Raw genomic sequence first — 72046 nt, 5'->3', positions numbered from 1 at the left:
AATAGTACTTCAATCATGTTTTTAATATTTTTTTTACTTTATTTTGCATTGAAATTTCATTATTTACCCCCTTGATTTTTTTTGGGGGAGAAGAAATTATAAGTTTAATATAATAGTTGTTGGCGGGCAATTCATACACCCCGTGTTCATAATAATTTCTCTTTAAAAATGAAATGGCCCAATTAATAGTAGTCCATAACATTTTCTTCATAGAACCCCACTATAATGTCCACAAGTCGATATAAATTTACCCCAAAATAAAATTAAAAACAAATTTGTAGAAAACCCGTATATGAAATATAATTACATAACATCCTCATTTAAACAATGAATTTGAGACTAGGGATTTAAATCGGACTAACCCGTTGGGGTTGGGCCATTAGTTATTAATTTTTTGGGTTAAAAATTTTAAACCCCAAAGGGTAACCCCCAGGGTTTTTGGTAAACCATTGGGCTATTGCCCAAAAAACTTTGAAAAAAATTTTAATTAAAATTTTCCTTTTTAAAATGTTTTTTAAATTTTTAGATATTTTTTTTTTATTTTTAGTCTATAAAATTTTAAAAATTTTCATATTTTTTTCAATAATATGGAAGGCCCATCCGATCAATACAACTAAACAAATATAAATCAAAATTAAATCAATCAAATTGAATTAAAGCTTGTTTGTGTCATTATTTTGACATTGTTCAAAATTTAAATTTTTTTTAAAAAATTTAAAAAATTTTTTTACATGAATCATTATTAAAATGATAAATATGTTGATTTTGAGGGATTATTTTTAATTTTTTTGATTGGATTTGGGGTGGTAAGACAATAGTAAGATGATGGGCGATGGATTATTGAGTTGGGTGGAATTTAAAGTTAAGTTTGAATATGGAAAAGTGTAGAATGAAGATTGAAGAAAAAAGATTTCCCAAATGAAATTAAAAATACAAAAACCACTCAAATATAATATTTTTTAATTAAAAGTTCAATCCGTTCGGCCCCAACCCGTTTGACTCCCCAAATTCGAAGTAAGTTTAGTTTTTTGTATTTGGATTACAAAATTACGGTCTAAACCCACTAATTTTCGGGGGCATTCCTTGCTTGAATTTCGGTTGGTTGATATTTTTTGAGACCCACCAAAAAGCAGTGGTTTTTTTTCCTCGAAAAATTTTACAAAAAAAAATGCTTTTTTGATTAATCCCAGCTCGATTAGATATGAATTGAAATGGGGGCATTCCCCCAAAATTGTGCTTCCACATAGAACCCACCCGCTGCTTTTCAATGGATTAATTAATCTTTTCAATTAAATATACTCATTTTGATATTTTACTAGTACTCTTTGATTTATTCGAGTTTTAGTCCCAATGATTTTGACTTGTGATATCACAGACCCATAATAAAAAAAATAAAGCCAAAGGACTCTAATGTTTAATATAAGCACAAATACACTGTTTTTAGCCATTTTACGGACGAAAATACACAAATAACTTGAAGGATATTTTAGGCAATATCTAAATTTGACATAGAATTATGTCCATTCTTAAAAAGCTCATGTAATTCCTAATAAGTTCAGGTGCGTCATCATGATTAAAGTATTATCATTATTTGCTGAAAAAAACTTTTCATATCCCTTTATTTCTAGTTAGTGGTAAAATATATTAGTTATATAATGTAAAAAATTCATTGAGATACAACAAAAAAATTATGAAAAGTGAAGTTATTTATGCAATAAAATCGAATCAATAATACAGAATAAAAATGATAACGTAGTTATTTTCTTGAAAAACTGAGTTTTCAATATATATCATCAACTAATTTGTTACTCTAAGCCTAATTTTAAAGGGCGTTTTTTTATGATTGATATATTATTGAGAATTTTAATTGCTCAAACGAATTTTAGCGGCATATGAACATTCAATCTTTAGATATAAAATTGCATTGTTTCTTGCTGTATGATAAAATTGAAACATGAGTAATATTTTAAAAATATTCAACATTTCATATTAGCTATTTGTCCCTTTGAGATTTTTTTTTTAATTAATAATAGTATTTGAAATTAAGAGAATGTAAATTTATAAATTAATAGTAAAATTTGGATGTTTTCATAATATAAAAATGAACCGTAAATAAGGTAAAAACAAATAAAAATTAGGGAAATAGAAACATAAAAAAATACTAGAAAATAAGTTTTATAAAGAAGAAAGTGTCTCATTTTATTATTTCATATTAACAAATGTAGATAATGATAAATCTATAATATTAAAAAAAAAAAAGTGTAAATAATGACAAATTTTAATTATGTAGATCCAAAACTTATTAGGAAATTACTAAGAAGTTGGGGGCGAATGTGACGAGAATCTTTTCAAGAATATAGCGGTTTATAATAATGCCCTTATAGGATCCGAGGGTGTTTTAGTCCCAAAAAAAAAATTGTGATTATATTAAAGTTAGGTCTTCTAAGCTATTTTTTTGTTAGTCTTGGTGTCACAATTTAAAAACGTTAGGGATTAATGAGACATTCACTATTTCTATATGTATTGCATCTTCACCGGATCTTGTCTGTAACTGCTTGATCTATCAAATTTAAATAAATTGTGGGAAAGTTTAATTATAAATTACGAAGATAATAAAAAAGTATAGTACTCCTGTCGATAAGTGAGTCATTTCTTTTAGCACAAGATTTAAAAATTGATATTTAAAAAGTTAAAGTAGAGAAATACAATATAGAGGAAAAAGTAGAAAGTGAAAATAATAAAGTAAAGTTTTTTTTAATAAAAATAAATTTAAACTATGACAAAGATTTCCTTATTTTTCCCCAAAAATTTAAAATTTTATGTTTATATTTAAATTTTTTCAATTTTTTTTTAATTTTTTAGGAATATTTTATTAACTCATTTTAAACATATTTTTTTTTATGTAAAAAAAAAAGAATCATTTTTCTTACTTTTTTAATCCTTTTATCACTCCCCCCGTCCCCAAAAATTTATCATTTTTATTTTTGTTTTTAAAAACATCATTTACTTTTTTAATTTTTTTGTTTTCCCATTCTAACTTATTTACCCTTTTATTATAAAATTAATTTATATAATAATAGGACTATTTTATAACTTTTAATTTCCCTTTTAAAAATTTTATTTTTTTAAAATGATTCAAAAGGTGACAAATTTATGGGAGGGGGGAGTATATTTCTAAAATCCAAAAAAAATATTTTGGGGGCGGGGGGATTAGTAACATTGTTTTTGTGTTTTGGTCAGTTTTTAAGTAGGTACTTCCTTTTCCTTTTAAAATAAAAACGTTTTTTCGGATTGTCCATTTAAATGAAACGTTTCAAAAATGTAAATAACATCATCCCTTTTTTTTTCGCTTTTTACTTACTCTCTGTTCATTAACTCCCAAAACAAAAAGAGAACTTTTTTTGGCCCACGAATTTTGTCAAAGTATCATTTAGGTCCTTGAACTTTGAAATAAATATTTGAGGTCCGCCAACTAAGTTAATATCAATCAATCTTTTTTGACTATTTCCCCGTTTTTGACGAAAATACCCCAATACTTTAAGGGTACATATTTTAAACTTTTCACATACTCATATTTTTTATAAATACCTTTCCTATATATTCTTTTGACAATTTTTTAAATATAATTTGACCCTTCAATATTATCACTAATTTGTGACATCAAGAAAAACTTCTTCAATTTTTATAATTAAAGATTTTAATATTTAGGTATGGATACTGTAAAATTAATGTCACATTGAATGACGATACTTGAATATTGATATATTGTCAAAAATATACATCAAAAATATATAGTAGAGATATTTATCAATATTCAAGTATCGTCTATTCAATGTGACATTAATTTTTACGAGTATCCATACCTCAAGAATATTTAAAATTCTTTAATTATAAAAATTGAAGAAGGAACTTTTTTGCATGTCACAAAATTAAGTGATAATATTGAAGGTCAAATTATATTTAAAAAATTTGTCAAAAATATATAGTAAAGATATTTAATGAAAAATATGAGATGTGATAAGTTTATTAAAAATATGTTCCTTTCAAGGTATTACGGGTATTTTCGATTGAAAAAACATAGAAATAGTAAAAAAAATACTCCATCCATCCTAAAATTTGTCTCTTATTTCCATTTAGTTATCCTAAAAATTTGTCACCTTTTCACTTTTACCATTTTTATAATGGACCCTACATTCCACTAATTCATTCTCACTCACATTTTATTATAAAACTAATATATAAAGTAGGACTCACATCTCACTAACTTTTTCAATCCACTTTCTATTACATTTCTTAAAACCTACGCGGGTCAAATGGTGCGAATTATGAGATACGGAGGAAGTATTTCAATTGATATTAGCCATAGTTGTGAACATCAAATGATATTTTTAAAGTTCCGCCAAAAATGATACTTTTAAGCAGTGAATCTCAAAAACAAGTAATGTACTACATAAAATTATATACCAAAAATAAATATTTTATATTTATTGGGACAATAGTGGAAGTATGTTACATGGAGTAGGCAACCCATCAAACATTTCATTACAATACCATAACTTATTAGCTATAACAAGTAGTACATGAAGGAATGATGATTCAATCTTCACCCGACCTATCTTCATTAATCTCCTCAAGAATCACCACAAGCGCAACTATGAAGGCATGATCAACATTTGGATATATTGTCACACAGAATGTATCTTTTCCAAGCAAAATGCTTTGTGCACTGTGTTTCCTTCGCATCTGCATTTTAAAATCAATTTAATTATCCATTTTAAAAAACCAAAGGAGCAGAATTTAATGAAATTGATAATCCATTTGGTTTGATGAAATTAGGATGAATATACTTGAGCAATGACATTATTGGTGTCTCCAGCGTATATGGTGCAGGATCGCTCAAACCAGCTGCCTTCAATCCTAAAATCGCACCGATCCTCTTTCGAATTCGCAGCCAGGAACACATCCAGCTTCGTCTTGAACTGAATCATCGAAGACTTTCTCACACTAAAAGCATTTTCTTCGAATCCGTGCTCTCTCCTCTGAAAGCCTGCCATCTCCTATGCGCCGTCAGCAGCTGCACCATCCAGATTTAGATGGTTCACAATCGATCAATCCAGATTTAGATTTTATCGATCCAGATTTAAAATCGATCAATTGATCCAAACGAAATGTTTGATCGATTGATTTAGAAGACGAGATTTAGATTTGGTCGATTGATTTAGAAGATCGAGATTTAGATTTGGTGAATTGATCCAGACGAAATGATCGAGGCATAGATTTGATCGATTGATTCAGAAGAAGATTGATATTTAGAGATTTGATGAATTGATTGGATTTACCTTCTGCTGGAAGGTGATGATAGGGTTGCCGGCGGCGTCGAGCAAGACGCGGCGGTCGTGGAGCTGAAGACTTTGCCTCTGATCTTGAAAAGGAGGTTGTCGTTGAGGTCGGTGACTCCGAAGGTTCCGTCTTCTAGAGTCATCAGCTTCCGCGAGATGGTGAGATCCATGGGCTGAGACACGCAGAACTGTGGGCTCACGACGTCCACCGCCACCGCCGGATACATTGCACCGGCCATCCTTTTTTAAAATTTATTTTCGTATTTCGCTGCTCCGAATTTTTAAATACGATAAGAGCAAAGCTAAATTATTTAAAGAAAACGAAGTTGAGGAAAAAAATCCGTGGAATATTAAAAGGGAGAAAAGTTTGCTTATACTAGTAGTAAGTATGATATTAATTAATCGATGTGTGCTATGCAAAGAGGTTAAAAATATAGTGATAATGAATAGTAAAAACAAGTGGGAATATGAATTCTGTTTTATAAATTAATTTTTTATTTTTTTAATTTTATAATAAAATATAAGTAATATTATGAGTTAATGAAATATAGAATTAAAATAAATAAAATATCGGTGAAGATATTAGAATTGTAACAAAATATATAAATTAATAATGGACAAAAAAAAAAAAATTATGTCAATTAATAATTTAGAGAAAGATAAGAGACACTGGGGACCTTTTAACCTTTCAGACACCCCGTTATAAGCATTAATAATTGATAGAGCAATGATAAGATAAAATGTAGGACCCACACATTATAAGTTGACTTAGAGATAATTACAAATTTTTTAGAAAAATTTCCAACCAAAAACTATTTTTTTTTGTATAAAAAAAAGTTTATAATTTTGACAACCAAAAACTATTTTTTGTATAAAAATAAGTTTATTTATGATTTTATTAAAATATATGGATGCATATATAGTACAGGGAAAGTGTATAATATTATGGTCATATATTTATGATTTATGTATTTTTTTTTTAATTTTTTGGAACCATTAATTTTATTTAGTGCATACTTTAATTCAAAAAAAAATAATAGAAAGAAAATTCAAATATAAAAATAAATTTGGTTGTTTATCATTACTAAATAAATCCCCCGTGTCCAATATATTTATAACAAAATCACAGTGTATTGATATACTTTCCATCCCAAAAAGATACACATTTTTTAAAAAACGGGATTTTGGGTTATAGTTAAGGAAAATTTGGAAAAAAATATGTAAAGTATTAAAAAATATTGGGGATTGTTTGGAGAGAAAATTTTCAAAAAAGAAATAGTATTTTAATTAAAAAAAAAAAGGAAAAAGGGCCCTTTAAGGAAAATGGAAAAAATATAAATGATTCACGTTTCAACACTTGAAGAAGGATAGAAATGGAAGTTACCTAGTGCCAAATTGCCAATGGCATTAAATCTCCCTAAATTTGGGAGATTTTTAGTTACACGCTTTTTACAAAAAATTTCTACTTGCTATTGGGTTGATGTTAGGTTAGGGATAAAGACTTTTAAATTTTTTTTCAAAACTTTTCAAAATTTTCTAAACAAAAGAAAATCTTATGAGGGGTATGAAAGAGTGGAGAGGAGTCTGGAGGTGGACGTTTAAATGGAGGAGAAAATTAATTGCTTGGGAAGAAGATTCGCAGCTCTTCTACTAGGCATGAATCAATCCCCCTTGACATGGAGGACGTGGTCTCGTTAGAAATTTTTTTATTTTGTTTTTAGGGCAACACATGTAAGAAGATTGCTAGCTTTTCATAACACTAAACATGTCTTGTATGGAGAAATATTGCACCACCACGAGCACAACTCCATATGTGATTTCTTCTCCGATGAAAACTTAACACTAAATTATCTTTTTTAGTAGTAAGTTTTTTATCCAAGTTGTTCATTGGTTTATTTTTTTAAGCTAGTATTTAATTAAATAAAGGTATACATTTATGAGAACTAATCTCCCCCACCTTCTATGAACATTTAAAGAGCATCCACAAAGGGCAGGCCCGGCTAATCGATTGGCGCTACCCGGGGTTTCGGCTATTGAACCCGGGCCACCAAAAGGGGGAAAATCGCGGGGTACGAGCATCTGCCGACGCTGCCCCCTTTTTAGGCGGCCGATTGGCCAAATGGGGCCCCAATTTTCTTTTTTTTAAAAATTTTTTTAAAAAACTAAAAACGCGATTTTAGTTTCATTTTCTTTTGACCACTTGTTTTAACGAGTGTTTCTCTCTAAAATTTTTCCCCGTACAAGAGCAATTGGCAATGGACAACAACGAGTCCAACCGCGACGAGCCCTTTTCATACTCCCACGGCCCCCGTGATCCGGAGGGGCCGAGGGGGGCGAGGGCCGGGTTTAACGCCCCTTTGGGCCTTTGAGGGGAGATCGGAGCGCCAAGCGGGGGAACCGGGGACCCGGCGGGCGGGGCCGGAGGGCCCGGGGGGGAGGTAGCCCCGGGGAAAAGGCGATGATGAAAGATGGGGGATGATGTGGCGAAGTCAGGGGAGCATCCCGGGGGGGCCCCCTGTGGGGACCCCCGCCCATCGTTCCTCTTTGATTTTTTGACTTTGCCTCACACGTCCCCCCTGGGAGACAGCTTCACCGGCGAGAATTTTTGTCTTTGCATGAGAGGGGATCGATCTCGGGAGCCGGACACCCGCCGCCGGTGGGGCGCGCCGGGAGGGGGGGGAAGGGAAAGGTGGCGGCGAGCGTCGCGCCCGCTATTCACGACACCCCCACGCGGAGGGGGGAGGGAGCCGTCGGCGTGGCCAAGGCGTGGGTTGTGGGGCCCGCGAGCCCCCGGGTTGCGAAAAACCCAACCCCAACAGGGGGAGAAGATTGGGAGGCCTTGGGGGAACCCCCGGGGACGGAAGGACCAAGGGAGGGGCAGAGGGGGGGAACGGATCGGCCGCGGCGCCGATTTTTGGGTTTTCCCAACGCCCCCCCTCCGACTAAAGAAGAGGAGGACGCCCGGAGGATAAGATTTCCCCCCGCCCGGGGGGGAAAGGGGGTTCACCTTCCGGGGAAAGGTTGCCGAAGAACCCGAGAAGTTCCCGGCAGGGGGTGACGCCGGGTTTGGGCCCGGACGAGGCAACTATTCCCGGGGGACAGGGGGGAGCCGGGGATCCCACAACCTCCACCTCCCCCCCCAGCGAGGGTTTCCGTCCTCCACTTACGCCCCCCGCCGGTTGGCCAAAAGCGGGGGCAACGGGAAGGGGGGAGGGTCCCCCCCACCCCAGAGGTCATTCGCACCCCCCCACGCACGTACACCTTTTTTTTTGTGTGAAAACGAGGACGGAGGCCCCCCTTCCAAGAGGGAAGGGCCCCAACCGACCCCCGAGAAGAGGTTTCTTACTGATGCTCGAGAACATGCGGGTGGATTTGATGCCCGAGGGGACCGGGGGGGGTTCCCCACCCGGGCCGCATACCCCCCGGGGCGGGGACGACGAGGGGTAGAGATGACGGCCGGTGGGAAACCCCTTTTTAAAAAAAAAAAAAAAACATGTCCTCCCCCGTCCCGGGAAGATGACCCTTCCTTGGGCGGACGAGATTTTTGCAATTGATTTTTTTAAGAGGGGAGAAAAGTGAGAGGGGGGAAAAAAGTAGATAAAGATGTTTCTATTTTGTAATGGGTCATCTTGTGGGGCAAACCAAAAAGGGAAAATGGGTCATCTTCAAGGAAGGGAGTATTTTTTTTATCTATATACCTTTTTTTTTAAAGAAATGAATGGATTTTCCTATATATGTCTGTAAATTTAATTCCCTAATTTAATCGTAAATTTAATTCCGTAAATGTAGTTGTTTTTTTTAATTATTTTTATTGCGAGGCGGCACATGGCCCCAACTGTTGAGTAAATGCGGCGTGGGCTGGTGGATTTTTAGTCTTTGCGTGTAGCGAGAGAGAGTGGGCGGCCTATGGTACAGGAGAAAAATTCAGTAGACCATCCACACCACGTAGACATGATGAATTGGTGTGTCAACAAATAATTATTTGACAAATCAGAACTGCATAAAAGTTAATATTCCAACTATACATAATTATACATGGAAGCGTAACAAATCAACATTCAATGAGTATTACATTAAATTATGGAAAATTTTCCAAAATATTTTGAACCTTTTAAATATTCTCAACTACATATTGAATCCAATGGGAATAATATTTGCGTACACATAATAATACATGTGTTTTGCAATTTTATTTTATGGTTTAAAATATTAACACATTTTTATATGCTATTAAAAAATTAGAAAAAAATTGAAATTAATACATTAGTATATTTAACAAAATTTAAGTTAATATACACTTCATTATTTATGTACTCGGTAGAGCAGGGACGTGATATTATATACATGAAAGGTTTGATTTTGTCTGCGTGTTGAATAGGAAATAGCGGTTCACTGAATCCCGCAAGTCCACGGATCACTCAGATCTAGGAACTCGTGGGTCGCGGAATCCGTCGTCGGACACACAAAGCACTTTTCCTTTAAAAAAAAACCCTCAACCACTTTACTAAACCTAGTATAGGGAAGTAGGGATCGATCCACGAGAGAAGGATGCGTAATACTCGTATTCGAGGATTTGGGAGTGTTTTTGGTGTTGGGCTGGCACCACGCATTTTCTTGGGTTGAGGAAAATCAAAATCAACTTGACTTGGGAACCTTTAAAAATTCTTAAACTAACGTGACTAGATCTAGGAAATAAACCTCTTTGTGGGGACCATGTCTAAAAAAAGCAAGGTACGGCGAAAGTTGGCGGGAATAACTAATTCTCGTACTAAGCAGCCCCAGTGGCAGCCGTCTTCTACAACCAAATTTGCGTAAAAATTCTTAGAAACGGCATAGAGCAAAACAAAACCGGAGCTACGAACTTGAAATCAGAATTTATGCGCCAATAAAAACGAAGAACTTGAATCACATGCCACAGACGAAGTAAAATAGAAACCGAAGAAATAAAACAAATCTATCGAACTCTTTTGTCTTTCCGCACGCTAAATCCGACTCCGGACGCTAAATCCCTCGGATCCAAGCGTCGAACATATTTCAAACAGCGAAACTCTCCATCACGTCGATTTTTAAAGAAAAAAACTCCGAATACTCGAAGCAATGGCGAAGTGCATCCCGGCAGAAACATGACAAACCTCGACATCGAAATAGCGAGATCGACATAACGGTGAAGAAATAAGCTAACGACGAGAGAGATCTATGCAAAATGACTTGAAATTTAACCACTAAACGCAGATCACGACGAGGTAAAACAATTAAGTATCATCAACATCAAAGGTGACTCCCAAAGTAGGATTACGACGGTGAAAACAAGCAAAACAAGCTGAAATTAAAGGTAATTGTATCTTCGCCCTCACTCGGACGGTGTTGTCGAACACGAGATTTTCTAAAAAGTCTTACTCTCGATCACGATTACCCCCGGATCCATTCCCAAAGTGTGTGTAAAGTGTGGCAGGCTAAGAAGAGTGAAACTATCTATGAAGAAGACTTCACTGCTGCGTTGCGTGCTCTTACTCTATAGGCGTTTGAGTGGGCCCGGCGAGAGTATAGATAAGACTTTGTTGCCCTCAGTGCAGCGGGCTCACATCACGCGATTTTTCCTTGTAAATCCTGCTCACTTCGTTCCTTTTCCCTCACTATTCCATCTACTTCCCATTACTGACACAGTCTAGCAGTTTCTTAACAAACTTAGAAGCTTAGCATTGGGCGGCTGCATTATAGCATTTTGTGTCACTAGTCAGTAGTGTGCTATCAGTGATGCCAAACCATAGCATCACTGAGTATAAAGACAAAGAAAGAAAAGACAAAAGAGCAAATTTGGTGAGAGACCTCTCTCAACTCCCATTTCACTAGACCTGAACCTGAAAAACTAAGAAAATATAAGAAAATCATCTGAGCACGTAACCTTTATTATATACATGAGCTAGTTTCAATTTTAGACATCTGTCCCACAAGATTAAAGGTCGATCAATAGTTTGCGCTCCTCAGGCCGACCTTCCTTGGGACATCGGCTTGTCAAAGCCTCTTACCCCGATTGTTGGGTTCACTTTCGATCATTCCTCACCGGATGTTAGGATCGATTCTCTCTTAAGTTAATGCTACCCTTTGACGTTGGGTTATGAGAGTTTCTCCTTCTGAGAATCGGGCTATTATCATTCACAATTTTTTGGGCCATTTACTTTGGACTTCGTCCGACTTATTCTCACTCTTTTTTTTTTTTTTTTTTTTTCTTGTAACTTTTTTTTTTATTTTTTTTATAAATTTTCCTCTGGACTTTGTCAAACTTATTCCCTCCATTTCTCCTTTCTTTGGACTTCGTCCGGCTTATACTGCTCGCCTTGATTCTGTTTTTCTCCTTACATAGCTCTTACTCACCAAACATTCGGTGGTAATGGCCGCAAACATGTGTTAGCTCGAAGTTATACGGGTTTATAACTCACTATGGTAGGGCTTCACAACTAGTAAGTAGAGGCATTCTCGTCGTTCTTGCTTCATTCAAATTAACTAGGCTTATTTAGGAAAAAGCTTCTAAGTTGAAATGCCTCTATCTTCAATTACTTTCACTAAGGGATCTTAGTATTATATCCTTGTGGCTCATGTGACAACACTTAAGACTAACAGGACTCTTAATATGCGACACGGGTAATGCATGACTCTTCTCCCCCTCCCTTCCTCAAGCTTGTCCACACAAGCCATCGTCGTGAAGGGGGAACGAAGAAGATTAATGCGAAACAAAATCATAAAACTTAAAGCACTTAGACCGAGCAATGGGCTAAGTGGGAGAAAAAACTGAAAAACATAGGAAAACAAACATAACAACGAGAGAAAACACCAGAAGCTTCTCACACTTAGACCACTTGCGGTGGAAGCTAAGTGGGAGAGAAAATATATGAAAATGTTAAACACGATTTATAACGAGGTAAATAAAAAAAACGAAAAGAACGACAAATAAAAGTTACTTGGTCAAGAGATGATTGATCACTTTTAGGGGGTGGCAGCTCCTCGAACGGAGGCTGGGGTGGGATTCCGGGTCGGGTCACTTTCACTTTCTTCTTAGGCAGGCACTCAGCCAATTTCCACTTGAGAAATAGGGGTTTACACTCACGAACTTCAACGAAATAGGGGTTTCCCCTCGCACATTTCCTTGCCCTCAAGATTAGGGCTCTGGGTTTCTTTCATGTCTCCACAAGGTCTCGTCATGTCGGTTCACCATCCTCAGGCTGTTTGTGTAATGCCTCCTCTTCATCCGCCTCTTTACGAAGGCAGTTTGCGTGCGGTGGTGCAGCTGACTCGCGATCCTTCTTGGCAGAGAGACTCACCGATTTTGCGGCCGAATGCGGAATTAGCGGTGATAGATGCGATCGGCGCGACGGCGTGGGCGCGCGAATAGGGCATACACCTCTTTCTTTCTCATGCTTAAAGCCTGCGTCGACTCGGCCGACAAGGTTGGGTCATACTCGATGCCCTTGGTAGAATCCATCGGTGTAGATACGAAAAAAAAAATGAAAAGAATTGGGCGATTTTTGGTTAGGGTTTAAAATCTAGTTTTTGAGAGAGAAAATGAATTAAGAGAGAAGGAAGAGCAAACGCAGAATTTTTTGTGCAAATAGGAATAGTGGAGAGAGAGAAGGATGACGGTTGCTGCGGTGAAAAGATGTAGTGCGTTCGTGATGTAAGCAACCGTACGTCTCCATAATTATCGGCGGAAATTTGAAATTCGAAATATCTTTTCCACTCCTTGACTCCTTCCTTCAGATTCTCCCTCCTCTTTAATTTATTCACTCGACCATGCCTTACAAAATAAAAAAATGAAGGTTCCGAGACCCTAAGGTCGAGGTGAGGGCATAAAATATCGATTCCCCTTGGAGTCGGGTGCTTCGAAAATATTTTTTTTATTTATTTATTTATTTTTATTTTTTAAAGGAAAACAATTAAACTATTTACATCCGTATTTGTATTTCCGAGATTCCACACAGTTCGGGTTTTGAATTTCAAAATCATTAACTTGCTCCCTTGACCCAGGGAATTCATCGCAAATTACCCCCGTCTCTTTAGCGGTAATAGGGAGTGTGTGCGATGGAATCTCGTCCACAACACACGGCTCGCGGAATTATCCCACGCAGAATTTCACTCTACGACCGTTTACAAGGAAAGGAACGAGTTTGGAGTACTTCTGGATCTCAGCTGCTGACGATATGTAAGTATTCCCACGGGATGACGGAAACGGTCCCGTAAAGTCCATTCCCCACACATCAAAATTTCGCACACGATCCTTGGGATCGGAGGCATCTCATCTCTCCTTGAAATCCCCCCACAGTCTGTGGCATCTCTCATGACAGCGAGAACTCGAGCGTCCTTATTGATGTTGACGATAAAATCCATTTATGCAGAACCTTCACCATTTGTTTTCCACTTCGGCCCCAGAAATTATTATCCACATGCTAACGTGTGGCAATGATTTAACACATCTCTTTGTTCCCATTCGGGAATGCGGCGCCTAATCACTTGATATTTGAGCACATTTTCCACGGGTAAGGATCGTCCCGAAAAATAAAATTTGGATTCGGCTTCCTAATCTTCGTCCCTCTGGGCAGGGAAACTTCTTGAAATTGGCATCTCTCCCGTGACCAAGTAGTTGGCTAGATCAGCAAACACGGTTACGCATTCGGCGTGCGCTTCCCTTTATCCGATTCCCCTAGACCGGTCGAGGCCTTCCCAGGTCAGGTGGTCTAGGAAATTTCTCAGGTACAAATGTTCCTCGGAAAGGCATCGAGTATGGCCTCTTGTTTCTCCTTGGAAGATGCAACTCCAAATGATCGCTACCCTATTCTCCGTTCCTCTTTTATCTACGTACTTCCAATCAAATTCACAGCAAAAGTAACACCCAACGGATTAGCCAGCCCCGACTCCTTAGCCGGTAAAGTACTTTATTCTTCTTGATGATTTGTGAAGACTATAACCACTGACCCCGAAGGTAGGGTTGGAATTTTTCAAAGGAATACACGATGGCCTGCATAGCTTCCTTCTCCAGTGGTGTCATAATTCTTGAGCTTGATTTAGTGTTTTGGAAGCATAGAAAATCACATAGCTTTTCCATCCCGATTTTTGTCTAAGACGGCTCCAACGTGAAATCGCTTGCATCACACATTATCTCGAAAGGATGGTTCCGATCGGTGCCACGATTATTGGTCTTTGATACTAACTTTGTCCTTAGCGGTAGACGCCCTCTCGCATCCTTCGTCAAAGGCAGATTCAACATCATTTTGTAACTTGACCGGTAGTGGTTCGGCGATTTGCACCAAAATCCTTTATAGAACCTCCTACTAGAACCACCATGGCCTAGGGAATCCTCTTACCTCTTTTTGAGTTGCGTGGGGTATGGTGGTACTGATATCACATCCACCTTTGCCTTGTCTACTGGATACCTCTGAGAAACCCACGTGACCCGGAATGATGCCTTGAGTCACCCCATTGAAGTGGCACTTCTCGAGATTCAACACTAAATGCTTTCTTGGCATTGTTGCAACACTAGATCAAGGCTAAACAAGTATCCAAATGAGTTCCCATAAACGGTGAAATCGTCCATGAATATCTCAATGCATACTTCCAGCGGATCAGAAAAAATCTTTCCGTCATACATCGTTGAAAAGTCCCAGTGCATTACACAATCCAAATGGCATTCTTCGGTATGCATATGTGCCATAAGGGCACGTGAATGTGGTCTTCTCTTGATCCTCTGGATTAACGTAGATTTGGAAATAGCAGTTTGTACCACGTCGAGGAAACAAAATCACTGCTCACCTTGATCTCGACGCTACGATGAGTGAAGGTAAAGGGAAAATAGATCCTTCTTTGTGGCTTCGTTCAACTACGTAGTCGATGCACATCCTCCATCTGTCACTAATCTGGTGGGTACCAATTCATTCTTCTCATTTTTGACAACTTGTATCCCGGACTTCTTTGGCACCGTATGGATAGGGTGACCCCAGCTGTTTATCAGGAATGGAGTAAATGATTCCTAGAGCAAGCAACCAATACTTCCTTCGGGACCTCCTCGCGCATGTTTGGGTTCGGCTTCCGTTGTGCATCTCGATGAGCCTTTGCCTTTCTTCTAGCGGATGTGGTGCGTCGCAGATCCGGACTTATTCCCACGGAAATCTGAAGTCCTTTGTGCCTTTTTGTTCCTTTTGATGACCTCCAACAACTCCTTCTCTTATTCCTTGGTCAAGTTCTTTGTTGACTATTCTTGGGGAAATATCTCGTCCTCCTCCCAGTAGCGTACTTAAGGCCTGGTGGAAGTGTTTTCAGCTCTTTTTTCATTCCGTTCGTCCTCCTGGGGCAGGGATTTTTACCGAAATTTCCGGTAAAGTTTTGCTCCAGGCCAGGAGGTTTTTCCAGGCAGCCCACATGTGGTGATCTATGAGACCTGAAAGCGTTCAGACTACAGAATTCCATAAATGGCCTGCAATGATCTTGTTCATCAATTCTGTCCACATTAATTCTTGCTGTACTTCACCAACAACTTCTTTTAATGAGTGTCAGATGCTCAAGCAAGTTGTGGATGTTCACTATATCAATTAATATAAAGTATTCTGGTTCAAAGGATTAAATAACAATAGAGATTCTTAATAATCTTTAAAGACACTTTGTTATATCTTGTAAAATTTTTGTTTTTACATTATAGTCAAATAATTTTCAGTCAACTTATTGATAATGAAGATGTGGCATTGTGAAAAATCATTCCCAAAGTACTTTAGACTCGTGATTCATTATCATTTAAATGTGATCCGCTAAAAATCGGCGGGATATAGAAATTCATGCACTTTGACTAAATATTTTCATAACAGCAAGGCAATCTGATTTATCTGTGTTAGATCCTTGGTAGCAGCCATTAACTTTGCAGTTAACTAGCATAGATCGAATGTGGTAAAACATTTATTGCGCTAAATCACACATGGCATGCTCGCTTTGATATCCCCTAAAGAGATGGGTAATGTGAACATGCACAGGTCGGTGCGTTTCGAGGGCATCTTTAACTACGTATCGCGGAGCATGAGTTTCTCAATCACAATCTTCCCATCTAGCTTGGTTTTCCACGCAATAAACTCCTTGATGAACTGCGAAGGCGAGCGTTTTCAAGGCACACTTGAGAATGGCGAGTTGATTTCCAACTTCTTGAAAATATCGAGATCCTCTGTATCATCCTTTCTTCGCCGCTCACCGATGTGGAAATGGTTTTGCTCATTTCTTGCATTGTGGAAGTCCCGACCCAGGTTTCATCGAGCTCACCTTGTTTCGCTCGCACTTCTTGCTCGGGTTCGGGGTCTAGGAAGAACGGGTCCCTTGATCGAGTAAGAGATCCCCCTAAATCTTCCTTACCGGAGGTCTCTGCAGTGATGATCTCCCTCGGTTCAGCGCCTTACTCTTAACATTTTCGACTACGTTTCCCTTCTAGCTTGCGCCGAGGCACTTCATATCGGTTTCCAACGTCGGCCGCCGTAACCCAGCCCGGATCTCCCAAAGGTGATTTGACTAATGTTTGCTCGGTCGGCGGTTTGTGGTGCTTGGGGAAGTTTGCCTTCATTCCTACGCATCTGGGCTAAAGGAAGCTGCGATCTGGGAAAGTTGTTTCGCCGTCATGTCCATGTAAGCGGCTTTTGTTGGTGACATCTTGCAACTTGTGCACCATGTCATTGTTGGAGTGTAGGTTACCTTGAATTCTTTGTGAATTTACCCGAGATGTGGACCATGTCATCCAAGCCTAGTTGTGTTACGAAGTTGAATTGACCAAATTTTGTCCTTGACCTTGGATTACATCGATAATTGCCTTGATGATTGTTGTATTGGTTATTCGACCCTTGATTATTATGCGGCCACCAGGACATGATTTCCTTGGTAGTTACGTGGGAATTAAGAAAGTTTCCTTGATTGTTTTCTCGATGAGGGTGGCGCGCCAAGGCCAGTTCATGATTTGTGTTCTTGCAGTTCTAGTGATTAAAGTTCTGCCACTAGCGACATGATTCTCCTTCTTGGCCTTTCACGGCCGGATTAGATGCCTCTCGTTGTGCAAGTCGTGGTACAAAGGAGGTGGGCGCTTTGATCATGGTCAGTCCATCTAAGGTGGAGTGAGTCCTCAGCGGAAGCGTCCTCTTGTCTTCCTTGATTCCAAGCTTCCCGTGATTCCAGCTTCCCATCAATTTGCTTGAGCTTGACACTCCCCTTCGCGGGGCGTAGCCCAGTATGGTTGCAGTTGCCTATCCTCTTGACTTGATTTCTCAATTTCCTTTGGAGCATACGGTGTATTTCTCGGTGCATTTACTTGAGCGCACTCGATTTATACGATCATATCTTCCACCTTCTTGTCTTCTTGATCCATCAACGCATTAAGACGATCCTCTCCTCAATATGCTTCGCGGGTTATCATAGGCCTTCTTTGCCTCGATCGGCCTCCCCAAAGGTTTCCCGACCCCATTTTGCCTTATTAGTAAAATTTCCCCCTATTTCGAGTTACGTGAGTCCTTTTGATTCGGGGTTTGCACCTTCGTAGAACGAGATAGTACGTCTCCGCTTCTATAATCCTGTGGTTTGGACAAGTATCCAGCGGCCCCTTGAGCGGGACCAATAAGAACTTAGAGACTCGTCGTATTCTTGTTTGGCTCCTGAATCTCTCCTTTCTTCAGGCATTCGTCTTGTTGGATGGAAAAAAGTAATCCAATTCGGTTTAAAATCTTTCCACGTGTTGATCGAGTCCGGTGGAAGCTCGACGGCCAAGTGTTCGCCTCCCCTTTGAGAGCAAACGGAATTGCTCGAAGACGCGGTAGTCCTCTTCTGTTGCCTCGTTGAGTCGGCTTCCCAGATCTTTGTAGTTCTGGAACTCGTTCAAAAATTCATAGGGGCATTCGTTCCTTGAGTAGAACTCCAAGTACATTCGTCTTGATGTCGATCGACCTCCGTCGTGGGTTCGAGACTATAGAATGGCGGGTTCACCATCAAGATGTGCGGTGGCTTCGTGCATTTCGGATCGGGTGCAGTAGATGAGAGCCGTATGCATTCTTCTCTCCTCGGTCTCGGAATGCTCCTGGTTCAGTTGATGTCCCTGGGTTCTCCTGCGTCGATGAATTCCACTCCTTTTCACTCTCGACTCGGCAGGGAATGGATCCTCCGTTCTCAATCACGATCTAGTGGTGATGGTAGATGTAGATTCACCCGACTATTACTTTCATCACGGCACTCCACAGTCCGAGATGAAGCTTGCCCAACTTCCGATTAGGCTTTCATTCTCATAAATTGTCAAAGGAAATGGAAATAACGAAATTAAAATATTTACACCAAATCCTTAAATGAAATAACCAACAAACGCCATCCGTCCCCGTGTGGCGCCATGAAAGGTTTAGTTTGTCTCTGCGTGTTCAAATAGGAAATAGCAGGTTCCCTAGATCCGCCAAGTCCACCCGAATCACTCGATCTAGGAACTCGTGGTCGCGAGGAATCGATCGTCGGACACACAAAGCACTTTTCCTTTAAAAAAAAACCCTCGACCACTTTACTAAACTGAAGTATAGGGAAGTAGGGATCGATCCGCGAGAGAAGGATGCGTAATACTCGTGTTCAAGGATTTGGGAGTGTTTTGGTGTTGGAAATTTCTTGCCACGCATTTTCTTGGGTTGAGAAAATCAAAATCAACTTGACTTGGGAACCTTTAAAAATTCTTAAACTAACGGCTAGATCAGGAAATCAAACCTCTTGTGAGGGACCCATTATGCAAAAAGCAAAGTACGGCGAAAAGTTAGCGAGAATAACTAACTCGTACTAAGCGCGGTGACATCGTCTTCTACAACCAAATTTGCGTAAAACTTCTTAAGAAAAACAGCATGAGCAAAACAAAAACAAAAGCTACTGACTTGAAATCAAATTTATGCATAATAAACGAAGAACTTATGAGATCTGCATGCCACAGACGAAGTAAAATAGAAACCAAGAAGAAATAAAACAAATCTATCGAACTCTTTGTCTTTCCACACGCCAAATCAACCTCGGACGCTAAATCCACTCCGGATCCAAGCGTCGTGAAACTCAAACGTGAAACTCTCCATCACGTCGGATTTTTAAAGAAAAAACTCCCGAATCTTTCGAACAACCACGAATCTGTCTGCAAACTTCCCACAACAAACACCTCCCAACATCAAAACTCATAGAGATCGACATAACAATTGAAGAAATAAGCTAACGCGATCTATGCAAAATGACTTGAAATTTAACCAGCAGCGAGATCACGAACGGTAAAACAATTAGCATCGCGTCAAGGTCGACTCCCAAAGTGAAGTTCGACGGTGAAAACAAGCAAAACAAGCGAAATTAAGGCCAATTGTATCTTCGCCCTCACTCGGGCCGGTGTTGTCAAACACGCGAGATTTTTTCTAGAAAGTACCCTCTCGTCCACGATTACCCGAGATCCGTTCCCAGTGTGTGTGTAAAGTGTGTGAGCTAAGAAGAGTGAAAACTATCTATGAAGAAGACTCCCTCTTGCGTTACGTACTCTTCCCTATATATAGGCGTTTGAGTGGGCCCGGCAGTATAGATAAGACTTTGTTGCCTCATTTGTGAACTCATACTGTCACGCAAATTTTGCTTGTAAATCCTATTTCGCTTCGTTCTTTCCTCGCTAGACCATCTCTTACATTCTTGCTTACATTCACAGCGATTTTAACGCACTGGCTTAGGAAACTTGTTAGACCCCGCAATTATAACATTTTTCGCACGTGCGAAGCTTCTCGGGATGTGATGGTACGAGTGGTGTGTTGTGCGGTGTTGCGATATTAAATCAGGCGGGTTCCCGGATCGGCAAGTCCACTAGATCACTTGGTCTAGGGAACTCGTAGGTTGCGTGGAATCCCGGTCGTCGGACACACAAGTACTTCCCCGCTTCAAAAACCCTCAACCACTTTACTAAACCTAGTATAGGGAAGTAGGGATCGATCCCGCAGAGAAGGATGCGTAAGGCTAGTAATCGAGGATTTAGGAGTATTTTTGGTGTTGGCTGGCATACCACGCATTTTCTTGGGTTGAGAAAAAATTAAAATTAACTTGACTTGGGAATAGTAGAAAGAAACTTAACCTAACAGCTAGACCTAGGAGATAATTCTACGGTGGGACCACATCTAAGAAAAAGCAGAGTACGGCTGGAAAGTGGCAGAATAACTAACTCTCGTACTAACTGACAGTGACATCGTCTTCTACAACCAAGTTCGCATAAAACTTCTTGAGAAAACACATAAGCAAATCAAAAACAGGGCTACTAACTTGAAATCAAATCTATGCATAAATAACGAAGAACTTAACAGACCTGCATACCTAGACGAAGTGAAATAGAAAACAAAGGAAATTAAACAAGTCTATCCACTATTGTTTCAAGTCACACGCCAGAAACCAGCTTCAGACAATAAATCCACTCCGGATCCAAGCGTCCGAGCACGGACTCCCAATGGAAAATTCTCCATCACGTCAGATTTTCAAATTTAAGCTCCGAACACTCAATCAACCACAGATCTGTCACCAAATTCCACATCAAACACCTCAATAACGAAATAAGCAGAGATCGACATAGCAATTTTAAGAATTACGCTAACAGCAGAGAGATATAAGCAAAAATAACTTGAAATTAAACAGCTAAACTCAGATCCATGAGCGATAAGCAGTTAAACATCATCAACATCAAAATCGACTCCCAAAAGTGAAGTTCGACGTGGAAACTAGCAAAAACGATGAAATTAAAACAAATGTATCTTCGCCTCAAAGGACGGTGTTTCCAAACTCGAGATCTCTAGAAAGTACCTCCTATCACGATTATCCCCAGATGTTTCCCAAGGTGTGTAAAATGTAGATAAGAAGGTAAAACTATATCCATCACGCTGCATGCTCCTCTCTATTTATAGGCGCTTTAGTGGGTCAGCCCGAGTATTGATAATGACTTTGTTGCCCTGAAATTTGTAAACTCCCCGTCCACGCCAATTTCCACTTTGTAAATCTACGCTCATTTTCATCCTTTTCTTTCGCCTAGACCATCTCCTTTATTACTTGTGATCTAGCGTTTCTTCACACATAACAGGAAAGCAATGTTGGGCCAGCAATTTGTAACATTTTTTGCATTACCGATGCATGAAATTAACCTTGCTCCGACACACTTATGCAGAGACCGTGGTTTCTTCGCTTAGCCAACTACTTGATTACGGGAGAGGTGCCAAGCTCGGTGAAGTTTCAGACGAGAAGATGAAAATTAAGCGAAGCCGAATATTACTTTTGGGACGACCCCTGTGGAAGATGTGCTCAGAATCAAGTGATTAAGCAGCATTTGAGGAATGAGAACAAAAAGATGCTGCTAATTCATTGCCACACACATGGCATGTGGAGGTCGCTTTGGACCAAGGAAGACAACAAGGAAGGTTACGGACAGCGTTTTGTGTGAGCACTAAATAAGGATGCCTTTGAAGGTTTTGCAGTCATTGCGAGAGATGCCAGAACGGGGGGAATTTCAAGGAGGGACAGAGATCTCTCAGGTCGGTGATTGTGTGTGAAATTTTCGATGTGTGGGGGATGGACTTCGTAAGGTATTCCCATCATCCTGGCAGAACACTTATATATTGGTTGCGATGAGCTAACATGTGTCTAAGTGGATAGAAGCTAAAAGAGCCCACCCCAACATGTGAATCGAAAGGAGGTATGAAATTCTGAAGGCCAATATTTTCAGCAGAGATATGGAGTTCCACGAGCCATCATCTGGATCAAAGACACATTTACCAATCGCACCATGGGAACTCGATGAAGAAATATGGTGTTCACCAGTGTCGACTCCGTACCACCCTGATCTAATGGCCAACGAGAGATTTCTAATCGCGAAATCAAAGACGATATTGGAAGACGGTTAATCTAGTCAAGGAAGAATTTAGACAAGAGGCTCAGTGACGCATTGTAGACCTCTTGACCTTTTAAAACGCCTATTGGAATGTAAAGCGTGAGACTTGTGTTTGCGAAGATGTGCGTTGCACACATGGGTAATGAAGAGCTGAAAATGCTGGACGGAGTGAAAGAGTTGAACGAGAGCTTTATAGCTTAGAGAAGAAGAGATGAAGTTACGGTTACAAGAAGCTGAGAACTTAAGAGTGAGTCATTTGGAGTACGCCATGTGGTACAAAGAAAGAGCCAGAAGTTATGGCACGACAAGAATCTTGGGGTCAAAGAACTTCATGTGGAATGAAGGTGCTCCTTTTCCAATCCCGGCTCGAGTTGATGTCGGGGAATTGAAGTCTAAGTGGATCGAGTCCATATACCATCGTCGGCCTCCGCGCAAGCGGGCAGTGGAGATCCGAGGGAAGTGCCTCTAACTACGCTCACTTTTCTTGTTAATGGTCATAGAGTGAAATCATAGGGATAGCGTCTGAGTTGTGTGTGGATGAAGTTCCTTCTGCACTCTCTTATCGCCTAGACGGACGGAGGTATTCTCGTTGAATTCTGGAGTGGGAGTAAATGGTTGACAATTTTTTTGAAAATATGTGCTGAACCGGGGAATCCTCGAGGATACTCAAAGGAATTTGTAAATAGTTTAAGCTGCTTTTCAAACTAAAGAAAATCCAAAATAAATGGAGTATATACAATTTAAAATCTTCCAAAAATATTTTTGAAGCACCGACTCGAAGGGAGGCAGGTGCCCTTATATTCTAACCATGACCTAGGAGTCAGGCGTCTTCAATTCTTTAAGTATAAGAGTCATGAGTGAGGAAATGACTAGAGGAAGGAAACACGGAGAAGAAGTCAAGGAGGGATGGAGATAATTTGAATTTCAAATCTCATTATGTTATAGGAATTTGTACGGTTGCTTACATTACGCACATAGCCGTGCCATCTTTTCATGGAAAGGCAAGTCGCCTCTCTCTCCAATAATCCCAATCAACGAAAAAAAAAAAGCAGAAATTACTCTCCTTCTCTCTACTTTCGTTCTCTCTCTAGAACACGGAAACACCAACAGTCGACCCAGTTTTTGTGTCTACAATTTCGGATCTAACGGTAATGGATTCAACCCGACTCATAGGAAGTTCGCGACAAACGGTGTACGTGCTAACCATTTGTTGGCGAGTTGGCCAGAAGTGGGGAAGCGTCGAAGGAAAAAGGAAGTATAGCCTTGTTCCCTTGTTCTCCGCTAGCATAATGACATCCGCGCCGGCCATACTATCAACGGCGGGTAAAATAGGTCGGCGGCACAGCGGCGGTTCTCCATGAAGAAGGGCCTCGAGACTGGATCTCAACATGCGAAACCGTTTCACGGGAGGCGGAAGAAGGCGGTACGAACGGCCGGAGGATGACAGACAGACGAGCAGTGAGGAGCGAGAGGTGGAGACACGACGGCAAGGTGACGAAAACCACAGTTACGAGGGTAAGGAAGATGGTGAGGGAAACCCCATTATAAAGAATGAAACGTTATGGGAGAAACCCACTGTTGTGGAAAGTATTGTTGAGGGGGGAAACCCTGTGGAAGAGGTGGCGAGGAAACCCTGTGGAGAGCAGGATGAGACCCCAGCGATTTCGGGGGAGTGCGACACAGACGATGGAAGAGGGGCAACCCAGTAATGTCGGGGGAAAACCCATTTATATTGAGGGGCAACCCCGATGGTGGATGTTAGGGGAAACCCGGAAAAATTGATGGAACAAAACGAGATCTACATGTGGTAGATACTTAGGAGCCCGTTGAGGAAGAGTGAATTTGATCGTGGACTTGGTGGATGATCGGGAGGAAGGCAGACCCCAGACAGACAAGAGGGCAGAGAGAGGAGACGGAGCAGGAGAGTCTGCTCGACGAAGTTGATGACTTAGTTCTAGATCTGCGGAGGCAGAGGAATGTCGCCTGGTCAAGGAGGCGAGAAAAGGAAAGGCAGCGGCAGGCCTCGTCTGCGTCAGAAAGGCTCCCTCCTGCGTCAGGAGGTTGAGGAACCCTTTCCCCATTGACGAAGAAGATCCACACGCCGAGGAACAAGACAAGCCTACCCATAGACAGGCTACGAATCTGAGAATAATTTGGACGTCAAAGAGGATTTGGTGACTAAGGAGTAACACAAGAGCGATGAAAGCGGTCAGCCGATGAAAGGACCAGTTATGCAAAGGAAAGATGCGCGTCGGGGAAGATGGCTAAGTCGGGGCAGTCGTGACTTAAAATGATTGCATGTGAGGTGCCGGTGGACCTAGCAAGGGAGTTTTTCTCCACCTTCCGATTGAAGAACACCACTGATCTTGACGCGGACTCCATAACTTTCAGGATTTTCAATGAAGAACATGAGATGAGCATCCGGGAGTGGTCTTTGAAAATGGGGTTGTTCACCCAAGCCGAGGATGATGAGGGGATATGGAATGAGAGGATGATCGGTGTGCCGAAGAATACGCCGGGTTTCAAAGTTCAAACAGCATGGGAACTGATCACCCACTCCAAGGCGGGAACGTTTAAGTCCAGCTACTCCAAAGCCTCTCACATCGAAGATCGAATCCTCCGCTTTGCTCGGACGTTTATCAGCTACAACTTGATGGGAACCGCTAATTCAGCTCTTACAACTACCGACCTTTACTTCACTTGGTGCATGGCGAAGGGCGTGAAGGTGCACCTAGGTTATTGGCTGGCTCAAGCATGCCACCAAATGGCAAGCAACCCTGCTCGTCATATGTATACCTGCCACCTCCTCGGCGCCTACCTCCAGCGGAACATTGAAATGAAGATTGTCAAAACCGCTCCTTTGGTAGTCATGTGCGAACCCCCGGAGATTTTCAGCGTTGATTATTTTTTCAACAAGGGGTTGCTCTAAGCTCATGGCGCCAAGACCTTCTTCTACTCGATAGGAGACAAGGTAAAGGCGGAGACTGAAGAAGCTGAGGAGGCCATGCCAAGTGAAGATGTTGAAGAGCTGCGTAAGGATGTCCAGGATATGAGAAAGGAGATGCAATTGATGAGGAAAGAAATGGTGAAGGAACTTGGGGGGATTAGGAAGGAATTGAACGGAAGCCGGGAGGAAGTGAAGACCCTGAGGGGCAATATTGCGGATTTGGTGGAGCTTTCACTGAAGATGTTGAAGTGGTTGCAGCAGACACTCCCCTTGACCCAGTCGAAGGTAACTCCTGGGTCCAGCAGCGAAGTTAAGCAGCCCGTCCAGAGCAGTCCCTCCGTCAAACGACCACAGCAGAATCGCTCAAGCAGATGGTCTCTCCACCCGTTCCCAAGTAAGATAAGTGTATTCAATACAACATATGACACAAGTCTCACAATCCTTTATTTTGAGATATAACCAAAACACTTGTGTCATAAATTAACCAAATTTTCATTATTTAATTTGCTTACTGATAAGGCTAATTTCATGCATCGGTTATATAGTGAAAAACACTACATTTTGCTGGGTCTAACACAGTTTCTAAGCCAGGTGTGTGACAGAATCGCTAGATCCAGGAGATGCTGGAGGAAACGGTCTAGCGAAGGAATGAAGGAGAAGTGAGCAGAACTTAAGGAAAAGAAGGCTAGAAGAAGGGAGTCAATAGCTGAGGGCAACAAAGTCTATCTATACCTCGCTGGGCCCCACTTCAACGCCTATAAATAGAGGAGCATGCAACACACAATATATCACTTTTTACTCTTAGCTCACACACAACACACACACTTGGGAAATGAGAGTTTTGGGGTAGTTTAGATTTTAAGGGGTCCAATCTTCAGAGAAATTCCGGCGTAACACCGTCCGCGTGAGGGCGAAGATACAATCTATTTACTTTCGGTGTTTTTTGCACTCAATTTCGCTCGAACTTCACTTTTGGAAGTCGATTTGGTTGTTGATGTTACTGATTATCTATGCATTTCTTAGTTTTCGTTATATTTGTGATATTTCGTGTTGATCTACGTTGATCCTGCTGTTAAGAGTTTTTATTTCGGCAAGTTGCATGTTGATCTCTGTTCTTGTCATTTTTGGTGCTCGATCTGGGAATTTGGCTGTAGATCTGCGGTGTTGTTGTTGATCGGAGGTTGTTGGTTGAATCTGAAGTTATGAAATGTTTTTTTGTGGCTGGAGTTTTTGTCGGATGCTTGGATCCGGAGTGGATTTAGCGTCCGAGGTTGGATTTGAACAGGGGAAGTCGAGTTATGCATGAATTTTGAGTTTTCTGTTTACTTTCTATTTTGCTTCATCTAGCATCCGTAGATCTGTTTAGTTCTTAATTGTTCTTCATTAAATCGTTAAAACCCAGTCTGCTCTGTTCCGATTTCGCTCATACTGTTTCTTCTGAGTTTTTATGCAAATTGGTTGGAGAAGATGATGTCGTTGTTAGTTAGTACCTTAGTTAGTTGTTTTTCCAGCTTTTCGTCCGTACTCTGCTTTTTCAGTTATGGTCCCCACCGTCAGTTTATTTCCCCGATCTAGGTAATTAGAATAGTTTCTCAGATCTAGTGATTATTTCGGTTCTAGTTTACGTGCATGTTTTTTGTTGTTTCGCCTAGATCTAGCTGTTAGCGTAGCAGCTTAAAATTTCAAGTTTAAGTTTAATTTCCTCAACCCGAAAAAAATGCGTGGCAGCAGCCAACACAAAAACAATTTGCAAATCCTTGAGCATGATTATTACGCATCCGTCTCTGTGGGATCGATCCCTACTTCCCTGTGCTAGGTTTTAGTAAAGTGGTTGAGGGTTTTTGAAGGAGTGCTCTGTGTGTCCGACGACCAGGATTTCCCAACGACCAGTGAGTTCCTAGACCGTGTGATCTAGCGGATTTGCTGGACCTAGGAAACCTGTTATTTCTTTCTGTACACAATGACCACACACCAGTTCACGTCTCTTCATTTACTCCCTTTTGATTCAACATGTAAAGCTTCTAAATATGAAGTAACACAATCAAGCATACAAAGATTGTTATATGCACTTAAGGAAACAGTGCCCACAATACTAGAATTATTTGAAGGAAGAAGTTTACTATTTCTGAATGAACACGAAAATTCCAGTCTTTAATAACAATCTACAATGCCCAATATTCTATACTTCCACCCATTTGTCTTATCCCACATAGATGTATTTTTCACCATCAATTGACTTTTGGTAGCTCAGACAGCCTTGCATTGATAACCTTATGTGAGCAGTAGCACCAGAAACTACCCACCAAAATATCATTAGGGAGTGAAGCCAAATTAACTTCAGAACAGAACAAAACAAGAACTGTAACTTCCTTTGCACGCCATGTGTGACATTTACCATTCTTTTTTATATCCATATTTACCACAAAAGAAACAACTATCATTATCCTTATGTTGTTCCTTTTGTGATTAATCTGCATCCATAGCAGCATTCTCAATATACTTTTTCTTAACGCCCTTTACTTTATTTCTTGATAAACTGATAAGGCTAATTTCATGCATCGGTTATGTGGTGAAAAACACTTTATTTTCCTGGGTCTAACGCAGTTTTTAAGCCAGGTGTGTGAAGGAATCGCTAGATCCAGGAAGAGCTGGAGGCAATGGACTAGCGAAGGAAAATGAAGGAAAGTGAGCAGAATTGAAGAGAAAAAAATGGCTAGACGAAGGAAGTCAATAGCTGAGGGCAACAAAGACTATTCATACCTCGCTGGACCCACTTCAATGCCTATAAATAAAGGAGCATGCAGCACACGCAACATACATTATTTTGCTCTCAGCTCACACACCCACACACACACTTGGGAAAAATGGGAATTCTGGGTAGTTAAAGGTTTCTAGGGGTTCATCTTCGGTGAAAGTCAGTCGTAACGCCGTCCTTGCAAAGGGCGAAGATACAATCTATTTACATTCTGTTTTTGCACTTTATTCCGTCGAACTTCATCGTTTTGGAAGTCGATTTGGTTGTTGCTATTACCGATTATCTATGCATTTAGTTTCTGTCATGATGGTGTTTATCTCGTGTTGATTTACGTTGATTCTGTGTTTTTGAGGCTTAATTTCGGCAGTTAAATGTTATTCTCTGTTTTGGATAATTCTGTGCTTGATCTGGGGAATACGGTTGTGGATCTGTGTTGTTGTTGTTGATCGGAGGTTGTTTGGCGAATCTGTAGCTATGGGTATACTTTTGGTCGGAGTTTGTTTTGGATGCTTGGATCCGGAGTGGATTTAGCATCCGAAGTGTGGATCTGAACAGGGGAAACCGAGTTGTGCATGGATTTTGAGTTTTCTGCTTTCTTTCTGTTTTATTTCGTCTAGTAGTCGCAGATCTGCTTCGTTTTGAATTGTTCTTCGTTTAATTGTTTTAAAGCTAGTCTGTTTCGTTTCCGATTTGCGTTCCATTTCTGTTTTACTGAAATTTTTATGCAAGTTGATTGGAGAAGATGATGTCGCTGTTAGTTGGTACTTTAATTAGTTGTTTTTCAGCTTTTCATCCGTACTTTACCTTTTCAGCAAATGGTCCCCACCGTCAGTTCATTTCCTAGGTCTAGGTAATTTAAAAAACAGTTTCTTAGATCTAGTGGTTGTATTGCTTGATTTCCAGTTTACATGCATGATTTTTGTTCTGCCTAGATCTAGCTGTTAGCGTAGCAAACTTTCAACTCCAAGTTTAGTTTTATTTCCTCAACCCAAAAATGCGTGGCAGCAGCCAACCCAAAAATAGTTCTGAATCCTTGAGCATGTTTAATTACACATCCATCTCTGTGGGATCGATCCCTACTTCCCTGTGCTAATTTTAGTATACGTGGTTGAGGGTTTTTGAAGAGGTATTCTGTGTGTCCGACGACCGAGATCTCCCAACGATCCGTGAGTTCCTAGACCTTGTGATCTAGTGGATTCACTGGGCCTAGGAGACTTGTTATTTCTTACTGTGCACACAATCTAAACAAATCCAGAGCTTCATATACTGACCAAATGTGCAACACCAAATGCACAAACAATTCTTTAGAATTCAAGCTTAAGTGAAGCAACGTGAGACATTTTCATAATGTGCTCCCTTATGTTGCCCCTGCCCTTATATACTTTATTGAGATCAAGCATGCTTGTTTTAACCTTATCGTTTTTCGTAAAATGTTCCTTAATTTTGGCAAGGTATTCACTGGCCGTAGTGATATACTTTGATGCAGGGGCTCGAAAGGCTTCTGGGATGCTATACCTAATGATCAGTAGACTTACGCGATTCGAGTATTCCTACTTCTCGTAGTTTCTCCTTTGATAAGAAGTAATAACGTCCGTAGGAGAAGTAGGTTGCTCAATCCTTAGCGCGTAATCCAAATCCATGCAACCCAGAGCAATCAAAATATAATCTTTTCAATTCTTAAAATTGACCCATTCAACCCTAACATATTGTTCATGTTGGAAGAAACTGCCGAAGCCAACATCATAATTTTATAGAGAACAAAACCAAATTAATCGTCATGCTCACATCATAAAATTCAAATAAAATAGTAACATCTCGAGGTACCGACACAACATTCATACCAAATCTTTGGACAGTAATATGAACTTGTAAGTGATAACCTCTATGTAGTGATCAAACACTGACAATATGATCATGTCAAGTAATGTCCACCTTTGGGCATCACAATTACTTACACAAAAAAATGGATAATTGTCACCCATTTATCACCACAGGTATGTATGTATCTCGTGCCAAATAATAATCTTCCTTTGGGCCGACTAATATCCGCATTAAAATACACACACACTTCACCGTCCTAATATTCACAATAAAGAAGTCTAGACAAGAGAGGTTACTTTGGCAACGTCATGTTTCGACTAATCTAATTTGAATATTAGTAAAACATTATGAGGTTTCGAGCACAACATCCGCACCAAGTCTTTTTACAGTAATGTGAACTTGCAAATGGCAATCTCCTTATAGTGATCAAACACTGACAATAAAATCATGTCAAATAGTGTCCACCTTTGGGCATCACACTACTTACACGAAATCTGAATAATTGTCACGTATTTATCACCAAAGGTATGTGTGTATCTCGTGCCAAATATTAATCTTCCTTTGAGCCGAATAATATTCGCATTAAAATACACACATCTATAAAGGAACTTGAGATGCACCAAAATTATTGAATTTATAATTTTTAAACTAAATTCAAACGCTTGCAAGCAAGTCGTTGTTAACTTTTTTGGAGTACAGTGGCTAGCCAACGAGTCACTGGGTTCGCGTACCTCGCGAACTCAGTAAGTCGCTGAATCCTGACGGCCAGTCCAATAACTCCCCAGCAAATCGCAAATTGCTGACTCCTAATGGGATTCTTTATAATTTTTTCAAATTCAATTTTAGACAAAAATCGACAAAACCCAAATTTTGATGTTCCCAAGATCAAAACTAACAAACATAAATAGCCAAAAACAACGTCAAAACAACACGACAAATCCACAAAACATAAACTCTAAATTTTATAGATTCACATAAAAAGTAGGAGCGGAAATCCTAATATTTTTTTTTTCATAAATAAAAGAAATTCATGCTAAAACATAATCCAGTTCTCAAATCACCAAATCCGTATATACTAATATACCTAATCATTCTCGATGCAAACAATATAATCAAGAATTAAAAAATCAATTCATCATCAAAACCATAACATATGCAGCGGCGTAGCGGCGGTGAACTTGATTTTCATAAATCACCAATTCAAACAATTCACCAAAATATTCAGTATGTGTGCATAATGAAAATCACAAATAACCATATAACATGTGCATATCCAGGAAACATAATAATTTTAAAAAAAATTAATTTTGGAATCAACGTGAAGTTTCCAAAAGCAATTCACGGTACCGAGCGGACAATTCTTCATAAACAACCAAAACAATTCATGGTTAAGTGAATTATCAATCACGATATTCATAAATACGACAGCAATATGTAAACATGCCAAAATGCCCCAATAAAATCCATAAAATATAAACCCTAATTTTTATGGATTTACAAAATTAGTACTACCTCCGTCCACGAAAATTCGTCCCGGTTTGACCGGGCACGGGTTTTAAGAAATGTAATGGAAAGTGAGTTGAAAAAGTTAGTGGATTGTGGGTCCTACTTTTATACATTAGTTTTATAATAAAATGTGAGTAGGAATGAGTTAGTGGAATATGGGGTCCACTACCAAAAATAGTAAAAGTGAAATGAGACAAATTTTGGGGGACGGACGGAAATGGAAAAATGGGACAACTTTTCGTGGACGGAGGTAGTAACAATTAGGCCATCCACATCCCTGTCTCTTATCCGTCTTTTAATCGTCTCATCTCTTCACTATTCATGGGCCCCACTGCACTTTTCACCTCATCTCTTAACTAAGAGACAACACTTGCATCCCCCTACATCTCTTAACCATCTCATCCCTTAACTATTCATTCAATTTCATTTTTTATTTTTAATTCCAACAAATTCAATTAATAAAAACACACTTCATTAAATAAAATAAAAATTACAATTTAAAAGCCTAAAAAATAAAAAAATACATAATTTAAAATCCTAAAAAATAAAAAAATGCATAATTAAAATACTCTAAATTAAACTATAAAAACTACTCCGCCGGCGAATCATCCCCCGAAGTCGGCGGTGCACCCAAGTTAGATCGAGCCCGAATACCAAGTTGAGCTTTCAGATGCTCAATTCCGTCCATATGGGCTTCAAATTGGCAAGGATTCATTTTTGAAGTGTCAGCCATCGTGGCGACCAGGTACATGGACATTAGGCTGTTGTAGCCCGTGCCCGTGCCGGAGCCCGAGCCCGAGCCCACCAGGCTTGATTCGCCGCGGCCCCTCCTCCTCCCTCTCCCTCTCCCCCTCGTTCTCGCCGCCTTCGCCGCCTTGGTCCCTTGCGGCCGACGCCGTGAACCGAAAGAAGACCCCCCTGCATCATCGGTTAGTATGCCCTCACGTGAGGTGTTGCCTTCACCGCCATCACTAGACGAGTAGTGGCCACGCGCCGTGTGCTTCGTGCGTTTCAAGCCCGACTCGACACCGCCAGCCCACATTTCAAGGTGGTGGACTTACGACCAAACATCGACATGCTTGAAATCTTTACCGACGTCGTCTTTGAAGATCCGCAACGTCGCTCTCAGAATGTCGGCTCCACTGGCTCCGCTTTGATAATTCGCCTCTTTTGCCCTGTATATCGCGCAAAACTTTTTGACATCTTTGTCGGATCGGTCCCAATGACTGCGGAGCATCTTCACGTTGCGGGCAAATGTGTTCTTCGGCCTTCGTGCGTTGTAAACTTCGGTGACTTTTTTCCAAAAACACTTGTGGGTTTGTTGATTCCCGACGATAAGATCGTACGAGACGCTGATACAAGCGTAGTACAGAGCCAACGTCTCCTTTTGGCTGTATGGATGACGGCTGCTATTCCCCACAACCTCGTGGTCACCCTCTTCCTCCTCGGCATTGACGCCGATCCTGCCGGAGCCTCCACCTATTGCTATTGGCCAGTCGGGCAAAGTGAGTTCAGGCGGCAAAAAATTCTCCTGAATTTGGGATAATCCCGGATATTGCCTGTACCTCTGGGGGGAGGAGGGACGATAGTATGCATCCACATCCAAATGTGGTGTTTGGTACGCCGGCGGAGTCGTCGAGGCTTGGGTGCCCGGCGACGAACCGGGAGTACCCAAAAAGCTGTACATGCTAAGCCAATCGTCGAACGAGTTCAAGTCGAGCCCGCCGGAGCAGCCGCCGCCGCCGCCGCCGCTGGAGTTTCCTTCGCCGGAAATTTTTTCAACAATTGGAGAGAAAAGAATAGATGAGTGTAGTGTTTGTGTGTAAAATGGAGAATGGAAGAGGAATGGAGTATTTATAAAATAATAAAAGAAATTTTTTTTAAAAAAAATCGACCGTTTGGCAACGGTCATTTGACCGTTTAAAATTTTTTTTATTTTTTTTGAATTTAAATTTTTTTTTTTTTTACGTCATAATTCCGACGCCCACTCGCGGGCCGGCGAGTGGATGTCACGCCATCCGCCAGCGCGCGCCATGTGTGCCGCGCGCGTCGTCTCGCTAGCTCGAAGCCGGCCTCGCCGGCACGCGTCGCGTGACGAGATGTCGCGTCTCGTCGAGACGAGACAAGCGTCGCAACGCTGTCTCGATGCTGTCTCGTCTTGTAGAGACGAGACCGAGACAGCATCGCGTCTGCGATGCGGATGCCCTTAAAACCTTAATTCTCCTTTTCTCAATTCTAAGAGAATCATCAATAGAGTGGCTCTGATACCACTTGTTGGAATAATTGAAAGAACAATTACATAAAGCCCTCAAAGCTCTCTATGATGATTAACCGAGAACGACGGAGAAGGAGCATAAACTGTAGAGCGGAAGCGTACCTTGATCCATAAGGGATTGAAAAGCGGAATTGCTTTGCAGCGGCTATGGATCTTCTAAACGATCAGAGACATTCTTTGCGATAATCTGCCGAGAGAATACAGAGATATTGAATGTTCTTCTGACGTCTGGGGACCATAACCCTAGCTTATATTTATATTAATATAAACCCCTTTATTTTCTATTCGGTCCCCATCAAATAGAAAATCGCATATGGTATCTACACTTATTTCCATAATAAAATGAATACACTTTAGCCCAAATTTTAATATTTATTAGATCACTTTAATTGGACAACTGAAAGATAGTCATACACATTGAATTAGTCAAGCCTAAATTTCTAACTATATATAGACCACAAATTCCATAACTCATTTTAGTTATATTCTATTATAAATTTATACTCTAGGACTCAATCTAAAAAAATTCTCCTACTTATTTTTTAATTTTTAATACACATTCTCCAACTTGTTTTTTAATTTTTAATAGAAAATGAGTCAAAGTAAGACACATAACAAAAGATCAATGAGATCATAGTATATAAAAAATCAAAATCATAAAAATAAAAAATTATTTTTTGAAAAAAACTAATTTTACAAATACCTAGCCTTATTCTCAATTTTGCATAAAGTGTAGTTTTTGTTTTATTTTCATAATTGAATTAAAAAAGGGAAAGGAATGAAAGAATCAGAAAAATATTTGAAACACTAAAATCTAATTGTAAAATTTGAATAAATTAATAGTTTAATAACTACTCTCTCCATCCGAAAAAAACTGAATCATTCTTTGGGCGACATGAGATTTTATGCAACTTTATTTTATGCATTAAATGAAAAGAATAAAGGAGAAAGAGGGAGAGAGAATAAAGTAGAGAGAAAGAAGTTTATATATTTAGTAATAGATCATCTTGGTTGGGACAAACCACAAAGAAAAGTGAGTCATCTACGGAAGAAGTAATAAATAATCTCTTCATTTCCTCATAGTTGAGGCGAAATTTTCAGCACGGAGTTTAAGACAATGATGATTAGTGTGTTAAGTAGATAGATAAAAAAATATGAGAGATAAAAAGGTACAGAGAATAGAGAAGAGAGAATAAAGTAAGAGTGAGAAAAAATGTTAATTATTACTCCCTTCGTCCCACTCAAGATGTCCAAAATTTGAGTGGCACAGGAGTTTAGGAGGAGTTGTTAGTTGGAGTAAGTTAACAGAAAAATATACTTGAATATTTATTGAGGAGAGACGAGAGATGAATTTATTTAAAAATCTAGAAGATGGACATCTTGAGGGGGATAAACTAAAAAGGAAATGTGAACATTTAAGTGAGACGGATGAAGTACTGTATCTGGAAATGACTCAACTATGAGAGAACTTTCCAAAATGGAAAATGATTCAACTATGAGGGAACGGAGGGAGTAGATTTTAAAACTATAACGTAAAACAGAATTAATTTACAAAAGTTTAAGAATTTATAAATAAATATAAAAAATTAATCAAACAAATAAGTTTTGGAATTAATGACTCTGTCATGACATGATTCAGCCAAATAAAACATGGCTTCAGAGCCTCAGAGGTGGAGTATATATTTGTTCTTAGTATTTTATATTTCGAAATTAGTATATAAAACCAAATTCCATTTGGTAGCTTAATTACATGATTCAAGAAGGGTATTCTTAAACGGGGACTGTCAAATGACAATGTAAATTACACAACGCCCTTATAATGAGATATGAACAAGCCATCAAGATATATAGAGCCGTAGGGGCTCATATATTATGATATAATCACTCATAAAAGTTTGGACCTCGCGTGGATACAGTTCATCATTTTTTTTCTATGGGACACTGTAGGTTAAAACTCTTAAAATCTTGTTCCACATCGGTTTGCTAACGATCCTAGCTCATCTGTATAAGTATGAATAATCCTTCCACTTACAAGATCTTTTAAGGGGGTCTTGTAAGGGGTGAGTAACTCATTTCTAATACCGCGGTTAATACTCTTTCACCTATTCACCTTAATAAAAGAAATTTGTTCTAGTATTTTTTAAATGTACTTGATCCTACTTTGATGTAAGCTCTGCTTGAAAAATATCCTTAAATATATAGAACTTTTTTATATAGTATTCTGAAGGATCTAATTTAAATGTTTAAAACTCTATGAGAACTAATCCTCTTTAGTTTTATCAATTCAACGATGATGAGAAGTTGGACAAACACTAGTTTCAAACATAGTGGAGTCTTGTAATTTCAAATTTCTAGTGTTGATATAATTTTTCTGTATAAATTTCATTTAATTTCTGTATTTTAGAGTTATGTGCTTGATGCCAAGCACCAAAAAGTAGTATATCCAATAAATTACCAATATCATTATATTGTTTGATAAACCCAACTCAAAAAATAACTATTTAGAGCTTGATGCCAAGCTGAACTCATTGGATTGTAATGCACCTTGAAAGAATTCGATCAACCAAAGCGGAGTAGTATTTAATTTTGCACAGTGAAGATTGCACAAGTACCAGTGGACTACTAAATCCAGCTGTATATGATTTGTAAAATATAAAAGATAATGTAGTCTCTTATATTTGACGACAAATTCGCAAACATATCAATAGGGAGTAAGTTATTACTCTCAGACTAATACTTTATAGTTTCCTACTTAAAAAAATATAGTCCTATTTGTGGAGGATGTGAGTTCTAATGACAAATTTATAAAATAAAAAGGAAGGAGAAAAAGTAAGTAACTAAGAAAAATATAGAGAAAAAGTAAATAAAATATGAAATAGAAGAAAATAAGTAGATAAAATATGAGAGGAAAATTTTTTATTTTTGGAAATGGGACTATTTTTTTTATAGATATTCCAAAATTATAAAATGAAACTATTTTTTTTTATAAATGGAGGGAGAACTTAACATAGAACTACAAACATAAAAGGTTTGTTCAGATAAGAATGTATTTATGTGTGTGAAAAGATTGATTTTTGAAAGTCCAGCTAGTTATCTTATGTACTAGTATGAAAATTAAAGAATGGAAAAACAAAAGATGAACTTGGAGAGGAAGAGACAACACAATACTGTATATAAATAGCAATTTGTCGCATCGAAAATAAAAGTAAAGACGAAAAAAGATGATAAATACAATTAATATAAGCCCAAGATCTTTCTATTTCCCATCGCTCTTATCCATATCTCCTAGTCTCGTTGTGCTTGTATTACAATTCATACTATTGATAATAATGTAGGTATGCTAGATGATACTTGCTCCCGCTGCCATTACTAAGTACTAGTAACAACTTCTAATGTTACAACAATATGAAATATTTAAGAAAAAAATCATTATGGCTAGAAAGTAAAGAGGCGTATGTAAGATTATTTTGGACAACTTTTTATACTCGAAATATAGTACTGTAGTAATAAATCTGAGACATTAACTTTGTTTAGTAGTAATAACTACTATCTCCGTCCCCGAAAATTTGATACAGTTTACTATTTTGGTCCGTCCCTGAAAATTTGATACACTTCACTTTTACCATTTTTGGTAGTGGATCTCATATTCCACTAACTCATTCCTACTCACATTTTATTATAAAACTAATACTTTAAAAGTAGGACTCACATCCTACCAACTTTTTCAACTCACTTTTCATTACATTTCTTAAAACCCATGCCGGATCAAAGTATAGCAAATTTTGGGGGACGAAGATAGTAATAAGTAATACTCCTCACTTCATATCATTCACTTCCTATCATTCAAGATATCCACTTTCCCATTTATTTCACTCAACATATCAATTTTCAAAAATAAATCTCCCTCTTCTTTTTTTTTCTCATTAAAATATTTAATATAATTATTTTTTCTTTATTTTCTCTATCTAACATTTTTTTTTTAAAATCCCATATCAATTAAGAATATAGGCATTTTAAGTGGGACTTAATGCGTTATATTGCTAACTATTTATATTACTAACTCTGCTAACTCATCAATGCTGTGTACGGTGATATTAAAATGTCTAACACGTAATATCAACACATTATATTAAAATTAAATAAAATGATGTGTTTACATTTCATTGTAATCGTATTGTAATCACGCCCCTAACTTATTAAATATGATCGTGTGTATGAAGATGAGAGTATATAGGGGGATTCCTTAAAGTCGCACCAGTGAAATTCAAATCTTACACGGAGACCATTTTTGTCGTCTAGTTCTTTTGTGTGCAGACTGCAGAGAACACAGGTGGTGTTTGTATTTTGTGGTGAGAAAGACGCGGCGATAATCTTCATCCTCCCTCCGCCACGTAACCCCGACACGTGTACTCATGCATGGCGCGTCCGAAGCATATCTCCAGCAATATATATAACCACACCAACAGCAACACACTCACACTAAAACACACAAAATGAGTTATAAAGCCATCTGTTTAGCGTTGCTGCTTGCCACTGCCACAGTGGCCCTGGCATCCCAGGATCCGGAGCTGCAGCAGTGCAAGCAACAGTGCCACTCCCAGCGCCACGCCGACGACAAGCAGATTCGACAATGCGAAGACCGCTGCGAGGATTACCACCGCAACGACAGGAGCCCCATCCAGAAGCTGCGCGAGTGCAACAGAGACTGCGAGCGCCGCCAGCAAGAGGAGCGCCGGCGTGAGGACTGCCAGAGGCGCTGCCAGGAGAGGTACGAGAAGGAGACCCAGAGCTACGACCAGAAATATCAGAAGCAGACCACCAACAACCCCTACGTGTTCGAGGATCGCCATTTCGTTACTGGAATGCAGACGCAGCACGGCCGCCTCCGCATTCTCCAGCAATTCACGGAGAGGTCTGATCTGCTCCGCGGGATCGACAACTACCGCGTCGCTGTGCTTGAAGCGCAGCCGCAGACGTTCATCGTGCCTTCGCACTTGGATGCCCAAATCCTTGTGTTTGTTGCCAGAGGTAATTAATTACTACTCTATCAAATAGTGGTTTATAATTTCATGATTTGAATGTTGCTAATTTTTGTGTAATTATGAGCAGGGAGGGGAGCAGTGAACATGGTGCGCGAAGAGAGGAGAGAAAGCTTCAACATCAAACAAGGGGATATATTCAGAATCCACGCTGGAACGACGACGTATTTGGTCAACCGGGACAACAATGAGAGACTTGTCCTAGTCAAACTCATCCAGCCTGTTAATACTCCCGGCCAGTTTGAGGTCTCAACAACTTCCAAATATCCTTGTTTAATAGTAGCTTGGATTTTGATTCATATATTTATATTTTTGGTTTTTATCCGTAGCAATTCTACGGAGCTGGAGGGCAAAATCCCGAATCATACTTCAAGGCCTTCAGCGATGAAATTCTTGAAGCTGCTTTCAATGTGGATGGACAGAGGGTGAAGAGGCTATTCGGGCAACAGAGACAAGGAGCGATCATCAAGGCGTCGTCGGAGCAGATACGCTCGATGAGCCAGCACCAAGAAGGCGGCATCTGGCCGTTCGGCGGGGAGTCAAAGGGCACTCACAACATCTACGACCAACGCCCCATCTACAACAACAAATACGGGCAGTACTACGAGGTCGAGTCCTCCCAATTCCGTCAGCTACGCGACCTCGACATCGCCATTTCATTCTCCAACATGTCCCAGGGTGCCATGACTGCTCCCTTCTACAACTCCAAAGCCACCAAGATCGCTGTGGTGGTGGAGGGCGAAGGCTACTTCGAGATGGCATGCCCCCACCTCTCCCAATCTCAGTCACAGAGGCAGAGGCAGAGGCAGAGCCGCCGCAGCGAGGAGGAGGAGGAGGAGGAGGAGTCTTACAGGCCGCGTGGTGAATCCACCACCAGCTACAAGACGGTCCGGTCCCGGTTGAGGACTGGCACCGTGGTGGTGGTGCCGGCGGGTCATCCTTTCGTGGCTGTTGCTTCCAACAACCAGAACCTACAGATCCTGTCCTTCAAAGTGAATGCTGACAACAACGAGCAGTTCACTCTAGCAGGGAAGAGGAATGTGATGAACCAGCTGGAGAGGGAGGCCAAGGAGCTGGCGTTCGGGATGCCGGCGAGAGAGGTGGAGGAGGTGCTCCGTAGCCAGAAGGAGGAGTTCTTCTTCGAGGGACCAGGGCGGAGAGCCGACGCATAAGGCCGTTAGAGGCTGCCGGAATTTTGAGCTTGGAAGTTGATGTGTGGTGTGTAAATTTTAGTGTGGGAAACTACTACTCTGTATATGTAAGATCCACATGAATAAAAACTCTGAGCTCCGGCATCTCTTTGCTTTATTTACTATGTTCTCATCTACTATCCCACATCAATCAATAATTCGTTTTACAAGATTGTTGTTGCCCGAATGCGCGTACCGCCTCTGGCCATTGCCCGAATGCGCGTAGCGCCTCTGGCCATAGAGGGATAGGTTGTGCTGTAACGAGCCTGAGTTCAAATTCGGTTGTTGTGTAGTTGCTTCCATATCTCAGGTACAAGTGCGAGGTCTTAGGAGATGGACTTCTGACATCTAGTGGGTTAAGATCTCCTTTTTAATGGGCCAGTGGTTAAGGCTTCTTCTTTAACGGTTTACTTTGATTTAACCTTCTCATATGACGTGGGTCGTAGTGTGGGGCCGGAAATCGCTTTTTTTTGCCGCAATAATTCGTTTTATAGATATTTTTTATTTGGGCATTTTATAGTGTAGAAATATCTTTTTGGATAAAAAGTTAACACAATTTTAGTTTTTCCTCTCTTGTTTGATTAGTTCTAATTTTAACATCAACAAAATTGCTAAATATTGATTTAACCAATATAATAATGATGCCAAAACTTAATACAAACAAACTAAAAATAACTCTATGTATAGAGATTGATAAAAAGAAAAAAACCATTTCTTATATAAAAAGAAAAAAACCATTTCTTATAGGAGTACTAAACTAAGGCTAAATATCTCTTAAATTCGAGTGATCAACCATCTAAATTATGCTATGTAGCAGATCTTAATTTATGATTTAATTTATGCGGGAAGGGTCAGTTAGGAAATACTTACTCCTTCCATCTGGCATTAGGAGTCCCGGTTGACCATTTTCATCCTTCCAGCGTTAGGAGTCTCGGTTATACATTTTCATAAAATTTGAAATAAAAAAAAAATATAAAATAAAATACTAAAAAGCACAAGTAAAAACACATTCAAAGAATAAAATAAATAATAATGCAAATGGGTCCCACATTCTATTATCACACACTCCAATTATTATACACTCAAACATTTCTTAAAATCCGAACCCAATTCAACCGGGAGTCCGGGACTCCTAATGGCGGACGGATGGAGTATATTTTTTTATGGTTATGGAAGAATCTACCATGTTGTAGAATCATTGTTATAATTTTGTGTAGGGGTGGGTAGGTACAGTATACCTTACCGAAACCACCATACCGCGTTACCTTACCAAAGTTTTCGATATACCGAACTTCGGTATGTCTTATTTTCGGTATGACGAATTTCCATACCGATGTCGTACCTCATTTTCGGTATATCGTACCGAAGTTCGGTATACTTTACTTTTTCGGTATGCCTGACTTTTCAACATCAATTAAAATAGAAAATTAGAGTATTTAGAATATTACTTATATTTTATAATTTTAAAAATAAATTAAATATAATTTATTCATAAATATATTTATATTTCACAATAGATTTTATAATAAAAAAATATATAAAATATATTTTATATATAATTGTGTTTATATTTTTGTGGCATATACCTTAGTTTACGGTATATACCTTAGTTTACGGTATATACCGAATTTTGATATGCAACGGTATACCGCGGTATTTGAAAATTCATACCGTTACCTTACCAGAATCTTTCGGTAAGGTATCATACCGTTCCGAAAGTCACGCTATACCGAAAATTCGGTATTTTCGGGTTTTTTCGGTACGATAAGACCGATATTTCGGTATTTTTCCCCAGCCCTAATTTTGTGTGCACCTGCTACATTTTTATAATTTTGTGAGCCCGCATGGACAGTGCAGTTGATTTCGGAGGGACAGAATTGCAACATTGTTATAATTAAATTTGTGATATTTTGAAACTTTAATGTCACATGTAACCTTTCGATTGCTGACGATAATCTAAAAATATCCTAAAAAAGTTAAATTTCATGAAGTGTTAATGTTAGATATAATTATTTTTCACACATCATATATCAAATTAAAATTAATTATTAATACACACGGAATTTTTTTTAGTTTGTGTCTATTTAGGCCAACGTACAATATAAAGGTGAAAAACCGTAGTATATGTTTTCAAATTTGTGCTGATGAAAATGATATTAGTCATATACCAACAACTTACATATTGATAAACTCTTTTGTAATGATATAATGACCCATAATTTAATGTATATAATGATTTAAATTCAGTGTATATAATTCTAAAAGCATGTTTACTTGTCAAGTCAGTGTTAAGGGTGAGCGAAAAAAATGAAATCTGAATATTCGAACTGAATCAAATCGAAAATTTGAAATTCGGTTCGGTTTTTTCAGTTTTTAAAATATAAATTTTTTTGGTTTTGTTCGATTCGGGTGAAAAAAATCGAATAACCAATAAACCAAATTATATTTTAAATAATATATATATATATATAGTCTCATTATCCACAAATCCATTCTTAAAGACCGAACCACCAAACCCTACCAAATTAGGGCTTTTAGATCTAGTTTTATATGGATAAGATACATAAATTTATAAATTATTTTCGCCTTCATCACGAGCCTATTTTAATTCATCTGAAGGTAAATAAGTCATACTAACATGTTACGAAGATTTAACTTCGTTCCAGAATATATTACTTCATTCTAGTAGGTTAATACTTCATTCCAGTAGGTTTTTACTTCATTCCAGTACGTAAATGTGGTTTCGCCGTCGCGTGCCGTTCTTTCTCTCTACAATATCTATCACCAACGCCATGGCGCTAATATGGTTTAATAAACACATGGAATAATGTAATAAATTATTGGAATGAAGGATGTGTAGAAGCATTTGAAGTATAGAATGAAGTAATAAACCTATATAATGAAGTAAAATGGGCTTGTAATGAAGCCGAAAAAAATTTCACAGCAGCACATCTCATAAAAAAAACTAGATCTAATGGCCCAGATTTAGTCTCTAGTTCGGTCTTTAAAATTGGTTCGACATTGATCACAACTATATATATATATATATAGGGATGTATTCATATCCTTTTTCTAATTATTGTTCTTTTTTCTTCTAAATCCTAGCCCACGATTTTGATGATCTAATGGCTGATTTTTATGCCACATGGATTTAATAAATTAATCAAAAAAATTCGAAAAGGGCACTTAGGGGAGTAGGTAAAAATCGGCAGTTATATCATTTCCATGATTCACGCCTTCTGTTCCATATTTACATAGCTTTTATTTCTTTTCCTTTATTAAATCACAATATGCTTATTTCTTTCTATAATTCATCGATTTTACTCAAATTCTAACTATTATTTCGCTAAAAAATATTGGAGAAAGAGCTTAGTAAAGGCAAGAGGAAAGCTTGATGTGTTTTGTACCTAAAAAATTAGTTTTCGTCTTGTATTCAGTTTTATTATTTGTTTCGTTGTCTTAGTTTTATTATTTCTAGCGCTGTGAACATTTTATGCATAATAAATTTGGATTTTTCGGGAGTTAATGTGCATTATCGAATAATAGCCTTGCATTAATAATGATTTTCTGTGCATTACTCCCTTTTTTTATACCATTATTCCACTACTTTGTTAGCGTGCTAATCGAATAATAGTCTTGCATTAATAATGAATTTTTGTGCATTACTCCCTGTTTTTATACCATTATTCCACTACTTTGTTTACGTGCATTATCGAATAATACCTTTGCATTAATAATGATTTTCTGTGCATTACTCCCTTTATTTATACCATTATTCCATTAATTTGTTAACGTGCATTATCGAATAATAGCATTGCATTAATAATGATATTCTGTGTATTACTCCCTTTATTTATACCATTATTCCATTAATTTGTTAATGTGCATTATCGAATAATAGCCTTGCATTAATAATGATATTCTATGCATTACTCACTTTATTTATTCCATGGCGGGCCAAGTAGAAGTTCCTCAAAATCCAGGGAATAATTTATCCATTATCACTTTACTACATCACACACTAGTAGCAAAATATGCTTCAGTTATCAGGTGATATCTACGGTTCAAAACAAGTCGTCCTTTGACCAAATCAAAATAAGTTATCCAAAAACAACAGTCTTAAAGTTAACGTCAATAGCGTTTCTAATGATTACTCTTGCAATCAATCCAACCGCTCTTGAGCAAACTCAACCCGACGCTGCTTAGATGCTGTCCAGAATATGAAAAAGATATGAATTAGAACAAATAATGTATACGTTACAGCAAATAATGCACCACATCTATTAACCGATGTACAGAACAAAATATTTAATGTATAAACCAAATTATACTAAACAATTACTTCCTATACTGCAACCTATACCACAAAGTGCAAAAAATAGCAATTTCTCAATGAACACAGAGTTCGAATCCAATGAAATGGACAATAATGTACAAGAATGATAAAATAATGCATCACCTTCACTGGGTTCCGGTTGGCTTTTGTACGGCCGGCCTCTTTTAGTCATTCTATATCTGCGCAACAATATTGACGAAATCAGTGATGTTTCAACCATAAATCAGTGAGGTTTCAACCATTTAATGACGAACAATGTAAATATTGGTCAGAAATCCACTATACACTTCCATATAGCTTACAACCCTAAATCAAATGCCCACAATTTCATCTTCTCCACAAAAAAAAAGACATCTTTTGTGCATCGTTCCAAATCGAAAGCTAATGGATGAAAACCAAGCTATAACTCACAACATAACTTAATATACCCAGAATGAACATAACCCTTACTATTATGGTCGCAATTTCATCTTTTTCAAGAAAAACGAGCAAAATAATTTTGTGCATTATTTCCAATCGAAACTCAAAGGAGAACAAAAACTGTGAATCGGCTACTGGTTGTGTTTGTAAACGTCGCCAATCGAGGTTTAGTAGTGTTTCTACCTAAAAAATATACTGCAAACACACACCTTTTTTATGTCCAGGAGATGATTCGACTATCAACCCACACCACGAACCAAAACAGCAGCTTTTGTGAGATAGAATCGGCGGTCGACGGCGATTTGACGGCGGAAATCGTTGCTGAATTTGAATTCGAGTGGAAGAGAGCGGCGGCTAGGGTTTCTCTTGTTTTTGAATTAGGGGAGAAATTGGGTTGAGAGAATGTTGATGGGATGGAGTGAGAGAGAGAGAGGAGATGAAAGGTCAATGAAAATGCTGCGTAAATATCGCACCTTCCGTTTTGAAACGTCTGGGTTAGTATGTTATTTTACTGCTTTACCCTTATAATGCACGAAAATGAACGAATAATGCAATACGGAATAAGATTTGTCCTTTTAATCTAGTCCATCCATTCCATCAATCTAATGGTTTATATTAAGAAGAGAAAAGACACTAAGGGTGTAATAGGACCCTAATGCTCCCCTATATATATATATATATATGGAGCATTAAAGTCCTTACACCCCCTTAGACTTAAACTTAACACTAATATCAGCCATTGGATGTATACATTTGATGGTTCTGATTAAAAGGACCGCACTAGGGGTGTCGAAACGGGTACCCGCGGGTACCCGCACCCGACGAGTCGGGTACCCGCACCCGACTTTGGCCGAAAACTTTGTCCCGATACCCGTCCCGCAGTGAGTCGGGTATTACCCGATACCCGAGTCGGGTATCCCGCACCCGACACCGCGGGTACCCGACCCGAAGCCAATTTTTTTTTTTTTTCCAAATCTTCTTTTTTTTATTTATTTGTATAGTTTATAATATTTTACAAAATACTACTTGTTGAATGTAGTAGATTCTCGCTTTAACCCTTTAACTTTATTAATTAATTTTGCTGAGAATTGAGATGAAGCATGCAATGTAATTGTAATATTTGATTCTCTGCCTTCGTGTGTTTCCAAAATTTTAAGTTAAAATGCTTAATTTCCCCTTCTATATTGTTTACATACTGTTACTAAGGAATTAAAAATTTATATTTTTTAAAAAAAAACTGAAATATATGCTTCAAATTTTCATGTTACAAATTACCACCTGTAAATATGTAAACTCAAATTCAATTAGAATGCCAAAAAATCCAAACTCCTAAATTCAAATCACCATTCAAACAACTAAATATGAAAAATTAACAAAGTAACCAACAATGTCTCACTTTCATCAAAAGTAGTAAATACTTATAACCAAAAGTCACCAAATATTAAAATTAAAAATATAAAATATAAAATATTAATATACATATCGGGTATGTCGGGACTAACGGGTTACCCGAGCGGGTATCGGGTATACCCGATACCCGCAAAATCCAAAATAGTCATACCCGATGCCGCCCCGTTACCCGACTCCATCGGGTATCGGGTACCCATTACCCGACGGGTATCGGGTCGGGTTCGGGAATACCCGTTACCCGCTACCCGTTTCGACACCCCTAGACCGCACTACATTATTCTACTTGTTTTGTACATTAAAAGGGTAAAATCGGAATCACACACAAATGTCAATCAGTTTTAAAATTGCATATCCCTGATTTTAGGGAGATTAATTGCACCGATACATTGCCCACTATCTCACAATCAAATCTCTCTCACATCGCTTCTCCCTCACTTCTTCTTCCAAAAAACCCTAATCGCCGCTCAGAAGTCGAATAGCCTCCAGTAAAAGTCAATTCAATCCCCGACGACGAGGCCACTGGTTAGATGCAGAAACTGGACTACACCGGAACTGTTTCAAGGTTAATATCTTTTGGTTTCATACTGTTTTCTAGGATTTATGTTATTACTTAATTCTTATACACAATTTTCGTGTACTGCAGTATCAGTATCAGTGGTTCATCAGTAGCATAAGCTTTTGGACATGCCACTGGTCAGATGCTTCCTTGTCTATTAGCTTTTCCTATGCCTGCTCGTACGGTTCCACTTGTAGATACAATTGGTGTTCTCGGTGAATATTTATTATTGTAGAACATGTTTGATCCTAATTCAGAGTTATGCGGTGGGAAGAATTATATATGCCGCATTATGGTTGTTTTGGAATTTTTTTTAAACATTCTGGATAATATTCAAACTAAATTTTACCGCAATCGAGCCAGATTTTGATATTGATATAAAGGAAGACGTCCAGGAGGAATGTTCAAAATTTGGGAGATTAAAACACATCTATATAGAAAAGTAAGTGATGCATCATACCTCCCAATATTTCTTGTAATTAAACTTGTTTGTTCCTTTTTAGTACTTTTTCCTTCTCAAGTCAAATGGTTAGAAAAGTGACTGATCTTTGCAATTGGTACATTATTGTTGCTATTGTGATACATTACTCTGTGTTGTATGTTGTATTTTTACACATATTAGGTTACATTATTTAGTGTAATATTTACATTATTTGCAACTGATGTGCTACATTATTATGTGTTATCGTATGTAAGTTACATTATATGCTTCGTGAAAGTACATTATATGCTTACCTTAGTCTTAGAAACATTACTTAGGCAAATGGGTACATTATGTGCTACTACTGATACATTACTCTATATTGTAGCAGTCTTTGTTGTATTATTACACATATTAGTTTACATTATTCAAAATGTTATTTACATTATGACTACATTATTCAGTGGTATAATATGTTGTGTGTGATTAGTTCGCTTGCTAAGTTACATTATATGCTTCGTGTAAGTACATTATATGCTTATATTAATATTTGAAACATTATTTAAGCAAATGAGTACATTATTTTCTACTACTATGATACATTACTCTATGTTGTAGTAGTCTTTGTTATATTATTACACATATTCAGGTTACATTATTCATGATGTTATTTACATTATTTGTTATTGATGTGCTACATTATTCAATATTGTAGTATACTATCGGACATTAGTTTGTTTGCTAAGTTACATTATATGCTTTGAGAAAGTACATTATATTAACGTTTAAACGAATCAATGTATATATTTCTTAATAGGTACAAGGAGGCCTAGAGTCGGTTACGATGACATGCCCATTGCATTAGCGCACCGGTTGTGGCAAGAAAGGCGAGAAGAAATGGAGGACCGAACTTAGTTCTCATCCCGTAGAGTTAAGATATCACTAGGGCTAGGGCATAGTACCAACTCAGATATCAAAGTTCGTGTTTATACATACATCAAATGATTTTATTCGTACATTAATTACTGCAACCTTTTGAGTTGTCTGTGACCCATGTTATTTACATTACACAAACACAAATTGTACATTATAAATAAACTATAAAATTCTTGGTGATTCATGCATAAGAAAGATTGTGATAAAAACAACACTAATGGATCAATAATATAATCACAATGTTACCGCCTAAAATTAGATGCATAATTTGTGTATAATTTAATTAAATATTCGTATAAGAATGCTGCAAATCACGAAGAATGAAATGAATAAGGAAAATTCTTATAAATAATTAAGAAAAAGAAATCATATCATCCTTTCTATGTGGATTGTGGAATACGATTATTAAAAATAAGATAGGTGATTAAATTTGGTAAAAATATTACTTAAATATTGTCTATGGACGGTAGAGGCCGACATTAATTTTACCAAAATAAATCAAAGATACGAGTTTTTTAAGATATAAGTTTCAATAAAGGAAAATTTGGTAAAAATATTACTTAAATATTGTCTATGGACGGTAGAGGCCGACATTAATTTTACCAAAATAAATCAAAGATACGAGTTTTTTAAGATATAAGTTTCAATAAAGGAAAATAAATCAAAGATTATAATTTCCTTATGGTGGAGAGAATCATGGAAACCGATAACCGTTCAAAAAATTCATCTCCCATATATGCCCTTTTCGGGTTTTTTTAATAATTAGATTAATTCCATGTGGCGTTAAAATCAACCATCAGATAGCAAAAATCAATGCATAGGATTAGTTTTATGTTTTCCAAATATTTAGTGTGAGGATATGAATACATCCCTATATATATATAGAGAGAGAGAGAGAGAGACCTATTATCCATAAATCCACTCTTAAGATCGAACTAGAGACTAAATTAGGGCCATCCATTTTCTTAAGCTTGTGGTTAGGATTAATTTACAATTAATTTAATTAATATTTTATTTAATAAAACTTTTTTATTTTATTTTATTTTTATTTTTATTTTTATTTATTTTTTATTTTTTATTATTTTTTTTAATTTTTCTTATTTTTTTTCTTCAATAAAAATTTGTCGGAGTAAAATAATGAACTATATTCAATAAATAATGAACTAAATGAAGTATGTAATGAAGTAATTTTGACATGGTATTGAAATACATTAATGATACAACAAATTTTAGTGTTAAACGTAAGCGGTAGTAATGAACTATATTCAATAAATAATGAACCAAATGAATGTTAGTAATGAAGTAAATATGACATTTTATTGAAATACAATGTTAACTGTGTTAAACGTCAAGCAGTAATAATGAAATTATTACTTCATTCCATTAGTTTAATACTTCATCCGGTTAACTTATTACATTTTTCAGTCATGCTATTACTTCATTCCATTAGTTTATTACATCATTCCTTTAGTTTATGACTTCATCCCGTTAATTTATTACTTCATTCAGTCATGCTATTACTTCATTCCATTAGTTTATTACTTTATAATGTGTTATGACATAATTATCTTTCAGTTGAAGTAAATTCGGTGTATAATGAATGCGAAAATTTACTTCATAACACCGCCCCGCCTTGAGGTCCAGGTTCGAATTCGACGGCTTCAGCCTCGCATGTGGAAGCTCCGGCGACATAAGGGCGTCAATTTGGCCGGAATCGCTGGCATAGGTCTCACCGAAGAATTTAAAGCGGAATCCGGTGCGTTTCTCCCATGAAGAGGGGGCATTGCAGCGGAATCCTGCCCCGGCAGTGGCAATGGACGCTTGTTGGGGTCTGAACTTGCCATTGATTGATTGAGAGAGGTAGAGAGCTAGCAAGCTACAAATGCATAGCTGCTTAATTAAGAACAAAGCACATTAAATTTGGGGGAGAGAGAGGGGAAATGGGGAGTAGATCTGCGGAGATGGTTACGGTTTTAGAGTGGGCGTCCCAAATTGATTAAAGAGATTTCTCAAAAACGTATGGACCAGATTTGGTCTCTAGTTCGGTCTTTAAAATTAGTTCGACATTGATCACAACTCTATATATATATATATATATATATATATATATTCTATTAATTTAATATGTTATATATAAAATATATGTACATTCTTTTAATATATTTTATGCAATATGTATTATAGATATATTCTGTTAATTTTATATTATATATATTACTTCCCCCGTTCCCGATTAAGAGTCACACTTTTCCATTTCGGTCAATCCCCAATTAAGAGTAAGTAGGTCTCACATTCCACTAACTAAATTCACTTACATTTTATTATAAAACAAATATAAAAAAATGGGTCACACATTTCATTAACTTTTTCAACCAACTTTTCTTTACATTTTTTAAAACTCGTATCCGGTCAAAGTGTGACTCTTAATCGGGGACGGAGGGAGTAAAATATCCGGTCAAAGTGTGACTCTTAATCGGGGACGGAGGGAGTAAAATATATATATGTGTTTTTTTTTTCAGTTTTTTTAAATTTCATATAATTTCGGTTTAGTTGGGCTTTTTTAAGTTTAGTTTTCGGTTTTCGGTTTTTCAAATTCGGTTCAGTTTGGATTTTGAAGTAAATTTGGTTTTTCGGGTTTAGTTCAGTTTGGGCAAAAAACTGAACCGAAACCCAAATGCTCACCCCTAGTGAATTCGGTGTGGCATTTTTATCCATGTCATATCATGTTAGTGCCTCAAAAATTATTAATAACGATATTATTGATTTTATAAATTACATAACAAATATTCGTTCATTATTTTGTATAATTTCAAATAAATTAATAAAATAACAAAATGATATTTCCTTTTTCTGTAATAATATGAGTAACTATATTTAAAGTGTTAAAATAAAATTATATACATCTGTATAGTAAATGTCAATGTGCCATTACAGAAATTATTTGATGAATGTGTTGTTATGATGTGCTTATATATTTGCAGCACCTCCTCCTCCTCTTCAACTCATTGTACTAAACCCTCAATTCAGCTCATGGCTTCTCAGCAATCCGGTTCGTCGTCGCAGCGGAATCACACCCAAGTGGCTAGTTTTTTGAAGTACTGTAGCTACTGCGGTAGGGAGATCGACATCAAATTCGACACCTATATGTTCAGGTATGGATTCAATCTCTGCTTCATTTATTTTTATTATCGATCCAATTTGTTTCTGTTTTGTCAATCATTTTACATTATGTTTCCTAGTTTTTCTTCGCATTATTAATTAAGTTTTATCTGCAGTGTCTTGCTTTTGAATGCATGTTCCTTCCTTACTAATTTGAATAATAAATGTAACGAGTCAATATTTGAAATAAATTAAATGCTTTTGTTTGCAAATGTTTATGATTGGATATTTGTATTTAATTAGTGGTAATTAAGCCTTGAACGTGAATTTATGCAGAGACTTGCCATACTGCTCAATTGAATGCCGCGATGCAAAGATAGCTGTGGATAAAGCTGCAAAGGCAAAGCGAAAGGGAAAGTAAGAAAATTCCGAACAGTGATGACTTGTTGTGGTGTGTGTGGAAGGAAGGAAGTAGCTACATATTTTACATATTTTATACATCTTTTAACATTTTAAGACTTTCATTAAGCAAGGTTATGCATCTGTTATCTAATTTTCAAATATATATGGTTTAAAGTTTAAACCATCTCAATTAATATATTGCTCGCATATATATCATCCTCGTCCCTCGCCTCTTAAAACTATAATTGAAACGAAACACAAGAATGACCGAACCAATAGAAGGAAAAAATGAGCCCTAGTTTCTTGAATTTGAACTTTATTAATAATACTAGTACTCTTAAAAAAAGGGAACATTTTTTATGGTATGCAAACTTTATCAAACTATCATTTTAGGTTCGTGAACTTTGGAACTATCATTTGAAGTCCGTCAACTACGAGTTAATATCAATTGCTCCAAGTTTTTTCTGGGCGAAAAGACCCTCCATGACGTGAAGGGCAATTTATAAACTTATATATTAAATCCAATTATACTATAAGCTTTATTTAAAAAAGAAAAATCTATATAGTGGTACCTCAAATTATACATTCACGTTAGTTGTACTAAACATATCACATACTCATATCTTTTATAAATATCTTTATTATATATTTTTGACGAATTTTCTAGATATAATTTGACCTTCATGAATATTATCACTTAATTTTGTGGCATGAAAGAAAAGTTCATTCTTAACCTTTTATAACTAAAGAATTTTAAAAAATACTACTATTTGAGATATGGATACTCGTAAAAATTATATCGATGTCAATAGACACTAGTGATACTTGAATATTGATATATTATAGTATTATTATTAAAGAAAATATCAAAATATTATATTTATTTTTTAAATACTTATTAATAAATTGACATAATTTCCCTTCAAGACATTGAGGGTATTTTCGCTCAGAAAACTTGAAAATACTAAAGTTCAATTGATATTAACTTGTAGTTGACGGACATCAAATAATATTTTTAAAGTTCATAGACCTAAAATGATAATTTGATAAAATTTGCTGATAGTAAAAAATGTCCCTATTCTAAAAAAATACTATTATTAATAATTTGCACTTTTCTAAGTACCTTTGCCACGTGTCTTAACAATATTTTCCTTAATTTTTTTACTTTTCACTTTTCCTCCACGATCAATCCATCTGTTTTAGGGTTGAATGGTCAAACATATAAAATGATGGTTCCTCCATTCACTATTCATAATCTCATTTTGATTCGACAAATTGTTATTTATAATCACATTTTGATTCAACACAATTTTAAGGGATTAGTTGACTTTGTAAAGAAAAAGTCAAAAAGTCAGATATAAATTAGCGGAATATGGACTCACATTTATATATTAATTTTATAGTAAAATATGAGTATAACGATTTAATTTAATGATAGGGATTCACTCACCTAAAAGAGAAAAAGTAGATGAAATTTTAAATGAGGAACACCTTGAAATAGCAAAATGAAACATTGTTTACTGATGGAGAAATTAGGAGGGAAAAATGGGAAGTTTCCCATTTGAAAACCAGATGTGCAGTAATTTACTTGAAATTTATGGTCCAAGAGTACCCAAACCCACACTTGCAAGTTCCAATCATATCATCATTATTCATTCCCTCATTTTTTGCAAATTATAACTTCTACAGTGGAGTGCCTCCCGCCACGTCCCTCCCACACCTCTTATATTAATTTACACTAATCATTCCAAATACATAATACTTAGTAATTATAATAATAATAATAGTAATATTTATTTATATATTCATAATATTTATTTATATTCATAAAATTTATTTATTATAATAAACCAAAAGGTTCATCTTCAATGAAATAGAGGGAGTATAATTTTGTGATACTTTCAAAATTTGACGTCACATATCACTTTCAATTGAGGACGATAATCCAAAAATATCTCAAAAACTTTAACATTATACAGTGTAATCTAGATATAATTATTTTTCACATATATCAGGTACTTATTAATGGAATCTCAATTGCATATGTGTACACAAAGAAATTTGCACGAAAAAAATTTAGGTTGTGCCTATTTAGGCCGCCGACATACAATACAAAGGTGAAAAAATCGACGTATATTTTTCAAATTTGTACCGATGAAATTGTTATTAATCATATACCAACAACTTACATGCTAATAAAGTCGGTTGTGATTTATATAATGACCCAAAATCTAATGTATATAATAATTTAAATTCAGTGTATATAATTCTAAAAAATGTGTTTACATATCAGTGTGACATTTTTATCCATGTGATGTCACGTTAGTGCCTCAAAAATTATTAATAACTGTATTATTGATTTTATAAATTAAATAACAACTATTCGTCCATTTTTTTGTATAATAATTTCAAATAAATTAATAAAATAACAAATTGATTTTTTCCTTTTTCTGCAATAATATCAGTAACTATATTTAAAGTGTTAAAATAAAATTATATACATCTATAAAGTAAACAATGTCAATATGGACTGATCACTAGAATGTTTATGAATGGAACTTAATAAAGTACGAAATTGATGATATCATAATCCTGAACCGTGAAATATAATTTAAAAATTAACACTACAATCAAATAGAATTGAAGTAATAAATGACGTCCAAGTGCGTGAAGTGAATTATATTACAGAAATTATTAGGCGAATGTAAAAAACACTTTGTTGAATGCTAATGAAAGGTGCCTATATATTTCCAGCACCTCCTCTTCAACATGTATTCCTCACTTGTCTGTTTTTCACTCATTGTAACAAACCTTCAACTCAGCTCATGGCTTCTCAGCTATCCGGTTCGTCACGGTGGAATAACACCGAATTAGGTGGTTTTTTAAAGAAGTGTTTCCGCTGCAATAAGGATATCGACCCCAAATCCGACATCTTTATGGGCGGGTATGAATTCAACTCTGCTTCATTTTTTTTTTTATTATCGATAGAATTTGTTTTTGTTTTACATTAAGTTTCCTGACGGATTTGAATAAATTAAATGCGGTAGATTTCCTAGTTTTTCTTCGCATTATTTGTTAACTTAATATCTTTTTTCACGGTTCAATTTCATTGACTGTATTAATACGTGGTTGGTTATGAATTATGATATCCTAATTAATGGTTTATTGACTAAATTTGTGATTGGCAATGATAATTATGTATGTTTTCCAATTTTGTATGAAACCCTATTAATTAAGTTTTATCTAAGTGTTTTGGTTTTGATGTTGCTATGCATGTTCCTTACTAATTTGAATAGTAACGGTAACTAAATTAATATGCAAAATTAAACGAGTCAATATTTGAAATAAATGCATTTGTTTGCAAATGTTTATGATTGGAAATTAGTGGTAATTAAGCCTTGAACGTGAATTTATGCAGAGACTATCGTGCATTCTGCTCACCTGAATGCCGCGATGACCAGATTGCTGCAGATGAAGCAGCTGCAAAGAGACAGGGAAAGGGAAAGAGAGAGGGAACAGGAACGGGAACGGGAACGGGAACGGGAACGTCATCAAAATCCAAAAAGTGATGACTTGTTGTGTTGTGTGTGGAAGGAAGTAGTTTTAGCTGATTTGGAGTTGAATGTATTTTGTTTTCTGTGAGCTTGTTTGCTATTGTGTGCTTTGCTACATACTGTACTTTTTATTGGCTTATCAAATTTTAAGTCCTGTTATCTAAATTCAAATATATATATATACATTGGTTTAAACTATCTAAATTCATATATTGCTTGCATATGTATGATCCCTAGCTCGTCTCTTAAAACTATAATCGAAACATACCACAAGAATGACCGAAACAGATAGAAGAAAAAGAGTAATGATCATAGAGTCTTGAATTTAAACTTTATTTATAATATTAATATTGGCTATAGAGCAATTGGTGCGGAAACCATAAATTCAAAAGAAAAATAGATGGAAATTATGGATTTAAACTGTTTGCATAAATGTATAACACTGTTTACATAATTTTACCCTAATGAATATCAGGTAGTGTATGGAAAAGTAAAAAATGAACTCACATTTATTGTAATGTGAGAGAAAATATAAATTAGTCGTAGAGTATTAATAGCAAAAGTATTAAGCAACTACTTAATTGAAAAATGAGAAAAAAAAAATTAAGGGATGAATGAATAAGGATAAATGAAAAATTGGTGGAGTATTAGTTTTATAATAAAATGTGAGTGAAATGAGTTAGTGAAGTATGAGACCGACTTATCATTTATAGTAAAAGTGAAGGTGGGGACTCTTATTATGAAACGAACTAAAATGACAAAAATGGACTATTATTATGGGACGAATGTACGTAGTATATTTTTAAAAAGTATAATACCATATAATTTGCACTTTTTCTAAGTACCTTTGCCACATATGTTTTCTTAACTATATTTCCTTAACTTTTTAAATTTTCCTCCATGCTCAATATCCCTTTGTTTTAGGGTCGAATGGTCAAACATATAAAAGGAAGGTATTTCCTCCGTTCGATATTTATAATCTCGTTTTGACTCGACAAATTGCTATTTATAACCTCATTTCGACTCGACACAAATTTTAAAAATTGAAAAATAAGTTAATGGTATATGGACTCATATTTATATATTAATTTTATAATAAAATATGAGTATAATGATTTAGTTGAGTGAAGGTCACTCACCTAAAATGATAAGAAGTAGATGAACATCTCAAAATGCCAAAATGAGACATTTTTCACGGACGAAGAAATTAGTAGTGAAAAACGTGAAGTTTCTTATTTGGAAATCAGATGTGCATTAATGTACTTGAACTTTATGGTCCAATTTGTAAGAGTATTCGCGATCAACGCTTTAGCCACATCATCATTCCCCTTATTTTTTGCGTTAGACTATCACTTCTACAGTGGTAGTGGGGCGCCTCACGCCATGTCCCTACCCACACATCCTATATTAATTTACACTATTCATTCCAAATACATAAAAATTTTATTTGTTTCTAAATTTAATAAATCTATTTATTATAATAAATAATGAATCAATTTTATTTCTAATCATAAATATCATTAAATAATTAAAAATATATTTTCACATGGAATATTGATTAATTAAATAATTAATTTTAAAAAATCCAACAAATGTCACCAATTCAAAAATAATTAACGCAATTATTTCCACAAATATATTTATTAATGCACAAAATTATTTCATAAGTAACACAATATTTCCATTCTTTATTCTTCTCCCCCAATCCCCTATGTTTTTTCTTCTTCACTTCATCAATGGCCGAAATTACCTCCCTCCCCTTCGTGTCGCTACCAGTAGCGGATCCAAGATCCAAATATAGATGGGGTGAAATAAAATTTATTGGAAGATAATGGATGGGAGAGGGGCGACGTCAGAAGCTATTGGAGGGGGCGACAATGAAAAATTCACGTCTTGGTCAATGGTAGCGGGTCGTCGGTAAGGGGCGGTCGACCCCTCCTGCCCCCTGGATCCGCCACTGGTCGCCAACTTCCACAGTGGGCATTGCGGAGCGTCCGCGTCGACGCTCTCCCCCATTTTATACTCATTTTATTTTATAGTAGTTCTTCCACATTTTATTCCCATATTATTTAATAGTACTGCCTTCTTCCCACAATAAGATAAGAGTATTTATTTTGCAATTTCGGTCTGTCGCACAAAAAGAGTTCTTCTATTTCACTTTTACCATAAAAGATAAGTAGGCTTACATTCCACCAATTTATTCTACTTCATATTTTATTATAAAACTATATAAATGAGACTTATATTCCACTAACTTATTCAACCCATTTTTCTTTATATTTCTTAAAACTTGTGTCATAATTAAATAATAAGACTCTTATTGCGAGATACAGAGAGAGTGGTTCTTAAAAATCATACTGAGTTCAAGTGTGATGGAGGGGTATAATACAATATTTTATTATAATTATCATACTTGGTAATTAGTATTTGTAACACCCCAAATTGTGAAAATTAAAATATTTTGAATATAAATTACAAATTTATTAGATAAATCTAATTATTAAAAGAAGAATAGAATAGAAAGAATAAATCACTATTATTTTTGTAGAATTAGACACTAATTGAATATGTATATGGAACACAACATAGATAAATGAATGAGGGGTGTTACAAGTTTGGTATCAGAGCCTAGGTTTAGCTGATCCTAGGCTCGGAATGAGTCAAATATATATAGGAAAACCCTCGCCACATAGGAATGGGAAATATGTTTATATCATTAGCTTAACTGCAACCTCTATTCTTTGCATTTTTTTTCGAATCCAGGTATGGCAGAAGAGGATGTTTAGAATAGTAGACACGAATCTCAGTCCGGTGAAAACTCTAGAAGTCACTCTTGAGGACATCCCGAGGCTCATCCACAAGGGCAAGATGATATTTTAAGGACCCTAACTGCAGCCCTGCAGCGCATAGCTGAAAGTGTTCCTCCACCACAACCAAGTTTGCTCTCGATAGTAAAAGAAGTGCAAATGTATAGGCCGGAGAGGATGATGATCCAACCAGAGAGGATGATGATCCAACCAGAGCTGAATACTGGTTGGAACAATTGGAAAGGATATTTGGATTTATGAATCCTACTCCTGAAGAAAAGTTACAAGGTGTTGTAGCGTTATTGAAAGACGAAGCCTACATATGGTGGGCCAGTGTTCTACAAGTTAAGCCTCTAGAGAGAGTGAATTGGGAGTTCTTTGTAAAAGAGTTCCGGAAACGCTACGTGGGGGAGCAGTATATGGAAGATAAACGACGTGAATTTTTACAGTTAACTCAAGGAGGGAGGACGGTGCAACAATATGAGACCTGTTGGGGTTTGTATACTAAAAGATGCTTCGAGCGTACATGCCTTTGTACAGTCAGCTTGTGCATGTATACGAGAAACGCCACGTCCACTTGTTTACCTAATTATGAGAATAAATAATATAATATAATGGTTTATTATTGAAATATGATAAACAAGTCTAAGGCTTTTTACTAAGAAGGTCAAGTAGGGAAATTCGATGAATCTCCTCATGAGTTTTCCAGTAGGGGACTTGGCCAGATCTAGTAAGAAGAAAAACGTATTCACAATCTAGATAGGCTTTGGCTACCTATTGGTACGGTTGCGGTGTTTGTGATAATTCTCTCTTACCTAAGAAGAGATTAGTAACACCGGTGTGGTAAAGCACTGAAAGGATCTAATCCGAAATGTATTCTTTATTGCTATCTACTGAAAGAATATATTTCAGAAAGTTTAGTATTTTCTAGTCTATGATATTAATATCAATATTGTTTATTCAATCAAACACCACTTTGACTTATCAATATGTGAGAGTTTGTACGTAACTCAAGTTCATGATATCTTGGGTGGTAGTAATTGAATAACATGAAGGTATTGGAATATTATTTCATAGAATTCGCGTGCCCAGTGTGGTATGATTAAATCCCTAAGGGGTGATCCCCAAGAGGTGTTTGAAAGAGGAATTTATTATTCAGAAAACTGCGCAGTTGGAATTTATTCCACGAATAATAAATAAAGTTTCAAACTAGAAAAACTCTTTGGAGAATTAATTTAATTCTAGTCACATAGCAGACAAAAGAATTAAATTGACGGATCAAGATAATCTTAAACGCGGGAAATATTATAAAATAAAATGGACCCAAGTTATTTGTAATTTGGTGATTTAAGTGGGAGTGCAATATTATTCTTTAGTGGAATAAAATAATATTCCATTGATAATATATTAAATCATGGGTCATTTGATTTAATTAGTAATTTATCTAATGGGTGAGCCCAACACTTAAGTCATTCCATGGATCCCCTTACTAGCCCAATAAGGTCCACTATAAATAATGAATGAAAGGGAAACCCTAGCACACAATCCAAGACAACACAAAACCCTAACCCTAGTGCCTAGAAATCGGCGCCTCCTTCCTCTTCCTCTTGGTCTCGATTTTCAAGCCATAGTAGTGGGAGAATTAGGGTTTTGATTATTGTTCTTAATCTATCCTAATTCATAGGATTAGATCTAGACAATTTGTGTTTGTATTGGGTTTCCCTAGATTCATTCAAAGTTATTTAATTGATTTTCTAAGATCCGCCCACACGGATGGAGAATCAAGGACGAGGGAATAGTACGGAAGATTCGTGGTCGATAAACCAAAGATCTCCGGGTGGTGCAGCTAGCAACGTCAATCCAATGATGGATTATGAGGTAACAATCGAATCTACATCGAATATGCATGATTATGTGTTTATTTGATGTTATATCTATAGATCTATGTTTATTGCATGAAATTGGAGTCGAATGCATAATCACCTAAATAGATCCGGTCAAGGACCTGTTTGGTTTTCGTGTCTTCCGCTGCGGTAGTCCCAACAAGACCGAGTTCCGACGGCTCTCGAGATATGCTCGAGAAATAATGGTCACTGATGACGACATGTGCAGGAAGTTTCGGTCAGGATTGAGGACCAGTATCCAGAAGGATCTTTTAGGGGTGGAGACGTCAGATCTGACTAAGCTATCAAACTTGGCTCAGTCAGCAGAACATATGGCAGCCAGTATAGAAATTGAAAGAAATGAGACAAGTCAAGGGAAGAGATCCGCGGAAACCTCCATATTCATATCAGACCAGCCAGGGAAGAAGTTTAGAGACTCGAGTGCTAGTGGACATTCAACACCAGCCTATTTTTCTAAAAATAATCAAAGACAAAAATCAGGATCACCATCAAAGGCCACTTCTGTAGCCAGTACAGGGGGATCAGACATAGTGCCAACTTGTGCACAATGTGGCAGACGTCATCTTGGAGAGTGCTGGAGAACGACTGGTGCTTGTTACCGTTGTGGGTCGAAAGACCATTATTTGAAAGATTGCCCAAAAGCACCACCAACTCATGTGGCTTCTTCAGCGAGATCAGAGCCTACCCTTCAGAGAGGTCGTAGGCCAGAACATGAAATTAGGACACGCAAAAGTCAGAGTTCAGTGCCGGAGACTAATTCTGGAGCAGAGCATAGGGCTCTAGCACGAACATATGCCATACGAGTTCAAGAGGACCAGGACACACAACAACATTAGCCATATCTTCTCGATCCAGGTAAGTAATTTCGAGGACAAAATTTTCTTAAGGGGTGGAGAGTTGTAACACCCTAAATTGTGAAAATTAAAATATTTTGAATATAAATTACAAATTTATTAAATAAATCTAATTATAAAAAGAAGAATAGAATAGAAAGAATAAATCATTATTCCCTCTGTCCCATGTTACTTGCACTTTTACTTTTCGGCACGTCACAAACTCCTTACATTATTTATAGTTTAAGTTAGAATTAATGCATTTAATTAATATGTTAGTTTAAGTTAAGAGGTCCTTTATTAAGTGACGTCTCATTACACTTAAAATTCTAATTTAATTACACAATAAAAATCAATCTCAAATTTACAGCCTAAAATGAAAAGTGCGAGTAGGGGTGAGCAAAAAAACCGAAAACCGAATATCCGAACCGAACCAAACCGAAATTTTGAAATTCGGTTCGGTTTTAAAATTGCAAAAATTTCGATTTTTCGGTTTCGGACGGAAAAAAAACCGAAAAACTGAATTATATTTAATATAAATATATTTAAATATTATTTATATATAACTCTAACCCTAATAGAATTCTGCCTCTCCGCCTCCTTTCACAACGTCTCCGCCTCCTTTCTCAATCTCTCCGCCTCCGTTCTCAATTCCGTTTTCCACTCTAAATCTATAACTCTAAGCCTCCAACCTGTCTCCTATCTCTGTTCTAGCCCATCGCCTCAAGCCATCCACGCCGTCTCCGCCCTCCAGCAGTGCAGCCGTGCTCCAGCCATCTACACCGCCTTCAGAAGAAGGTAAAAACTCAGACTTGTCTATTTTCTTCACAGCTCTCAAACTAGTGGTCAAAATTAAAATACCTAAGTTTTTGTGTTTAGGCATTAATGTGTTCTTCAGAGGATAAGTATTTGGATCTGTAAACTTTGATATTTAAAGATGATTATTGCAAGTATTGAAGCTGAATTCATATGCTTAAATTAAGTGTTGTGATATTTAAAAATTGGATGCCCCTAATCATCCAGATCTGCTGTCCAAGATTCAAACTTTTTTTTTCTCTAATTTTCTACTGTTCAGTACCATTTCTTATACATTTATATATTCTCTCCTTCATTGTTAATAACTTATGGGATTATTTTGTATTACAGATTTTACAAAGTTGATTCAAAGCTTATGATAAAAACTATGGCCAAAGCTCATCCGTGAAACAGAGAGGATTGAAGACTTGGGAATGGACTACATTGTTAATTTGTTATAATTTGTTGTATATTGATTAGAGGGTCTTATTCTAATGCTTATAGCACCCTAATCCAAAATCAAGACTAAATCTCCACCCTTGGATTTTAAAATGGGTGGATGAGATTAAAGCTCACAAATCTCAATAAATAGTAGACAAAATATCAATAAAAGGGTAATATCGTCATTATGTTATCATATGATAATTTTCGTGGGTGTTTTTTTCTATCAACATTGTGTATTACAAATATCAACAATATGATATAAGAATATCAACATTAGTACAAGAAAATATCAATACATATTTATTGAGATTTTTACATGGTTTTATTGAGATTTTTTGATGTATTTGTTGATAAAAATCTGGGTATCAACATTTACGAAAACTAAAATAAAAAATATCAAATTTCATCATCCGAACGTCGTCGGAACATATGTAATTGAGATCTCGTTGGAATCCTTATTAAATTATCTTTAATTTGATATATTTTTTGCGAAAAAATAATTTAAATTGAGAGAGTTACGTAAATTTAAAGATTTGAGATGATTTTGAGGAGAGAGAAAGTAGTTAGTTATAACTACTACATATAGGATTTGACATTAATACCCTTTTAATTTAATTAATAATTATTTAAATTTAAAATATATTACACTTGGCATCATATTAACCACAAGATCTTCTAATCTAATGGTTGAAAATTGATCTCAATTTGGGATTGGTAATTAGTTAGCAATTGATTACATCCCTATAGATCATGAAACTCTTTATTTTATGTTTCTGCCTAAATATTTATTTTTGTTGGTTGATGGATGTTTATGATTTTTTGTGTTATTTTTCGGTTTTAAAGTTTTAGGCTTTTTTAAATCGTATAAAATTTCGGTTTTTCGGTTTAGTTCGGTTTTTAAAGTTCGGTTTTCGATTTTTCGGATTTCGGTTTTTCGGATTTCGGTTTCGGTTCGGTTTTGATTTTAGCCTAAATTCGATTTTTTGGGTTCGGTTCGGTTTGGGCAAAAAACCGAACCGAAACCCGGATGCTCACCCCTTAGCATGGGACGGAGGGAGTATTATTTTTGTAGAATTAGACACTAATTGAATATATATATATATATATATATATATATATATATATATATATATAGGGGTGTGTTAGGGTCCTTACAGCATCTTAGTATAAAACACAGCACTAATCACAACCCTTAGATCCTTAGATTGGATGGCTGTGATAAGCTACATTATCATACTAAAAATGTACATTATTCGCCGAGGTACATTATTAGAATGAAAATGTACATTGTAAGACTAAAACTGTACATTATTAAACTAAAATGCTACATTATTATCCGAGCTACATTATTAGTCTAAAATTCTACATCATTAGATGACACGTGGCATTAATCTAACCGTTAGATCATAAGATCCAATGGACTGCAAGTGTTTTGAGTTTTACTTATACTTAGCGTTCTGACCTGAATACATCCCTATATATATATATATATATATATATATATATATATATATATATGGAACACAACATAGATAAATGAATGAGGGGTGTTACAATTCCGTCCCATAAAAATATGGGCAATTAGTACGACAAGAGAATTAAGACATACTGTACTTGGTAAAATAAAAGAGAGGTGAGGAGAAGGGTAGTTATAGTAGAGTTAGTGGATAATTGGACTCACATTATTAGTAGTGTTTAATGATGGTATAAGTTGTAAATAAGTTGATGTATAAGGGTAATAAACTGGGATAATTTTCCGAATATGGAATGCACATATTTTTTGTGGAATGGACGAAAATGAAAAGTGCACATATTTTTATGGAATATATGGATTAATATATAATTAAATATACATAAGGATTTATACTTTTTGATATATTATTAATTATACAGTAGCTTATTAGTTGTATTTTCTAAAATATAATATTTTGTGATATATTCTTAATTATATATTATACTAACACATTTAATATAGTACTCTTCGTCCCAATAATAGTTCTATTTTGTCATTTTTGTCCGTTCCACAATTTGAATTTTATTACACTTTTTAAAGTAGGCTCGACACTCCATCAGCTTGTTACACCCACATTTTATTAGACTATCTTCATTCGTAACCCTCATATAACCCAATCCAAATCAACATTTTAATAAAATATTTATTTCTCTTTCATCCATATATATAACCCCATCTTAATATAATTCTCACTTCTATCAGTGACTCTAACCCCACTTTCTTTTCACATACTTATAAATATTTTTAATAAATACATAAAAAGATATAAATTTTTATATTTAAATGTATAATAAATAGTAATTACTAATTATTCATATAATTGCAGTAAATATAATATTACATGAAAATAAATAAATAAATATAAAATTATATGGTGATATGAAAATAAAAATCGACTAAGCTATAGATTAAAAGTTAAAATAAAAAGGAAACTAATTCAATGCAAACACAACATAATAAATATTTAAAATGCCAACCAGTAATATGGCGCCACATGTCTGACCCCCACATTTTTCTTGGGGGCGACATAAGCTCTATCCATAGAGGGTCACAAACAAAATGTTAATTTTGATTTATTTTTAAATAAAATGTTACTCCCTCAGTCCCAGAGAAGTTGGCACACTTTCCTTTTTAGTTTGTCCCACAAAAGATGTCACATTTCCCTTTTTGGAAAAAAATTCTCTCTCACATGAATATAAGAATTATATTTTCTCGCTCCATTTAACACACAAAACAAAACCTCCTAAAATCCCGTGCCATTTTCAAAGTATGCCAACTTCTCTGGGACAGAGGGAGTATTTTTCTTACGTGTGACCCTGCATTGAGGGTTACTGTCGTTGATAGTCTTATAAATGAATAAGACTCACGTTGCACTAACTTATTCAACTCAATTTTCTTTATATTTCTTAAAATTCGTACCCAAATCAACTATGACTTCTATTATGGGTGGAGGGAGTATATACTCACAACATTATAAATTTATAACTGTTCGACCGATGGTTTAACTAGTCTTGTCGGTTGAACCATGAATCAATAGTTTCACTGGTTCGTTCACTAATCCAATTTTAAAACATTGTGATTAATATTGATTTAGAACACACAGTTTCATTTTATTCATAAGATAAAACCACTTTTGTTCATAATATTAATCACTTTATTACTATTACTTTTAATGATAAGAATGATCACTTTGAACAAAGTCAGTTTGTAAAAGAGAATATTACTCCCCCCGTCTCATAATAAGAGTCATATTTTGTCATTTTGGTCCGTCTTATAATAAGAGTCACATTTCATTTTTCCCATAAAGGATATGTAGGTCTCATATTATACTAACTCACTCCATTCACATTTTATTATAAAACCAATATAAAAAAATGGGTCATTTATTCTATTAACTTTTTCAACACACTATTATTTAAATTTCTTAAAACTCATACCGGTATGAGTGACTCCTACTGTGGGACGGGGGTAGTACTTAATATTGATTTTATATACTCTTATTATATATAGGTGATAAATTTAGAAATAAAATTATAAAAATGAGATTCAGTTGGAAAAGTCTAGATTCTCTTATATCTTTTCCGTTTATATGTAAAAAAAATAACTAAATCACCTTTTCTTATTTTACATTTTCATTCCAAGACAATATTTTCATATCATTGCTCGTGACAATCTATACGCAATATGAGTGAATGAGAAATAATTTTTTTGCAAAAATCTGAAAAAAATAGAGATTTATAATTAAATGATTTTCCTATCTCTGGCCATGAAATTACAACATTAGATCACAGTATTTATACTTTTCCATCGACGAAAAGTTGAAAACGACTTGTTTCAATCTCTATCGAAATCTTTAGCGGCAAAAATAAATTAATAAAATAAATGTTGACTGTGAGATATGACAAGTTGCAATTTGAGCTCAATTTCCAAGGAGAGCAATGGAATTGCAGAACAATGACAGCAATATTTCCTTTTCCGTTCACGTTTCCACTTCAATTCTACACTTTATAAAGCTCAAAATTCTCTTTTTTCCTTCACTGTGAAAATGGCCATCACCATTTCTTGGTTCCAGTAAAAAGTAAAAGGGATGCAACATTTATGAACTAAGCTACAAAAAATTCTGGCATTTACGCAGACTTCTCAATCATATGTACTGATTCGCTCCATCCTGCAAAATAATCCAAATTTGACAAATAATCTTAATTTCAACATAGAAACACTTGATTGCTCAAATGAATGATGTGTGCATATATTTCTATATTTACCTCATTATTGGTTGTGAATTTTAGAACTTTTGGCCTCTTTTAATTTTTTTCATACTTTGAGCCTGCAAATATATAATTGAAAATATGCATATTAGAAGTAACAAGACTAATGCATTGTTGCAAACAATAAACATTAAGTAAAGCAACAGAATGCTGATTACCATAAACCCCAAATATGTTGAAGAATGATCTCTATCCATGTTTTATAGGGTTCATCTGCAAGAATATGAGTAACTTCTGAGTTATAGAATAAATATTGTTATGTAAGAGGATGAGTTCTAGGATGATGAACGAACCTTTATGGTTTGCTGCTCTTTTATGCAGCTAAAGGTGAGGATTTCTTGCAGGAACTTGGATTTGATATGGTTTTCAGAATGACTTTAGTTGATCGTATCCACGTGAGTAAGGGAGGAGCTCCTCTATCTCAACTCGAGCGCTAGAATAGCTCGTGCTTTTCTTGAAACGGCCACAATTGGTGGACTCGACTTCTGCCAAAAACATACTGCAGACTGGTCTGTGATCTGAAAACCTCGACTCCCCACGAACATATGAGAGTTGTCTGAGACCATGGCCGTGCCATAATATACGATCACACCTTCATTCACACACAAAGAATAAGAATCGTGTAAGCATGGTTTGTTAACATGTATTTCGATAAGATAGTCACCATGCAGGTGTTCTTCGTTTCTTCTTTTGACGCATATTTTCTCCTGCGTATCTGTCTGAATTATTTGAATACTTGTACGTAGGAGGGAAGTAGATCTTCCCCTCGTTCCATCCTGCAAAAACACGCCCATATCTCTGTTCTATCCGAAGCTGTTCAAGAGAAGAAAAGAGATCAGCATAGATAAAGCAAATCAGTGAAATGGTGTTAAATTGCTATAAATTAGAAATTATTGCCTGATCGTTTTCTAATAACGCTCTCCAATTGCGCATCTCTACAAGAGCCTTCGCGTATCGGTACGAAAGTGCAATTCTGTAGTTCAAGTCCCCAAGCCATATCACTCGACTGGAAGAAAACATGAGCAATATTTTAAATGAGAACTTAGCATATGAAACAAATTCATTTCTTTTCTGTTTTAGGATTTTGCTGAAAGGAACATTGCTAGAGTATTTTGCGTTAATTATTCAAGTAGTAAATGAAGCACAATATAAACAAAGCCAAATGCTCAAAAAGAGTAGATGGCTATGAATGAGAAACATACTCATGATCAAGGATTGTTTGAGGGGAGTTGCTCTCTTCTGCCGTGGCATGGACTTCTGGGAATCTTGTTTTCCTCAATATTTCCATGACATCAGAGTTCCTTCGTAGCTCGTCTCCATCCTTCTCCCCAGAGGTCAAGTGACTACAGATGAAGCAGAAGCTTGTCTGGTGCAAAGACATGCTTATTGAAATCGAGCCCTGCAAAACAAAACAATGTAAGATTGTGCCATTGTTGGTCATTCCAAGAACAACAACCAAGATCAGAAAAGGCGTACCTTGTTACCAAGATAACCCATCAGCCCTCTCCCAACACAAGACACCTTCAGATTGCGCACAGCGTCTCTCAGTTCTGTCTTTATCCATACCGTGACAAGTATCCCAACCATCTGTTTGCTAGCCACAAGACAGTATCTTGACTGGCCCGGATTCTTGTCTTTGTCCTCAATGGAGACAGAGGCATTGTAGTACTGTGCACAAAACGAATCACTTGGCCCGTCTTCATCATCAGAGGAAGCATCCCACCTTGCATTTTGATCATAATAATCGCTTGGCCTATGACCATACATAACCCGATCGCACATGCTGAATCTAGGATCAAGTTTAGGTTGTGCCACTGAAATCCCACTTCCCATTCTCATGCTTTGGCTCACAGACTGCACAGAGTGACGGGGAAAGAAAGAAGGATCTTGTTCTCTGTTTGGCCCTTTAAGGTCATCATATAGTTCATAAGGACTCGTGGATCGTGTATTAAAAACAACACCACCACCTCCACCATCTCCACCACCACCAGAGGCAGGAAGGCTGTTGAGAGTTTTCCTTATAAGGGCTTGCCATTTCCTAGCAGGGCCATTATCCTCCGTGCCCAACACATTTCCAGCATTCAACGGAACAATCTCTTGAAAACTAAAAATGACAATACAGAATCCATCCATTAATAATTTGCTAGCCTAGAATCAACAAAAGCCACAGACTAGTGAACTGACCCAAGAACATAAATATCAGCAGGAGGCGACGTGTGCAGCCAGTCTTCAAGATTCAAGTAACTCGGGGGTGACTTTCCACCCACATTCCATGTTGCCACAAAGATCCTGTTCCATTACAACATAGTGGAATACACAAAAAGTAAAGACTTGCTTTTTCCCTTGGTGGCTTTGCTAAAGTGATAAACTGAGTGTATGGATTAAAGGAAGCACAAACCTATAATCTTGAACATCTGTAATTTGAGTGGAATCAAACTCAAACTTGTTTCTTCTCATACACTCTGGATTTCGAGTAGTCAATTTTTCTGTGAATCCAATTAGTCAAATTAAGCTATACAGAGTACTGCAAATAATTGCTCACTATAACAAGAGAAATTAATATTAGAACTGGCAGTATAATTGGGATTGAAAAGAATAATCCAGAAGAAGTGAACCTGTGTTGCTTTTCTTGACTGTGTATGGCTGCTCCCTCTCAGGTAAATTGTTCCTCCATTCTTCATCAACGCCTGGAAAAGTAGAGTTACAACTATTTAATAAAGCTGCTTCACTACGGCAGTAACTCCCACACTCTCACATCAAAACAGCTCTAAATTAATTTGTCATAATGATGCATACAGAAATTCATCAAACCCCTTTCAAATGACATAAATGCAAGAAATCCCAGAAAATTCGGAACAAAAATTAATCTTTCATGAAATGGAGGTGATCCGATTTAATCATCAAAGAAATTCAAACAATCTTTTACAGAGACAAAACTACCTCCATAAATGATTTCATCAGCATGAAAATCCCCATCTTTGCTCTGGAGGTTGAACCATTTCTTGACTAACGTCTTAGGCCATGAAAGCTTCATTAACAAAATCACGACAAACAAATCAGAAATACTCCATTCAACAAAATCACAACAAACAAATGCTCATCCATGCCTTCCTTTTTTCCAGAAAACAAATTCTTCAACACAGAGAGAATCAAATTCAAACCTTGCTCTTCTTTGAGCTCCCATCTTCTCTCATCGTCTCACCACTTCATACAATCAAACAGCAACCCTTCGAAAGTAAGCCAAGATCAAAACTTTTTCTCCCTCCCAAAAAAAAGGAGTTCGAGAATGGAGGACACGAGAAAACGATGCAACTCAAATGGGATGAAAGCCAGCTACGCTCTTTTCTTTAATTAAAGTAAATCAAAGAGAGAGAAAGAAAACGAAATCCCATATTCTAGTAATGTCAACAAATTCTATGAACCAAATATCATTACTTGAGAAATTCAGTAGTCTATAAAAAGAAGAAGAAAAAAATCAAGATTCAGTTATAGTAGTAGTAGTAAATTAATAGGATCCTGCATTACGGAAAAAGGGCGAGGAAGAATAGAAAGATGAATGAGATACATTGTAGAAACATGGGGGCTTGTTTTGTGGGTCGGGATGGATAGGCTATACTAAATCTTAAACAACAGCCAGTTCAGAGCAGAGACTGAAAAAGATGGGACTTTGGAGCGGAGGGCGAGAAAAGAAAAGAGAAAGGAAAAAAAAATATACACAATCACAGAGAGAGTGTGTGAGTTTCGAGGTGTGGTTTGGCTCAAAACGAGGGTGGGGGGCCGACCCAAATAAATGGGTGGCATTGCTCTGTAAATTTGCTCACTATTGGAACAGGACACCCCAATCCTCACCTGCCCCACCCCCTCTCCCTTTCTCTTCCTGCCCGCGGTCATATTTGGGCCTTTTTCTTTGACTCCAATTAATTTGGTGGAATAATAATTAGCCAAATCTAATTTTCAAGTATCTTGTTCTATTTGTATCTAATAGAAATGAATTGTACACTTCAATCTACTTGTGTTCGAGAGGGCGGTATTCATTTGTTCTACTAATTTGCTATTGGAATCATGAGCAATTATTATACAAACAGCATATATCTGTATGTTGGTATATCATTATTATCGACATTCTCCAAATTTAACTATATTCATAGTGAATGTTTCGTGTCCTAATTTGCTCAAACATAGCGCAGTCAAGTAGAGAAACACATGATATAGCACTATCAAATAAAACCAAAACTTGGGTGAGCGCACTTATTAATTATGTTACTCCTTATGACTGTAATTGAGATATTAAGTATGTGGAAAATATTAAATTTGTTTGAACTTTGTGATTTTATGGACCAAATAGTCGATTATCTTTGTTAAAGTAATAATATAGTAGATCATTATATTTTATTATTTTTATTTGTGTGCATCTTATAAAATTATTTTAAATAATATTACTCCATATAAATACAAAGAATTTATATTATTTTCATTATATTCACATGTCTAACTAATCTTACTAGAATTGTTAGAAGACTCATATCCATGTTATGACAAGCTTTGGTCATGAAAATGGATAGAATTATTTGGTAAAGTTGATGTTATTTTCCTATTGCAAATTAATGTTACTAGTTTCCTATTTGAAATATATTTGATAGACTCACTGAATATTACTTATATGAAAATACTAGATTATTTGGATTTGAAATCTCATATTAAAAAGCATAAAAAGTTTTATTATAGTACACACTTGACTTGATATAAGAATAATATTAAATGAATGTCGTTTAAAACAGAAAACTTGGTGTGGGAATAACAAAATTATGAATTTGAAATAAGACTATTGGTTCATAAAACCATAAACTTTGACCGAATTTGTTACGTTCCACAAATTTAAAATTTGACTCCAAAAATCATGAACAAATTAGGTTTGTAGTGAATATCCCATGAATTTGAGAAATGGAGTATGAATTAGTGGAAAATTCACTATAAAACCTAAGTTCATGAATTTTGTGATCAAATTTTAAGTTTGTGGGACCAAATTTCTTCCAAAGTTCATGATTTTAGGAATCTAATACATGCACAGATAAGGTATCTATGTATCTTGATATGTTTAATTAATGGAGCATCGTTTTGTTAAGTTGTTAGAAACGAATTGTTGAGATTTTTGGAAAATAAAGACACTGTTCTTACAAAATCATGAAAGAAATAGTAGGAATATATTTTTTTGCGGTAATTAAACAAAGGAATAAATAGTGATACTTTTTTTTTCTCAAAAGAGAAGGGAATTCTGGTAAGAATATTGGGATTGAGAAAGCTAGATTCAATGGCTTTTTTTATTTTTAAATTGGTTATGTGAAAGTTAGTATGGACATTCTTTTATTTTCTAAATAATACTAGAGTATTTATTTGAAGTAAAAGCAAATGTAACTGTGTAGGGCCCTATTGCAATAGTCCTGATTTAAGGAGATGTGTTTGAAATGATTCCATTTGCAACATTGACTTGAATTATGAATTTGTGCCTCCTTTTAAGCTTTGGGAACACTTCATTCAAGAAAAAGTAAAACAAAGTAGGATTAAGGGTCTTGTTTGCTAAGAATGACTGCCCTAGGTCATGCGTAGACCAATAGGATTGTTGCAAATAAATTACTCCTACTTGAATCAACATCTTTATATGAAGATGCTTCGATTTCAATGTCATATTTATTGTGTGGAATACAATTTGCTATTTGAGCATATAAATTGTGATGTGGTCACACATGCATGATGTCTAGGTGCCGACTATAAGTGACCACTATTTAATTGGTCCTTGATCGACATTTTGGACCATTGGTCTTTCTCTTTCAATTAAAATTACGGATCATTGATAATTTCAAATAATGATCTTGCATATTGTGAACCAAGAACATAGTCAGATATATATTTGAATATCAGTCCATATTTAGCTATCATCTATGTGTAATAATATATATTATGCATTCGAAAGAGTAGATTGTGTAGGTGACCACTTTCAATAAATATATAATAATGAACTATCCTTTTAAACGATGTAGTTGATGAAGTAAGTTATACTCCTAATATGATATGA

The 72046-nt window shown here is 36.6% G+C and overlaps 3 protein-coding genes, 2 long non-coding RNA genes and 1 pseudogene across 6 annotated transcripts; 3 read left to right on the top strand and 3 right to left on the bottom strand.

The window, feature by feature from the left end:
* Nucleotides 1-4533: 4533 nt before the first annotated feature.
* On the bottom strand, nucleotides 4534-5656 carry LOC125207976 (annotated as a pseudogene).
* A 32361-nt stretch (nucleotides 5657-38017) lies between these two features.
* Nucleotides 38018-39896, top strand: LOC125205432 (vicilin Cor a 11.0101). The gene is made up of 3 exons (XM_048104357.1): nucleotides 38018-38577; nucleotides 38659-38834; nucleotides 38918-39896. The coding sequence occupies exons 1-3, from the start codon at nucleotides 38043-38045 to the stop codon at nucleotides 39758-39760; spliced, it is 1554 nt and encodes a 517-aa protein (XP_047960314.1). The 5' UTR covers nucleotides 38018-38042; the 3' UTR covers nucleotides 39761-39896.
* A 4007-nt stretch (nucleotides 39897-43903) lies between these two features.
* Nucleotides 43904-44824, bottom strand: LOC125204654. The gene is made up of 3 exons (XR_007173607.1): nucleotides 44744-44824; nucleotides 44238-44293; nucleotides 43904-43987 (listed from the first exon to the last, which is right to left on the bottom strand). It is a non-coding gene; the product is annotated as an uncharacterized LOC125204654 (long non-coding RNA).
* Nucleotides 44825-46328: 1504 nt separating this feature from the next.
* Nucleotides 46329-47966, top strand: LOC125207930. Of its 2 annotated transcripts, none has more exons than XR_007174032.1 (4): nucleotides 46329-46506; nucleotides 46588-46637; nucleotides 46864-46942; nucleotides 47739-47966. It is a non-coding gene; the product is annotated as an uncharacterized LOC125207930 (long non-coding RNA). The 2 variants fall into 2 exon arrangements; XR_007174033.1 differs by having other exon boundaries at nucleotides 46588-46715.
* Nucleotides 47967-54170: 6204 nt separating this feature from the next.
* On the top strand, nucleotides 54171-54942 carry LOC125205153 (FCS-Like Zinc finger 3-like). Its single transcript, XM_048103973.1, has 2 exons — nucleotides 54171-54302; nucleotides 54777-54942. Exons 1-2 carry the CDS (start codon nucleotides 54184-54186, stop codon nucleotides 54925-54927), a joined length of 270 nt encoding a protein of 89 aa, XP_047959930.1. The 5' UTR covers nucleotides 54171-54183; the 3' UTR covers nucleotides 54928-54942.
* Nucleotides 54943-65620: 10678 nt separating this feature from the next.
* Nucleotides 65621-69708, bottom strand: LOC125208497 (type I inositol polyphosphate 5-phosphatase 4-like). Its single transcript, XM_048108130.1, has 13 exons — nucleotides 69138-69708; nucleotides 68917-69004; nucleotides 68592-68663; nucleotides 68375-68462; nucleotides 68161-68265; nucleotides 67453-68080; nucleotides 67179-67375; nucleotides 66874-66982; nucleotides 66641-66789; nucleotides 66270-66568; nucleotides 66135-66189; nucleotides 65974-66035; nucleotides 65621-65876 (listed from the first exon to the last, which is right to left on the bottom strand). Exons 1-10 carry the CDS (start codon nucleotides 69168-69170, stop codon nucleotides 66343-66345), a joined length of 1695 nt encoding a protein of 564 aa, XP_047964087.1. The 5' UTR covers nucleotides 69171-69708; the 3' UTR covers nucleotides 65621-65876; nucleotides 65974-66035; nucleotides 66135-66189; nucleotides 66270-66342.
* Between the last annotated feature and the right edge of the window lie 2338 nt (nucleotides 69709-72046).

This window comes from Salvia hispanica, chromosome 2, assembly GCF_023119035.1.
Source record: "Salvia hispanica cultivar TCC Black 2014 chromosome 2, UniMelb_Shisp_WGS_1.0, whole genome shotgun sequence".
In the NCBI taxonomy this organism is placed as follows: Eukaryota; Viridiplantae; Streptophyta; class Magnoliopsida; order Lamiales; family Lamiaceae; genus Salvia; species Salvia hispanica.
This window is presented reverse-complemented; position numbering and strand designations above follow the sequence as displayed.

Coding starts and splice junctions, on each gene's coding strand:
- LOC125205432 (XM_048104357.1), top strand. CDS start 38,043: ATGAGTTATAAAGCCATCTGTTTAGCGTTGCTGCTTGCCACTGCCACA. Junction 38,578..38,658: donor CCTTGTGTTTGTTGCCAGAG/GTAATTAATTAC, acceptor AATTATGAGCAG/GGAGGGGAGCAGTGAACATG. Junction 38,835..38,917: donor ATACTCCCGGCCAGTTTGAG/GTCTCAACAACT, acceptor TTTTATCCGTAG/CAATTCTACGGAGCTGGAGG.
- LOC125205153 (XM_048103973.1), top strand. CDS start 54,184: ATGGCTTCTCAGCTATCCGGTTCGTCACGGTGGAATAACACCGAATTA. Junction 54,303..54,776: donor TCCGACATCTTTATGGGCGG/GTATGAATTCAA, acceptor GAATTTATGCAG/AGACTATCGTGCATTCTGCT.
- LOC125208497 (XM_048108130.1), bottom strand. CDS start 69,170: ATGAGAGAAGATGGGAGCTCAAAGAAGAGCAAG. Junction 69,005..69,137: donor GGAGCTCAAAGAAGAGCAAG/GTTTGAATTTGA, acceptor TTGTTAATGAAG/CTTTCATGGCCTAAGACGTT. Junction 68,463..68,591: donor AGTCAAGAAAAGCAACACAG/GTTCACTTCTTC, acceptor TTGGATTCACAG/AAAAATTGACTACTCGAAAT.